Genomic DNA, 72,089 nt, shown 5'->3' with positions numbered 1-72,089 from the left:
AACAGTGAACTACTGTTAAGGCACATTAAAAGCAGGTTGTAACGATGAAGAACAAAAGACATATGTAGAAACTCGACTGGAGGACTTTGAAGTGATCTTCAGTTTGTTTGTATTAATACATAGTGACACCTGTAAGAAACAATTAACAGATGAATAAGACTATATTTTTTTCCCTTTTGACCGCTGTCCTACGTACATAACATAAAATCGATAAAGTAGTCAGACGATACTTCTTTCTACCTTTTAACACGTATACATTTGAATTTATTTCTTAAAACCGGTAAGATGATCACATAATATTATTTTAATTCCTTAAAATAAATAAACTCAATCATAGATACCAAATCGATTACTTTTTTTAGTGTGTGTTGGAAAAGGGGATAATCATTGGTAATTGTAAATTCTTAAAATATTTCAAAATTCTTGGGATATTCCTTCATCGGAAACGCTCGCGGCCGACTATCGGAAAATCACAATTGTTCTGTACTTTTGTCATCTTGTTCTCCAAATATCCATGCTACCAAAAAAAATAATCATAACAAAATAATCTAAAAAGCGAGACCCGCCTAAAGGACATAACCAAAAATAGGTTAAATGTACGAAAAGGTCTATAATTATATCAAAATTAGTCCAAAAAAAATAAGCATAAGATTAATGGGCACACAACAATAAATGCAGTTTGCTCGCTCATTTTGGGAAATTGTTTCATCAATTAATAAACGTTGTTGTGTTAATGTCTTTAGTATGTTTAACTAACATTACTTTCTAAAAATTTAATTGTTTACCTCTAATCTTATTTACTTTTCAGTTTGAACCTAGTTTTAAAATGATTACTCAAAACTCGCATACTTGGATATTGGAAAATAATTCAGGACTGGAATAAGATAAGTTAATAACTAAGTTAATAAATGCAAATAAGGGTTTTAAAACCAACGATTATCACAGCTGGAATAGTAATCAGTTCCTATGTGACGTTATTCCGAAACACCTATTATTCTAATGGAAAAGATACTTTTCAAAAGGCCACAATGACGACCGTTGGATTATTGAAACCAAACTCTTTTGAAACATGGTTTTCGTTATGGGGACCACAGATGTTAGTCCTTTCTAATCGGCAAAGGGCACATGGATCAAAACTTGAAGGACACATTTGGAATCACAGAAATGGAAAGTTTCTACGTAAATCACAACTTCTTGCTTATTATAGACATATCATGAAATATAGACACACAATCGGGAGAATTTGTGAAATAGGATTCAATGGTGGCCATTCAGCTCTCATGTGGGCTATTCTGTTTAATGGAAATATTGATATAGTGGTATTTGATTTGTGCATAGATAAACGCTGCGATATTGGAGAAGAATTCATTCGCGAAATGTTTCCAAATATTAGGCTCAAAGTTGTACGTGGAGACTCAACAAAAACAGTTCCTATATATCGTCATAATAATCCTAGTGTAAAATGTGAGTTTATATCAATTGATGGCGGACATCTTGGCGAAGTTCCGAAGTCCGATTTGCTAAATATGCAGTATTTAGCGGCAGACAACAACACAATTGTAATGGATGATATAAACATAAAGTCGAATGCACCCTACCTAAAATTTAAAATAGTTGGAAAAGCCTGGAAATACGCAATTACAAACAAACTCATTAAACAAATTGGAGAATGTAATCCCTGCAAAACATATCTGCCAACAGCTTGTACATTTTGTTTCGGCAAGTATTTGAAGAATAAGATTTTACTAGAAGAATAATTTTGAATCACATCTTCAACCTTTGAGGACGATAGCTCTACCTTTTGATATTTGTTTATTCCAAGTTGCATTCTGATGCCCATCATTGCAGTGTTTGCATTATTCTTACTATCAAATAGTGAGAACGAATAATAACATGTATAATGTTAAAATGTGTTTCTTGTATTACAAAAATATTCAAAATTATTCACATCACTTAAAATCAGCATTTTTTTTCTCGTTCAAATACCAGAATAAAATAAATATATCATGATCATTCATATTGTTATTTTTGTATTAAATAGAAAAATTTAAATAAACTTATTTATTACTATTATGGTCTAATCTGCATGATCATAAAATCATGTGGCGTACATATATATTATATATATTTTTCTTGCGTAGTGTGGTTGTTTTATAAATGTCTTAGCTATTTGGAGTATGACACCAGTTGCGAGTATGGTCTTGAGAAACGATGTTACTCCGTCGGAAAGGTACGATAGATGGCTGGCCCGTGTTAAGAAAGAGCCATATATCATAAATCTAGCACGTAAAAGACAATCTTGTAGATTTGAAAAAGAGGAGGCACATGCCGTTACAAAGCAGCACATCCAAAGTAGAAAGTTATAAATATAAGTTGCAAGAACTTGTTTCCCAATCCACTATAGATAAATATGTTTAAACTAAACAAGATGTTTGGAATATAGTATTGTACAGTGTATAAGCTTTAGCAACTAACTGTCTAACCAAATACTCTGCGTTGGAAGAGTTATCTCCCAAAATACTGTTTTGTCTTGTCTACACTGCTCCTTTCGCAACCATAAAAGATTACGACACATTTAATTCACCAATTATTCGTTTTATCTTCATGATTAGGATGACTTTTTGGACCGAAGCTCTCCAGAGACTCCATATGAGAGTTAGTTCCCCTTATGCATTTTATATAAGTGATATGCATTTTTAACTGGTGAACCAAATATAGGACTACGGTATTTTTAATTTGAGATCATTGGTTCAAAAAGATAAAATTTGTCAAGGTCATTTTCTTAAGTTTGATTTCGGCTAATTATCACTTCTTTTCATAATTAGTGCAAGATTACACTGCATATTTTTGTAATTTTCGACATGTCGTAGCACAAAAATTTGAGTTGTAAGGGTGCGAAGACAATACATTTGATTTTTAGCCCCTCTTATATTTTGAATTATGCGTAAAATGTTATAAATCATTAACCATACATGTATAGGAACAAGGGCCTTTTAATTTTAAGTACTTGGTTTATGACCTTGAAATTTGGGTCAAGGTCATAGGTTAAATTGATTTTCTGGGTTTAGACTTTTATCTTGAATTCATATTTATACATTATAAAGCCATGACTTTTAAAGAATAGCAAACCGGAAGTGACCTTGAAAAGTGTGTAAAAACCATATATTTTTGGAATCAGTAAAGAATTACCTATCATTTGACACTGAGAATGACATTTCAATGTTCATATCAAATAAATCGTAATAAGCGGTAAGACCTTCTCTGAACAATTGTTTTTTTGAGTATTATTTTTTTTTTCTTTAGATTCAAACGTACTTTAAACAGGTTTCGGAGATAGATCAAGTATTTATGACAGATTTTTCATTAAACATAAATATTTAAAACTTTATCAAGTTGATGCTTACAGATACATTTTATCTTTTTTATTTCAATGAAAAGTTGCCATACGGAACAAAGCAAAAAATCAGACATTGATATTCATGTGAATATGAAAGAAAAAAAATGGAGAAATCATTTTGATTGGACATATAGCTACAGGTCAGATTCAGATATATATCTTCCATACGGAGAATTCGCACAAAGGAGCGTACCAGCAGCAAAAACTATATGTAGGGAAAAGACAAAAAAATGTTGACTAGGTAGTTAGCAACTGTAATTCTGATTTTTTCAAGAAACAAATATGTAGCAGAGCTGAAGAAATACATCGATGTTGACGTAAATAGAAAGTGTGACAAACCGTGATCTACCTGGATGGACGACTCATGTTTTAAAATTTTAAGCGGTAATTATAAATTTTATTTAGCTTTTGAAAATTTCTTTACAAGTATCCTTAGAATTTTCGGTCACTTCTAATATAATTATTCTAAAAATGCAACGCACGAACTTGTCTCAGAAAAAAAATATCTCTGTACATAAACCTCAGTTTCAGGTATAGAAGTGTGATTTATTTTCTGAGACTAGTGCTTGTGACCATCCACAAGAACTTGTGGTCAACAGATGTTCTGGACTTCAGTACTTTGATTATACTTCAAACGACACCAAAAAGATTGAAACCGAAAACATAAAAATAATCAGTTTGGAAACGGTTTTAAAAAAGTTGTCAAAGAAGACTTAGTTTAAACCGATACTCATTTATATGTTAAAATGGAAGCGCTTAACCAAAAATAATGTATAGTTCAAAACGTGCATGAAATGCATTCCTCGTCCATAGTTGTTCGTTTGAGAAAACACTGATCCATGTGAACATGCACACATACATTGTATCAGTTACTTCAAAATACACATCTAGTCAAATAAAAATAATTGTTTTATTCAAAATCGCATTTCGACCTGCTGGTAATCTGTGAGGAAGGTATTGGTCTGTGTAAGAGTTTTCCATACTTTCCCAAATTTTATAATTTCAAACATTATAAAAAAAGTATTGATCGCTGACCCTTTTTTGAAGTTTGAGTTTGCAAAAAAATATCAGATGAAAGGATAACTTGTAAAATATGTTTCGGAAAGCAAAAACAAAACCAATACATAATCACCGTTCTCATTTTCATAATAAAGTATAAGATGCGGCCGTTTAAGACTAATAATTTCTATTACAATTAACAATTAGCAAAACCTTTACTTTTTAGTCCGCTATAAAAGACCCCAAAATGACAAATGTAAAACAATTCAAACGAGAAAACTTACGGTGTGATTTATGTACAAAATGTGAAAATTCCTTCATAACATGAATTTTCTTAATTATTTGCCTTGTATAAAACAATCCCGATTTAAAAATTGTAATTAATGAAAAGCATTTTCTTTTAAAAAATAATTTGGACCCCAATCAACTTTAATCATTGAAAATTGGCAACGGCAGCATAAGAGCACGTATTTCTTTTTCAAACTTGATGCACTTCTTATAAAGTTTTTTGTTAGAGATTTTTGAAAATATGCTATTTGTAACTTTTCCATAAAATTGGATTGATGTTAAGATTGTGGACTAACTCAAATACGTTAAAAAAATGATATGAATTATAATGTAAGTATAAGTCACTGTTTAAGAAAAATTAAATAAAACCAAATTCTGGGACTAATATATTGAGTTAGAATAATAGTCCCAGTATTAAAGTGTTGATAAAAAAAGATTATGAAAAAAAAAATAGCTGGCGATATACTACCTACATCTTTCACATAATCAAAGACAAATCAAGAAGCATTTGAGCATTAACGTAAATTGAGGGAGCGAAATTACCAAATTACAACAAACATATATAAACGTGTAATTGGGGAAAAGAGACAGAAACAAGACACGAAATATTTACAATTTTACTAGCAAAGATAGGAGACGTCCTCTGGCAGAGAGAACATTACGGTGACCTATAGTTGTTAATGTCTGTGTCATTTTGGTGTCTTGTGGATAGTTGTCTCATTGGCAATCATACCACATCTTCTTTTTTTATATTGCTTAATTTTAAGGTTATAAGCAAAGACAGCCAATGTGATATGTTAACTTGTAAGCACGCTCGTCCTAAGAGTAAAGAGGTAAGCCTCATATTTGTCCTACATTTGTTTCACTCATAGTATCAAACTAAATTTTAAAGTTTAAAAACATTTCGAAGAAAAAAAACGCCAAAATATATACAAAACAGACTTTTTATTTTATTTTGTAACATAAATTAGGCAGTTAGTTTTCTCGTCTGAATTGTTTTACATGGTCATTTCGGGGCCTTTTATAGCAGAATATGCGGTATTGGCTTTGCTCATTGTCGAAGGCCATACAGTGACCTATAGTTGTTTATTTCTGTATTAATTTTGTCTCTTGTGCTCTGTACTTTAAACGGCAATTTCACATGAGTGGAATATAAGGTCAACGTTTGAAACTTTTCGCGGAACAACGTCAAAAATCGACGTTTTATTAGAACGTCGTGTAACGCTAAATGAAACGAATACCGTGCGTAACGTCTTAGCTATTGACTTGTAAATTTTATAATAAAAAAATAAACAAAAGTTTATTGCACATTTACAACGCTCCAGTCTTATTTTTATCAGTTAACTGCATAACTTCAAATTAACATGTCGTTTAGATTAACCCCATGCAGCTAGGTACACAGCTTCATTCAATGAACATGATGAGAGATAAAAATAGATGTTAATTCTGAATCAGATCTTTTCTCTACAATACAACCTTTTTTAAAGTAAATGGTCGTTCCCTAACTGCTAGAAAAGTTGTTCGAAAATTTGAATTCGGTTCTATGTAATGAACATCTAAATGACATATAGTTTACAAGTGTGAACAAATATTATGTACAGGTAGCTAAACAAGGTGTATAGATGTGAACAAATTTAATGTGAAACTAGTGTACATTACATTAAACCAAATGTAAACATGTTTACTGTACATAGCGTTTGGTGTGAACACGGTCTTAGTTTACAAGTCATCATCATTACAAATGTGTCTCTAACCAACACAAACAGTTTTAATATTTACTGTACATGCAGTTTTACAATTTGCTATTTGTTGACTGCGACTAAAGTCGCCATAATCTAGACATAACAATCCTTCTTTGAGGAACGGATTTATATAAATTCTTATTGTTTCCAAATCCCTCTGTATTTCTCGTGTTTCTTTTGTATGATTGAAACTTGTGCACTTTTGAACCGTAAAATAAAATTATGTAACAAAACTAATCCTTATCTACTGAGCCCCGCTAGGGACATGCAAAGAAAAAAAAATATTGTGCGCACAACTTAAATATATTGTGCGCACAAAATAATATATTGAGCGCACAACTTAAATATATTGTGCGCACAACTTAAATATGTTGTACGCACAACTTAAATATATTGTGCGCACAACTTAAACATATTGTGCGCACTAAAACAATATGGTGTGTTCCCAAAACTAGGAAAACAGTTTTCACTTGACCAGGACCTCATTTTACGTGTTCGTGTTATGTGTTCGTGGTTTGAACAAAATCTCAGAAACCAAACGCAATAGATATAAGTTCTTCTATATTTGGTTGTATGGAACGTTTTTAATGTCTAAATGTCCACTTCACAGGTGTCATCGGACCTTGACATCATTTTCAGGGTTAAGTGGTCCGGCAAAGTAAAATGTTTGTGTTTTGGAGTATTTCTCGGATACTATAAGCATTTAGTTAGATATATATTTGGGGTATGGAATGTTTGTATGGTGAAATTGTCTATCTTGCAATTATATTAATCTGACCTTGATTTTATATTTATTGTTCATTGGTCCATGTTATTTGATTCTTGTTTGGTATGTTTTTCAGATACTATAAGGAATAACTTAGCTATATTTGTTTTATGGAATGATTGAAATGTATATATATTTGGCTGGTCGGTATCATCTGACCTTGACTTTGTTTTCATGGTTTATTGGTTAATGTTAAATATATCAGAATTGGTCTATTTTTCAGGTACGATGATAAAGGTATAGTTAAACTGTATTTAATGTACAAAATAATTATAAGGCGCGCAAATCATATAAGGTTTGTTTCTCAGATACATTTGGTTCTTCAATACAGCAAGAAAAATCCCGCACCCAAATGCGTACTTCAGCTGGCCTATAAACAAAAATATGGACTAGTTCAGTGATAATGGACGTCATACTAAACTTTACAGTTGTTTCTCATTTCTCGTTTTTTTATATAGATTAAACCGTTGGTTTGCCCGTTTGAAAGGTTTTAAACTAGTAATTTGGGGGACCCTTAGCTTGCTGTTCGTTGTGAGCCTAAGCTATGTGTTAAAGACCGTACCTTGACCTATAATGGTTTACTTTTATAAATTGTGACTTAGATGGAGAGTTGACTCATTTGCACTCATACCACCTCTTCCTTTATCTATCCAAAGTATATACAAGAAACTAAAATTAAAAATCATACAAGACCAACAAAGGCCAGAGGCTCCTGGCCTTGGACAGGCACAAACATGTGGCGGTGTTAAACATGTTTTGTGAGATCTCAACCCTCCTTTTATACCTCTAGCCAATGCAGATATAAAAACACACACACACACACACAGCAATACCGACAGTAAAGAAGCCCGTGTCCGTTGTCAGAAAAGGTAACAAATGAAACTTAACAAAATGACAATGATACATAAAATAACAAGGACTACTAGCAGTTACTGACATGCCAACTTCACACCTCAATTAAACTGATTGAAAGATTATGTTTTAATCATATGAATATCAAGCACAATCCTTCCCGTTAGGGGTTGAGTATCATACCATCATAAAAATATATGAGAAGAATATAATCCGTATTTGTATGAGCTATGATGTATATGTATATAGTTGTCTCTTTGGCAATCGCATCGATCGCGATCAATCGGGCCACAAGGTTTTGAATAAATGATACCCCAAAACGGACCATATTTGGAAAAAAATGAATCATAATTGTTTCGTTTGTTTTCAAAATATTCCACTGAGGAATTTCATTGGCTATTCCGAAATTATTTCGTAACATTTCAATGGGAACAAACTGTGCCCCTCTACTCGCCGACTTGTTTCTTTATTATTATGAGGCTGACTTCATGCAGAAACTTCTTAGGAAGAACGACAAGAAGTTAGCAATATCCTTTAACTCTACTCTCTGCTATATAGATGATGTTCTTTCACTAAACAATTCAAAATTTGGTGACTATGTGGAACGCATCTATCCAATCGAACTAGAGATAAAGGATACTAAAGATACAATTAAGTCGGCTTCATATCTTGACTTACATCTAGAAATTGACAATGAGGGTCGGTTGAAAACAAAACTTTACGACGAAAGAGATGATTTCAGCTTTCCAATTGTGAACTTTCCATTTCTAAGTAGCAACATTCCAGCAGCACCTGCATACGGGGTATATATCTCCCAATTGATACGATATTCCCGTGCTTGCATTTCCTATCATGATTTTTTTTTATAGAGGTTTGCTGCTCACAAGGAAGCTATTAAACCAAGAGTTCCAAATAGTGAAGTTGAAATCATCCCTTCGTAAATTTTACGGACGCCATCACGAGTTGGTTGACCGTTATGGAATAACCGTTTCACAAATGATATCGGATATGTTCCTTACGTCGTAACTACAATCCCCTTCCCTTTCATGAATATGACCTACCGAATTAGACTATTTACCGGATTTGTAATCACATAAGCAACACGACGGGTGCCACATGTGGAGCAGGATCTGCTTACCCTTCCGGAGCACCTGAGATCACCCCTAGTTTTTGGTGGGGTTCGTGTTGTTTATTCTTTAGTTTTCTATGTTGTGTCGTGTGTACTATTGTTTTTCTGTTTGTCTTTTTCATTTTTAGCCATGGAGTTGTCAGTTTGTTTTAGATTTATGAGTTTGACTGTCCCTTTGGTATCTTTCGTCCCTCTTCAGTTGCATAATGAATACGAACAACATACTGTCAAATTTTATAATGGAATCGATCAAAAATAGATACTATAAGTCTCTCTTGTATTAATCAGAATGAAACTATAACTTGACCTGAAACATTTGTATACAACGCTTAAAAATTTAAATCATAATAAGCATACTGTTCTATGTCGGGAGCTTGTTATTCAGTGATTGTCGTTTATTGGTGTGGTTCATATCTGTTTATCGTTTTGTTATAGTCAATTTGGGCCTTTTATAGATTGCTGTTTGGTGTGAGCCAACGCTCCGTGATGAAGACCGTATTATAACCAATAATTGTTAACTTTTAATAAATTACTAGAACACACCCGCGAAATCGCGGGCAATCAGAGCGTGGTTGAAAGTATGTAAAGTGTTGTAGGAAAAATTTTGCAAAACATTTAATGACTGGAGAATTTCAGGAAAAGTATCAAAAGTCATAGGTACTTCATTTATTTCCCAAATTCCCATTTTTTTGTTTTCTATTAATTTCAATATGCAAATACATTTAGTATATTAAGAACATTCAAGTCAGGAGCCTGTGATTCAGTGGTTGTCGTTTGTTTATGTCTAAGCCTTACATATTTTTTTTCGTTCATTTTTTTGTACATAAATAAGGCCGTTAGTTTTCTCGTTTGAATTGTTTTACATTGCATTTCGGGGCCTTTTATAGCTGACTTTGCGGTATGGGCTTTGCTCATTGTTGAAGGCCGTACGGTGACCTATAATTGTTAATTTCTGTGTCATTTTGGTCTCTTGTGGAGAGTTGTCTCATTGGCAATTGATGGAGAATTTCAGAAAAGGTATCAAAAGTCAGGTGCTTTGGGACAGAACAATTGTTTTCCTAGCCCTGCTAATTTTTTTTTTATTTGTATTAACATTAATAACACATGCATACTTTTAGCGCTTAACTGTATACAATGAACATTCATTACTATAAATAAAGTGTATTTGCTTTTTACTTTCAATTCTCAGGTTACTAATCGATCCACGGCGGTCATTTCTATATTATACAGACTATCTCTCTTTTTAGTTTACCCTGTGACCGCCGTGGATAGTAAACTTGAAAAAGATGGCAGATAGAAAATACACTTTATTCGTAGTATATGTATGTTCAAAGAATACAGAAAAACGCAAACCGGAAGTCTAATATGACTTAAAATTTCGTCCAATGACGGAATCAATATCCGGATGCGTGTTTTCTTGTTTTTCTCCCAAAATAACTCAATCTGAATAATCATAAAAATGGATGACAAATGCGACTATGCACTGTACCTATAGGACACAGAGGCATGATGATTACTTTATTGTGGAAAGAAGAGAAGCGACACCCAAAATGAGGTCTTCTCGTTTAATAGTATAGATGACTTGGATGGAGATCTGTCTCATTGGCACTCATATTGCATCTTCTGCTTTATATATGTACCCAGTTTTATCTTTATTTGATCACAACTTCATGGTGAATTTCTTAGACTGAACACATCGTCACATTTCAATAACGAACAGTACATTTTAGGTCAAAACCGTACTTAATCATGATCAAACATAGTCATCTTTAATAAAAACAACTTGCACGTGTATTCAGTTTTCATTGGATTTGACTTACTCTACACTTTTACAATGATACCTTTTAAGAAACCACATAATTCATTGAAGTTGGTGACACTAAAACTTCATCATAAACTATAACCAAAACATTTACAATAAACAAACAGAGACGGGCGGATGAACGGACGTAAAGACTTTTTAAATGTAATTACCATCTCAATCGTCGAACAGGGTAACAAAATCAAAGACGTGAATTGAGTAACATGTCAGCCTTGAGTCCATCAACATAAACAAAATCTTGAGATTATTAGACATAAAATATAATGCATAAGTGCAAAAAGTACTTTTTTTATATTTGTTACAAGAAAACAGCTAAAGCCATAGTATCAAAGTCTACATAAGCTCGATAGTTTCCTCGCTCTTTTGCCAAGTCTGTTTCAAACCGTTTCAATAAACTCTGATATAAAGTGGAGGCCTCCAACGCATTTGTTGGTAAACCAAGTGTCACACGAAATAAACGTAACTTCTTCAGTATTCCTGTCAGGAGTTGATACAAATGCAGAGATGAATATTTCCGTGTATTCTAGGCCCATTTCAAAAGAAAACCTTATCATTTCTCCATTCTGTCACTTTAAAAAGGAGACATTGAAGACCCGTACCATGTGTAAGGTCAAAGAATTTAACGCACACTATATCATTTAAAGCGCACACTATATTTAATTTGTGCCCACAATATATTTAATTTTTGCGCACAATATATTTAATTTGTGCGCACAATATATTTAAGTTGTGCGCACAATATATTTAAGTTATGCACATAATATATTATTTTGTGCGCACACTATATTATTGTGTGCGCACAATTTATTTAAGTTGTGCGCACAATATAATTTTTTTTCTTTGCATGTCCCTAGCAGGCACTGTACTTATCTAGCATGTCTAGTGATGTCATCAACGTTTAGATTCATTTTTGGGGTTATTTTCTCTTTTTCAACGTCAGCATTTCTGTTAAACCTTCACAAGACTTTATTTAACTGACAGACATACATGTATCTTCTATACAATGCGGCGCAGGACAATTGCGCCATTTCATAAGAAATTTGAGCTTTTTTAATTAGACATTTGCGAGTTTTATAAAGAACAAATGTGCTTTTATATTTCCTTCTTATGACTTCCCCGTTCTATTTTAATTGGGCTTAGGTCCGGTAACTTTGGCCTTAAAATAATTAAATTTAATTTATCAATTTTCATTATTGCTTATAATTAAGTAAAATTGAGAATGAAAATGGTTAATGTGTCAAAGAGACAACGACCCGACCATAGAGCAGACAACAACAGCAGAAGGTCACCAACAGGTCTTTAATGCAGCGAGAAATTCTCGCACCCGGAGGCGATAGTCGTTTCCTATAGCTAAGACATTCGTGTTTAAAAGTAATTTTGTAGCACATCGATATAGTTGTATATAGCTAAACAAAATGAAAAGTAAACATTATAAAGACATAAAGACAAGCATAGTTATCAGGGGTCAATTTTTGCTTGTGTCCTTTTATCTTTCTGTCCATCTGTCCCATTTTGGGTGAGCTGTTCGGGGTAAATTATCCTACAGTTTGAATGTTAGGAAGTTATCACTTTGCTGGCTGTGGATATACATATATTGAAGGTGTCTTTGCGGTCAGGACTTTAAATTGACCTTTGTCATTTTTTGTGTATAAACTTACATAAGATTATTATTGGTTGCTTAACATCCTGTTGCAAATGTTTCATGCATGTTCCGAACGAAAACAAGTTAACAATAAATTCTATAGGAAGGTCTTGTAATAGATAAAATTGAGAATAGAAATGGGAATGTGTCAAAGAGACAACAACCCGACCATGGAACAGACAACAGCAGAAGGTCACATATAGGTCTTCAATGCAGCGAGAAACTCCCGCACAGTGGCGGCTCCAGAACTTTTCATAAAAGAGGAGTGGGCGCTGACTGACCCAAAAAGGGGGGCTCCAGCCATGCGTCAGTGATTTCCTATATAATCAACCAAATTTTCCCCATGAAAGGGGGGCCCGGGCCCCCTGACCCCCCTCTGGATCCGTCTATGGCGCACCCGGAGGCGTCCTTCAACTGTTTATATATAGCTAATATAAGACACTTAAGTTGATTAACCATTCCAGACCCTTTTGTTTTCCACATAATTAATATTACCAATCATATTGTCATAATATTGTTGTAAAATGATGCCCTTTATAGGTTCTTGGTTAGATTAATAAAATTCTTATCTTATCTTATTACCATAATTGACAAACTGATTAACACCTAGATAGATTGAATGTTGATTGTTGCTATTTTTAGACACTATATACATGTATAACACTATATACATGTATATATATACACATTAAATAAGGTATCTTATGAACTAAAAAAGATAAAATTGAGAATTGAAATCGGGAATGTGTCAAAGAGACAACCCGACCAAAGAACAGGAAACAGCCGAAAGCAACCAATGGGTCTTCATCGCAGCGATAAAATCTTGCTTCCCGGAGGCGGGTTTCAGCTGGCCGCTTAACAAAAATGTGTACTAGTTTCATCAAAATGGAGGTCACATTAAACTCCAAAACATATAAATGAACTAAAATTTAAAAAAAAAACATAACAAAGGCTAGAGGCCTCTGACTTTGGACAGGCGCAAGCATACATTAAAGATTGCATATTTGGTATAAATATTGATTCACTCATAGGGTCATTGCATCGGAAATAAACAAATTTATTCTAAAACCAGTTGTTGGCATGATACGGGTTATGTTCTTCTCATATATTTTATGATGGTATGATACTAAACCCCTAACGGAAGAGATTGTTCTTGATTCCGCTATGATGAAGACATAATCTTTCAATCAGTTTAAAGAGGTCTGAAGCTGGCATATTATTAATTGCTAGTATTCCTTTGTTAATTTATGTGTCAATGTCATTTTGCTTAGTTTCTTTTGTTACCTATTCTGATATCGGACTCTTAGTTTATTGTGCTTATTGTTGTGTGTGTGTTTATTCTATATTGGCTAGAGGTATAGGGGAGGGTTGAGATCTCACAAAACATGTACGGTATCTGATAAACCAATGGTATTTCTTATAGATGAAAGATAGGCAAAAAATACCAAAGGGACATTCAAACTCATAAGTCGAAAATAAACTGACAACGCCATGATTAAAAAAAAAAAGACAAACAAACAACAGTACACAAAACACAACAAAAAAAAACCCTAAAGACTGAACAACACGAAACCCACCATAAACGGGGGTGATCTCAGGTGCTCCGAAAGGGCTAGCAGATCCTGCTCCACATGTGGCACCCGTCTTGTTGCTCATGTTAGTATAAACCTGGTAATAAGTCTTATGCGGTATGTCACATTTGGGAAAAGGGGACGGGATTGTAGTTGCGACATTTCGAACATATCCCTTGTCAGCTGTGAAACGGATATTCCATAACGGTCAACCAACTCGTGATAAAAGACGACATCTAATAAACTAATATTGTATCTTATGGATATACTAAGATAACTTATAGATAAAACAGGATATCTATGGTGGAGATTTGTTTCCCTCAGTGTGTAAACATAACCTAAATAATCATTGTTATATAGATATAGGAAGATGTGGTGTGAGTGCCAATGGGACAACTCTCCATACAAATAACAATTTAAACAAGAGGCTCTCAAGAGCCTGAATCGCTCACCTGAATTATTTTGGTTTAATCTCTCATCAATGATTATTTTGGCTTTTCAATTTATTTAAATGTTCTTTGAATCGTCCTATTTTCTTCAAAAGGAAAAAAAAATCATTTTCTCCTATGTTCTATTTTAGCCATAGGAGCTATGTTTCTTGACATACAAGGAAATGAAATATAAAATTTATACTAGATACTCTGAAACTCTGAAACTCATTTAGCCTAAGTTTGGCTGAAATTGATACAGCAGTTTCATAAGAGAAGATTTTTTAAAGTAAGTCAACATGATGAACAAATTGTGAAAAAAAGTCTTTAAAGGGCAATAACTCCTAAAGAGGTCAATTGACAATTTTGGTCAAATTGACTTATTTGTAGATCTTACTTTGCTGATCATATTTGCTGTTTACAGTTTATCTTTATCTATAATAATATTCAAGATAATGACCAAAAACTGCAAAATTTCCTTAAAATTACCAATTAAGTGGCAGCAACCCAACAATTGGATGTTTGATTCATCTGAAAATTTCAGGGCTGATAGATATTGACCTAATGAACATTTTTACTCCATGTCAGATTTGCTCTTAATGCTTTCGTTTTTGAGATATAAGCCAAAAACTGCATTTGACCCCTATGTTCTATTTTAAGTAACGGCGGCCATGTTTTTTGACGGATCAAAAATCAAAGCACACACTTTGTGCAGGATAATCTAAGGAACAACCATGCTAAGTTTTAACCAAATCCATTCAGTAGTTTCAGAGGAGAAGATTTTTTAAAGTTAGCAAATATGATGAACAAATTGTGAAAAATTGTCATTAAAGGACAATAACCCCTTAAGGGGTCAATTGACAATTTTGGTCATATTAACTTATTTGTAGATCTTACTTTGCTGATCTTTTTTGCTGTTTACAGTTTATCTTTATCTATAATAATATTCAAGATAATGACCAAAAACTGCAAAATTTCCTTAAAATTACCAATTAAGTGGCAGCAACCCAACAATGGTTTGTTTGATTCATCTGAAAATTTCAGGGCTGATAGATCTTGACCTAATGAACATTTTTACTCCATGTCAGATTTGTTCTAAATGCTTTCGTTTTTGAGATATACGCCAAAAACTGCATTTGACCCCAATGTTCTATTTTAAGTAACGGCGGCCATGTTTTTTGACGGATCAAAAATCGAAGCGCACATTTTGTGCAGGATATACTAAGGAACAATCATGTTAAGTTTCATTCAAATCCATTCAGTAGTTTCAGAGGAGAAGATGTTTGAAAAATTGTTAACGACGACAGACGACGACGACGACGGACGCCAAGTGATGAGAAAAGCTCACATGGCCTTTTAGGCCAGGTGAGCTAAAAAGTAAACCATTAAAGGTCAATGTACGGCCTTCAACACGGAGCCTTGGCTCACACCTGAAAGATCGGAAGCAAGACTTGATGGTTCTGATAGTAATTTAATAATGGCTACAAAATATACAATTGGTATCGCCGTAGCGACGTTACGTAACAAGTAAATGTCCGAAGGTTTGTGCGTGACGTTCCCGGAATAATCGCAGATATTACATTCCTCCTTAACTTTGAATTAGAAAATGACTTTATAAATGTAAATTAAAATGTGTAAAATAAAGTTTGATTACATTAAGTAAATTATCACAGTCTCTGTATTGTTCACTATTAATGTTTTTGTAATAAAGATAAAATATAGATGTTCACTTTCTTTCAATTTGTATAAATTATAATAGTCTCTATAATGTTCACTATGTATCGGTCTCCTGGTTCTTCTGCTTTATGTTTTAGTCCTGGTTTCCTGACTTTTCCAAAGTTCTCTTTATCCGCCCCCTCCCGCGCCTGTCTTGCGGGGGGCCCATAATTCTGTATGTCCACTGCCCCCTCCCGCGCATGTCTTGCGGGGGGCCCATTTTCTTAATTTTCCTGTTTCTGTTTTCACCATACCCTTTGAGTTTCTCTTTGCATTGTCTGTCTCTTTCATTTATCCCCTCATTTAAGTTTGAGTGATATCTTCTATGAATCTCCTGCTCCTTATCTGTATATGTATTTTTCTTTTTTACCTTTGATATTTGCTGTGTTTTCTTGATGGGTTTTCTTAATAAGTTAACTTCTTTATTGGCTATTTGGCGTCCTGGTGTGACTTGGTTATGTTTCTCGGAGTTGAAAGTTGGTCCACTGTCTGGTATTCTCAATTTGTTTTTCTTTACAAAAGAACCATCAGTTCTTATCTGTATCATCCCTAGCTCAATCAAAGTTGATTTACTAATTAATGGTGGAGAATTGATTTTTCCTTTTACAACAACGAATTTTGTCTCTGTGCCACATGTTTTGTTTCTTATGATAGTTTTAAATTCTCCCTTGATTGGTAATGAATTTTGCAGAGTGCTCAACTTGATTTTACTCTTTTCTAATACTGGATTACCATATGTTTTACTCTGAAATTTTAGAAATTGGTTTTCATCCATTACGTTTACATCAGCTCCACTATCAGGTTCCACCTTCACATCTACGTCGTCTATTCTTACCGTCACTGTTTTGTCCATGTCTCTTATGCCTTGTACGGTCTTTACCTTTCTTATTTTCATTATATGTTTGGTCGTTTCTCCAAAATAATCTTCATCTTCATCATAATCTGATATATCTGTATTCGAATCTGTCTCAATTTTTTCTTCTGTTGTTTTCTTCACACTTCTTCCTTCTCGTCTAAAATTGCCAGCTCTGTACTGTTGTTTTTTTCTTTTCAGCTCTGCATACTGATGCAAAATGATTATATTTTTCACAATTTCTACATTGTTTACCATATGCCGGACATTTGTTCCCCTCACCATGATCAAATCCACAATAACCACAATTTTCTTCAACATCATGTGCCCTATAGTTTGACCTGTTGCTTTGAATTTTATTTGCTGAAAACGTACCGATGTCTCTGGGATCTCCTTTCATATCCTTCATCTGTAAACATGTGTCTTCCATCTGTCCTGCTTCTTCCACAAATTTATCTAAATTCCATCCTTTGCTTATAGCCCTCTTTATCAAATCCTGATTGGTTATGGTTTGAATGCAATGTTCCAATATTCTTTCATCGCATGTAGCTTCAAACTCACACGCATGTGCCTTTTCTCTCAGTCTCGTTACATATGTTACTGTGTATTCATCTCTAAATGGCTTCATTTTTAAAAATAAATACCTGGCATGATGTTTGTTCTTCTTTGGCAAGTAATATTTATTCAATTTGTTCTTTAAGACTTTATACTCATCTTCTCCTTCTTCATCTCTTAGGCTTCTTTCCAATCTTGCTATATCTTTTCCTCCATAAATGATTAATGCATCCTTTTTATCTGCAGGTTCTGTTATCCTGAAATATCTAAATTCCATCTCTATACTTTCCATCCATTCTTCCCAATGTTTTCCTGTAGATATCTGATCATCCGACTGTATAAATGGTTGTGATCGTAAATTTCTAGTTTCCGTAATTACCGTTATCTGCTGGGGCTCTCCTCGGTCCATAATCTCTATTTTATCAGTATCTTCTTTTAATTCCTTGTTTTAGCACTATCTTCTTTCAATTCTGTGTTCCGGTAAATTTTCTCTTTATTTACGCTGCTAAACACTGCTTTTTTCTTTGTTTTTAATCCTCGTCGCCATTGAAAGATCGGAAGCAAGACTTGATGGTTCTGATAGTAATTTAATAATGGCTACAAAATATACAATTGGTATCGCCGTAGCGACGTTACGTAACAAGTAAATGTCCGAAGGTTTGTGCGTGACGTTCCCGGAATAATCGCAGATATTACAACACCGAACAACAAGCTAAAAAGGGCCCAAAAAACTCTGTGATTTTATTTGGACCTATAATGATTGGTACAGGCATTTTTAAATGTAGAAAATACAAGCACAGCCAAACGGACGCCCCACTTTGACAAGCGTTTTACTACCGACCAAAATAAGACCAAGTGGCCATTTTCCTATTCCCCAGTCATCTTTAGGGGTTACAGGGTAAGAAAGCAGACCCGACAAATTAAAATAATTATTAAAACATTACTTAATTATAACAGGAAAGAGATAGTTATAACAGGAAAGAGACAGTCGATGGAACCGAGTTGAATTGTGTAAAGAATAGACGGGAAAACTTTGGGCGGACACAATATTTCCCTCTCAGTGTTGATGCAATAATTTTGCGAAATAACACTCTTACAGATATTGCTCAGATAGATGATAAATATCAGATTTTAGAAATGAATGAATATCCCTAGCTAATAGAGACAGAGATACCTTGTTCAATGCAAAGAGTGGAGGAGAACAAAGTAGACCATAATGGTGAAATTGATTTTTAAACTATAAACCCCCAAAATTGTGTGGTATAATTCCAGACAGATTCATACACTGTAACACAAGCTATTATCTTCAAAAATGCGTATGTTAGCCCTAATTCCTAAAATTGCAGATACACATTCCATTCAAGCAAATGAAAATCGGTTCACTCAGATGATGGACAAAGTCAAAAACAAAAACACAATTTCAGAAAGGCAAAATGGAGACCTGAAATGCAAAATTAAGCAAATTTATTATAAAACTACGCTTGAAAAAGAATTAATGAAAACTAAATTGGAAACAAAATGGGAGTTGCTTACCCAGAAAAAATAAAACATAAATTGACAAAATCTAGATCAAGATCTAGGTGAAATAAACAATGAGTTAAATGAAGGAAATCAAAATAGATTCCTTGGAATCACCATTTAATGTTTAGGACAAGTTAACAAAAATTACAATCGGTAGGTCTAGTCATAATAGAGGCCATCCGTGATAATGGTCGGGGAGGTTTGGATTGCCACTAGAAAATTAGGGTATATTGGATAGGGAGAGCAATTTTGCCTTACAACAGGCAACATACGGACCCACAAATGGACAGTCAAAATATTACATCAAAGCTACTAAAAATTAAATTATCTTTCATAACAATGAAGTTTTGGTTTAAAAATTGTATATTGCATTACGAAAATCAGAATTGGTTACTGTGTCCTAGATCACGAGATTACACATATGAAACCATACATGTAATGACGATATAATTACAGTTGCACATGTTTATGCATTCAACATATATATATCTAAGCACATAAAACAGGGATTACACTTAAGAACATTTGCATGTTTGAAGTGTTGCATGTATATATATTTCTCTACTTTTTGTGCTATTTTCACATTTCCTGGCGGGTGTGAGAAAAAACATTTCTCATCACTAGTGAAAAATCTGTTCTCGGATCATCGGTAAATGATCCGTTAAAATTTAATTGTGACGTAATGACTTCTGAATTTTCTTATTGTGAAGTCATGAAAAAATGCGATGTCAACAACACTCTACTTTGTTTAGAGCCTTTAAGTAGTAAGTGGTATTGCAAACTTAACTGCCACGATCAAGGTGCTAAACTGAATTTTGCAGTTCGAGTGAAAAGTGTTGTCCGGGAATAAAAAGATTTTCATTTTTTATGATAACAAGGTTGCGGTAAAGAAAGTACCCTCAGAAAAACATCAGAAGCAGTTGTATATAGTGTTTAAAGACTAGAAATTAATAGAGTGGACCGTTCATTCATAATTAAACAAACCACACCATGTATTATAACCATGGTAAATCATTCATTGTTGCTGTATAGGATTCTTACATGTATATGTGTTTATACAATGTTTTCCATATTGTCACCAATTGATAATTTTAAATTTCAAGACAATGTTTAGACTTTCACAGGGGAAAAACATAACGGTCGCCCAGTCGCCAATGGCGACCAGAAACTGACCTGGGCGACCTTTTTATTCAGTTGTGGTAGCCTAGGTGGCGAATGGCAAAAAAGTGCTCTATGACGAGTAACATCTAGCCGTTGACAAATCAAAGTCGGCACTCTCACTGGTACCCCTTGATCACAAACAACCGTAGACTCGTCATCAAAATTTTATCGGGAACAAGTTGTTAAAATTCGGAAATCGTGCCGATATCGGTTTGCGTTTACAATTCATAAACATCCGGTTTTGAAGTAAACACAAATGTGGAAACATATTCCTGGGGTTAAACAAACCGAAGTCGCCATAAGAAAATTGGACAAGGAATATCAAAAGGAATATGATTCTAAGAAAAGGGCATGAAAGTACCTTAAAGTTATTGATTGGGAGAAGGAATTCCCTTGGATTTACAGTACAGACGAGGGAATGAAGTGTAAACTTTGTGTTAAATAAATTAATGATAAAATAATTGATTTAGTAGTTGGGTCTGTGAGCTACAAAAAAGACACATTAAACATACATAAGAAGAGCAAAAGTCATGAAAGGCAGTCCTGATATCTGTAGCCAAATCTTAACCAAAAGGGGATTCTTCTGCTGCAAAAATTGTTAAAACATTAAATCAAAATGTACTTGAAAAACTTGACAAAATGTTCAGAAATTGCCATGACATTGTAATGAAAAATAGGCCACTGTCAGATTACCTATGGTTATATGAACTTGATGAAATGAAAGGTTTAAATTTAGGTCAAATATATAGGAACCAGGAAACTGCCAAAGTCTTTGTAAATTCAATTGCTGAGGTAGAATTTCAAAAGGTTGCAGCACTTTTTACTGCCAATAAGTTTCTGTGTGTGATCGGTGATGGATCCACTGATTCTTCAGTTACTGAGTAAAATATGTGGTATGTTCGCACTTGTAATTTGGGTAAAATTAAAACACAATTTATTGCTGTTGCCAGTATGGTGAGGGTTAATGCAGAAGGAATTACAAATGGACTAAAGTATCTAGTTTCCCAAACCTTTAACTTCAATGGTATGATTTTTCTAAGAAATTGGTTGCACTTTAATGTGATGGTGCCAGCGTCATGGTAGGTTCAAAATCTGGGGTTACCACACTTCTTCGTCAGGACCAACCAGCCCTTATTACCTTACATTGCATGGCTCACAGACTAGAATTAGCACTGAAAGATGCAGCCAAAAAACAACATTGGTTCAACAAAGCAATATCTGTGCTTGAAATGGGGTTATATACTTTTACAGAAACAGTTACATATCTTATGATTTTTTAATCAATGTTGAAAAATGTACACATGAAAATGACCTTTTATTTGTTTGAGTTTTCAGTTAGGTTAGATGCCATATTAAAATCTGCGTGCTCAAGAATAGTCCCATACAGGTTGGAGATTTAAAGTTTATAAAAATGAGTTACATGATGTACAAAAATTAGAGTTTCAAGTTTCGTCTTTTAATGACAAACAGGTTATTTTAGAAAAGAAATGTAAAGAATCATTTAAACATTTGATCGTGAAATGTGAAAATAATATTCTGAAAGATGAGGTTACAACTATAATAAGATGAAAACACATACTTAAAAATTAGGAATAAATCATGTTTGGAACATATTGACAATGCAATAATTTAAAAGTTTCAAAATGAAGGAAAAAAGATTGATAAGTTAAAAACATTACCTAACCACTTTTTCAGAGCAAAATTTGGCATTTGCTGAAACTTTTGGACTTAAACCTCTTAAAAAGACTGAAAAAAGGTCAATTTTTCTGTTGTATTTTGTGAAGATAAAGCAGAAAAAGAAAACGAAACTTGTAATGACAATCTAAACTCTGAAGATAAACACATTAATACAGGTTGTGTTTTTACTTGATAAATTTTGTATAAGTAATGATCATTCCAGAAGATATTTGGTAGTTCAGTGTAGGGAAGACATCAATAAAATTTACCACATAGAAAGAATTCCAGGAAACAAACCAAGCGTTATGATAAACTTAAATAATGACATTGAAAGACTTACAAAAGCAATACGGGCCAAAATTTAGAATTCTAATTAAGTAATTGGTTCATTAGCCATTTTACACACAAATACATGTATATTATATGATATGTTCTATCACATGTTAAAATTGACACCTTGTACACTAGAAGATGCTTCCCTCTATAATCGAGTCTGTACTCTCTTAAAGTAAGATTAAATAATTGTTTCAACTATTTTTATATTTATTTTTCGTTATCCTATAGGTCAGTGCAGGCCAGGGTGGTGTAATTGTTGTTAAAATATTACCAATTTAAAAGACGCGTCCGGCTCTGCATATTTAATTAAGCTATTGTTCAGGTTGGTCTCATGTCAGAAAACATGGGGTGATCCCATGTTTACAGGATAAACCCGTTTTTCTGGGGTCGAAAAACCCGCGAAAACTGGGGTATAAAACTTTGTACATTGTTTTCCCTGTATTTGTTGAAAAGCGCATCATGTCAGCTGTTGTGGTAAGTTTTTACTAACATGAACGTGTGTTTGCTATAAGTTGTTTGACATTCCTTTACTTATTCTTTTGTGTAAGTCTCAGAATAAATTGGGTTCATCACCGGAAGTGTAAAAATCAAATGATTTATCAATAATATCATATAATTCCTTTACTTTCTCGAAAAATTCTCTTTCTCACTAACTTTGTCGACTTACATTACATCATCTTGTATTTCTTTTAAAAATGTCAACATTTCTGGTTTTGTCTTTCTCTTACTCTTTATCCATTTCTCATCGAGTTTCTTGTCAGCAAGTCCTACAAGTTCTTTCTCGACCAGTTTGCTAATTTCAGCTTTTGTCTTATTCGCTATGTTATCATATTCTTCTCTATCAGTTGGTTAAACAAATAAAGGTTCATACTTGTGTTTACTGCCGAGCGGTTTGTCTTTTAGCCAAATTAGATGTTTTCGTCGGTGTTCTTTTGATTTTTGAGAAAAATTAATAAAGTCTTTGTCCAAATCTTTTCCACTAATTGGACTTTAGGGTTTTTTGTTCAAGGAATTTTAAATTTTGAATTATGGTTCTAAAGTTTGAAATTTCTTTACCAATGTCGTACGCATACATATAAACCTCATCCACGGAGGACAGTCCCAGCAAAGTAGACAGAGAGCAATACACCTAAAAAAAAGAAATTGGAATTTATAGGAATTGAAACAAAACATATTTTTATGAAAATTACTTATGAATGCCTATGGATATTTAAAAAAAAGTTTCATGCAAGGTATCAATACAATTCATGTTTTATATAAGTTTCATTACAGAATTATATAATAATTATTAAGTGTGTTTAACGGCTGAATTATCAATTTGCATAGCTGAATTAAACCAATATGATTTAGGTTAAAGAATTGGAATTTATGACTAGGGCTAGTATCAACATTACAATCAAGGCCGAGTGTGGATCAGTATACACTTATACATCCAAGGGGTTTTCAACAAGCCCATCAACTTCAACTTCATCACAGATGGTAATTATTAATAATGACCTAATAACTGTTGCAAATAAATATTCAGGATCAATGCATAAGTAAAAAAAAAACCAACATGCATATATAGACAAACATATCAATATGCTTCATATTTTTGCCAATTTTTAATTGAATTTATTTTTTTTTGTAATTTTATTATTTTGTAATGACAGAAAGAAAGTAATGAGGTATCTATTGTTATTTGGTTTTATTGTTTTGGCATTTCTTCTTCTTTTCTGATTGTTTTATTTTGTTATATTTATTATTTTGTCGATAAAAGGAAACTTCTGACGTTCCAACTATTCCCGCCTTCCCAGCTCTTCAATCAGATCTAAAAGACTTTGACATGGGAGATGAAACTGACGGTGGTACCAGCAACACTGCGTTTCCGACCACAAAAGGCATTATTGATGACCTTACAAGATTAATAAAACCACTTACAAATGAGGCAGAAAGTCAAACAACTGACAGCTTTGTGAAACAAATCACAACAATCGGCGATGATTGAAAAGTATGTAATGAGGGACAACTAAACCAGCGGGTTATTTGGGTTGGATGTAGCTGTAAGACAACATGTAGCTACTGTGTCCATGCTCGTTGTATGGGTATAGCTGCCAAAACCAATGCACCACTTTCAAAAATAAAATTTTTCTGTCCGAAGCATATTGCTTCGGCTGAATAAACTTTATATGTCAAGTTTTGTTCTCTTTAATTACCTTATCTAATCTGTCGACATTCCTGCAAACTTGTAACCATTTGTTGTTGTCGGGTAATCCAGCGGGAATAAGTAGTTTGGTTTTTCGGTTATAATTCTCAAGAATGAAATCACCCCCTTCTCCCTTAGACTCATTCCCACTTACACTGTAAGATTCGTTATCCTCAATGAACGCAAGTACTTCAGGCGGACATTGTACTCTGACAAATAAATCTCTTACGAATGTCTCCATGTAAAAAGACATGTTGAGGCCGAAAATTTTACTTTTGCAATTTGAATAGCAGCCGTATTATTTTGTTAATACATGGAGTGCCAAACAGTAGGTAAATACTATTTCGGACATTAAAGCATAGTTATGATTTTGGACACCCAACAACCACTGGTAGTATCCTACAGCAGACACTGGTTCATTCTTATTTGTCTGCTCGCTACAATAATTCTTCAGCAGCTCCTGAGCCATGGCAAACATAAAAGCTGTAGTATCTGCCAACTTTTGTGGTGATCTGTAAAAAAATGATATCAGCTAGGTTTCTTCTAACATCGCAATTTGAAATGGGCAAACAAAAAACCTTGAAATGACGAACCAAAACAAATGAAATAATAATATTAAAAATCAGCTTTAAAGCGGTTTTTTTTTATTCGGTTAATCAAGAAAACGAATAATCCCGCTACAAATTTTAAAAAAGTGTTTTTTACATTATCAAACAGTTTAATTTAATCCATTTCAAATTTTAACCGAATATTGAAAATACATACTGGTAGCACCTTGACAGGCCTGGAGAGCTTTTATGGATGAGAATCCTAACATTTTAGCTAAATCAATAAGTCCAATGTCCCATAAAAGCTTGAACAAGGCTTTAACCATGTTTATTTCATAGTGCCCTTGTCCTGTAAGAAACAAAATATACTATATAGTCAACATGCAAACATATATATTTATTTAATGGACTTGTGGTGAATTTTATAATATCTTTATATGTTAATCTGCTTTATCAATATTATTCTAAATAATGTTACATAAAACATTATTGTTGCTTCAATAAATGTCATAACTTAGGTTGGGTGATATATAAACTTAGGTTGGGTGATATATATGCATTTGTGCCATTTAAAATAAAACAAAATATGAAAAGGCAATTTGCGCAAAAGCAAAGCGCTACTTCAATTTCATATCTAAAAAAATGATGATACACTTGCGTAAACGTGCCTGGCAGTAATAAGATATTGTTGTATTTTCGGCATTTTTCAAGAGGTATATCCTCGCAATGCCCTCTGTAATTTCTATGTTCTTCAAAATCCGTTATATCCTCAAATTCCATATAACATTCAGGGCAAACCATATGGTTGTCGATGACCTTGTTGCCAATTGTATATGGAAGTGCATCGCATCCAAGCACTGTCCATTTTCTTTTTGACTTTGTTAAAACTTCCATGTGATCAAATACCTAAAGTACAAAGTAAACACAATAAAAAGACCTTAACATGCATGGAATATTTGCCACTGGATGTTAAGCAACCAACAATCAATCAATCAATAAAAGACAATGGTACACGAATCAATCTGTATATATATTCATGGTTGTATTCAACATTTTGTTAATAATTAATAAATTACAAGGCAGAAATCGTATATATGTTACTTAAAAAAAAGATGTGGTATGATTCCCAATGAAAGACAAGTCCACAAGACACTCAGTGGTCACCATACGACCTTCAACAATGAGTCAAAAACATCGGTAACACAATATTATTGTTAAATTATATCAATTGATTTAATTATGCTGCTATACAGTACTAGCAATGGCAATAATGAATAGTAGTGTAAGGATTGAAAGAAGTAGTTAATCTAACAAAATATTATATAAATACCTTTTCTACAGACTCGAACAGGGTTCTCAAAACAAGGGTCTCCCATCACAACTTTAATTTTGTCAGCAGGATGTCCACTTTTTACAAAGTTGTATCTTAAAAATACAATGTTATATATTACAGTTTGTATAAAGATACATTTTTATTGTTAAATTATTATAGATTGGTTGTTTAACGTCCAGTGGCAAATATTTCATGCATATTCAGGACGAGAACACGTTCACAGTAAATACAATAGGTAGATTGTTGTAATAGAGGCCATCTAGGATGATGGTCGGGGAAATTTGGACTGCCAATGGAAAATGAGGGTATATTGGATAGGGACAGAAATTTTGCCTTGCAACAGGCATGATGAAGACATAATCTTTCAATCAGTTTAAAGAGGTCTGAAGCTGGCATATTATTAATTGCTAGTAGTCCTTTGTTAATGTATGTGTCAATGTCATTTTGCTTAGTTTCTTTTGTTACCTATTCTGATATCGGACTCTTAGTTTTACTGTGCTTATTGTTGTGTGTGTGTTTATTCTACATTGGCTAGAGGTATAGGGGAGGGTTGAGATCTCACCAAACATGTAAGGTATCTGATAAATTAATGATTTTTCTTATAGATGAAAGATAGGCAAAAAATACCAAAGGGACATTCAAACTCATAAGTCGAAAATAAACTGACAACGCCATGATTAAAAAAGAAAAAGACAAACAAACAACAGTACACAAAACACAACAAAAAAAACCCCTAAAGACTGAACAACACGAAATCCACCATAAACGGGGGTGATCTCAGGTGCTCCGAAAGGGCTAGCAGATCCTGCTCCACATGTGGCACCCGTCTTGTTGCTCATGTTAGTACAAACCTGGTAATAAGTCTTATGCGGTATGTCACATTTGGGAAAAGGGGACGGATTGTAGTTGACATTTCGAACATATCCCTTATCAGCTGTGAAACGGATATTCCATAACGGTCAATCAACTCGTGATAAAAGACGACATCTAATAAACTAATATTGTATCTTATGGATATACTAAGATAACTTATAGATAAAACAGGATATCTATGGTGGATATTTGTTTCCCTCAGTGTGTAAACATAACCTAAATAATCATTGTTATATAGATATAGGAAGATGTGGTGTTAGTGCAAATGAGACAACTCTCCATACAAATAACAATTTAAAAAAGTAAACCATTATAGGTCAATGTACGGCCTTCAACACGGAGCCTTGGATCACATCGAACAACAAGCTAAAAAGGGACCGAAAACTCTGATTTTATTTGGACCTATAATGATTGGTACAGGCATTTTCAAATGTAGAAAATACAAGCACAGCCAAACGGACGCCCCACTTTGACAAGCGTTTTACTACAGACCAAAAGAAGACCAAGTGGCCATTTTCCTGTTCCCCAGTCATCTTTAGGGGTTACAGGGTAAGAAAGCAGACCCGACAACTTAAAATAATTATTAAAACATTATTTAATTATAACAGGAAAGAGATAGTTATAACAGGAAAGAGATAGTCGATGAAGCCGAGTTGAATTGTGTAAAGAATAAACGGGAAAACTTTGGGCGGACACAATATTTCCCTCTCAGTGTTGATGTAATAATTTTGCGAAATAAAACTCTTACAGGAATTGCTCAGATAGATGATAAATATCAGATTTTAGAAATGAATGAATATCCCTAGCTAATAGAGACAGAGATACATTGTTCAATGCAAAGAGTGGAGGAGAACAAATAGTCCAGCAGATAGGTGCAATATATGAAGGAATTGTGCACTTCGTGCTAAAAGCACCAAATTTTGCTCAAACATACTTTTATCTATACTCTTTAATTTAAGATATGGAGGAAAGCTGGAAATATAGTTAACTTCCGGTAAAATCCAAAATGGCGGATGCATGTTAAAATTTCAACTTTTCTCAATTCTCTCTCAATTTTTTTAGTTTTAACTACAAGACCTGATGTTTTAATTGATCTGAATCACATTCATTGGTTTTCAGTATTGTTCAAGCAGCAATTAGGTGACGTTTAGTCAACTTCCTGTCAAAAATTCCTGTTAAAATTCAAGAAAAATGTCGACTTTTAATTTACAAAAAGTGAGAAGAAGGATGTAATAGAATCATGTATTTATTTATTTATTTGGAGACCATTAGAATTCAATTCATATGGTGAACAATATTGTTTCATTATTATATTTGAATGCAGATAGACATACACTTTATAAATCAAGAGTCTAAATAACAATTCAAAGATGAGCTCTGAACGATTTAAACTTTTTGAGACATAAGATGATCAAAGCCCAGGTAGTTCTTCCTCAAATGTTGTAGAGGTTGGCTGGACTTTATTTTAAGTTCATTTATATGTTTTGGAGTTTAGTGTGACATCCATTTTCACTGAACTAGTACACAATTTCTTATAGGGACCAGCTGAGGACCACCTCCAGGTGCGGGAATTTCTCGCTTCATTGAACAACCATTGGTGCAATCAGCTGCTGTCTGCTCTTTGGTCAGTTTGTTGTCTCTTTGACATCTTCTCCATTTCCATTCTCAATGTTAAATATATGATTTGTCAAAATATGACAGACGAATAGCTGCAATGCCTTACACCTCTAAAGTGTATCAATATTGGTGCAGGATATGTTACTTTGGCGTGAAATCTTGTTAAATACAAAGAACTTCGATGTTAACCGTCTATGACCAATCTGTATACACAATATGATGGCAGTGGTCTTCTTTGTACCATGCAAAAAAAAAAACAACAATGCCACATATATGGCCTGCCATCTTCACACAGAACTAAAATTAGACATCAAAAGGATACAGATGATATGCAAAAACAACAGGCAATCGCAGCTGCAAACCAGCTTATCATGAAAATTAGCAATGACAGACTGTGTATGTTACTTTTGTTGTTCGTATAAACCAGATGAAAACCTCCACGAAGAAACAACAACTAATGTTGATATCCCTTTTCGTCGATGTGTACTAAAGCTTCAGTACACAACTTTATTAGAGAATATCAGTGCTTGGGATCTTATTGTACAAGAAACAAAATATCATGTCCAATGACTTGCTAATCTTTATCGGCAGGCATCAAAAGTCTCTAGTGAAGATGAGACTGAATAAGGAAGAGACACACGAATAATCCATGGAATCGCATTAGCTGAATTCATCAGCTACATTGAAGATTCCATAACCGAAGAAGATTTAGCACCATTATTCAAGATGCCTTGGCGAATAAGGAATCTAGGTGTTGACATTGAAGACAGAGTTCATAGTACAAGATTTTACATTTATGGGTTGTTTGTCTGTGAGAGAGCTTTCACATGCTTTCAGAGATGATATAGGACCCTCGTTTCAGAAAGGAGGTGACGATGAATTTGACTCAAACTAAATGCAGATTTATAAAGCAGTAACAATTATTCGCAGCGACATGTTTATTGTTACATTTAGGTTTGACGGTAGTTTTCCAGTGCACTGTGAGGAGAATTCTGTTCGAAGATCTCTCGTAACTCTTGTTACTAAATAATTAAAAATTTGGTGACTATGTGGAACGCATCTATCCAATCGAGCTAGAGATAAAGGATACTACAGATACAGTTAAGTCGGCCTCATATCTTGACTTACATCTAGAAATTAACAATGAGGGTCGGTTGAAAACAAAACTTTACGACAAAAGAGATGATTTCAGATTTCCAATTGTGAACTTTCCATTTCTAAGTAGCAACATTCCAGCAGCACCTGCATACGGGGTATATATCTCCCAATTGATACGATATTCCCGTGCTTGCATTTCCTATCATGATTTTCTTGATAGAGGGTTGCTGCTCACAAGGAAGCTATTAAACCAAGAGTTCCAAATGGTGAAGTTGAAATCATTCCTTCGTAAATTTTACGGACGCCATCACGAGTTGGTTGACCGTTATGGAATAACCGTTCCACAAATGATATCCGATATGTTCCTTACGTCGTAACTACAATCCCCTTCCCTTTCATGAATGTGACCTACCGAATCAGACCATTTACCGGATTTGTTATCACATAAGCAACACGACGGGTGCCGCATGTGGAGCAGGATCTGCTTACCCTTCCGGAGCACCTGAGATCACCCCCAGTTTTTTGGTGGGGTTCGTGTTGTTTATTCTTTAGTTTTCTATGTTGTGTAATGTGTGCTGTTGTTTGTTTGTCTTTTTCATTTTTAGCCATGGCGTTGTCAGTTTGTTTTAGATTTATGAGTTTGACTGTCTCTTTGGTATCTTTTGTCCCTCTTTTGTTAGTTTGTTGTTGTATGGACAAGCTATAACAACCGGTTACTTATCAGCAGGAAACACTAAAGATAGCTTAGATGTTAATATTCAACAGCTACAAACGAATTCTTAACGTTTACTCTCCAAAGACCCGTCATCATGCATCTAAAGAAACCTCTTTTATATGCACCTAGGAATAATGATTGACTATCAGACAAACAACATGAAATAAACCGGTTGTTTAGTCAGATTGAGGCACTTTTAACAGAAAACCCATAAGCCCTGCGAAGATGGATGATAGCTTGACAAGAAATTGCAAGACTTGCTAAAGAGTTTGAGCAGAGGGGTGAAAGATACCAGAGGGACAGTCATATATCGATTTCTTGATGAAGAGGACACAACTGACCATGAACAGAAACTAAGTGCTCACAACTGTTTATCCATAATGTAGCTTTTGTGATAGAAGAGTTAGGAAATCAATTTCTTGAAGACAGCAACGAACTGCTTGTTCTGTATACCAATTTAATATATAGCTCCCTCAGCAGTTGTTGATACTATTCGTCGTTCGTTGAATAGAAATAGATGGACAGTACCAGTATGAAAAGTTTATTTAAGAGGAAACTTAGATGAGTCCTTTAAACAAGAAAATCACACCCATCCACCAGCATTTAGTCTCATTTAGTTTAATACAAAGTCTTTCGAAACATTGACAAGATGTAACTATTGTAGACAATATAACGATTGACTATACAAAGAGACGTTATCAAAGGCAAACATGCTAACCACGAAACTGATAGAGTTTCTCAGGTGTAGAAAAAACAAAACAGAGTTTATTCTATTTCTGTCTAATTATAAACTGATCGATGAACACATTTTCGGGAAGAGAATTATTGCTACAGTTGATACCAGTCCGATGTAGTAGTACTTGTTGTGTCCTGCTTTCATGTAAAAAATGCAGCTGATATTTATTGGTTTAAGGACTGGAAAACACTTCGGATGCATTTAATTTCATGAGCTTGCTAATGTTTTAGGACAAGAAAACGCATATATGCATTGCCTCTTTTCCATGCCTTCACTGAATTCGACACTGTGGCATCGATCGCTGGTTAAGGAAAAAAACAGCATGGGATACATGGATATCATTTAATGGTGTCACATGAGCATTCATCGTTATGAGAGACCAGGATTGCGTTCAATATCGTAGCAGCTAGCCTACGTAGTGCTACGCACATGTTTGTCTACAGAACTAGTAGTGTGCTAGCTGCTATCAATATCTATGTAGCAGCTAGGATAGCTTCACGTTCAATAGTCCTAATCTACGTAACCCTATGTAGCCGCTACGATATTAATCGCAGCCCTGGCGAGAACTCTGAATGTCGAAACCACTATTATACAATTAATCGAACGATTCGTTATTCTGATGTATGATCGAACAAATATATCAGAGAAGGTCAATGATATTAAACTTTTTTTTGTTAATAAATAAAATAAAATTGAGAATGGAAATGGGGAATGTGTCAAAGAGACAAAAACCCGACCATAGAACAGACAACAGCAGAAGTTCACCAACAGGTCTTATTAAACATATGTACTTCGTCTCTAAATTACGTTTTCGTGTGATATTTTTTACCGGAAGTGTCAAAATTCTGAATAAAACACCCTGAGGGTTTCAAAGAAATGATACATTATTTCAAACCATGAATACACAATAATATTATAGTCTACACAGCAAACTTTGACTACCAGTTGTGAGAATTAAATAACCATTAATCAGTTATCAAATGCATGTCCGCCATATTGATGATAAAACAGGAAGTGGATAAAATCAAGCTTGCCTCCATATCTTATTTTGTTTAGAACGGTTCAAACTATATTTCTACCAAATTTTATGCTTTAAACACAAAGTGCACAATTATTCACCTATCTGCTGGACTAAAAGTAGACCATAATGGTGAAATTGATTTTTAAACTATAAACCCCAAAAGTCATCCCTTTGTAGTATAGAATTGTGTGGTATAATTCCAGACAGATTCATACACTGTAACACAAGCTATTATCTTCAAAAATGCGTATGTTAGCCCTAATTCCTAAAATTGCAGATAAACATTCCTTTCAAGCAAATGAAAAAAGGTTCACTCAGATGATGGACAAAGTCAAAAACAAAAACACAATTTTAGAAAGGCAAAATGGAGACCTGAAATGCAAAATTAAGCAAATTAATTATAAAACTACGCTTGAAAAAGAATTAATGAAAACTAAATTGGAAACAAAATGGGAGTTGCTTACCCAGAAAAAAATAAAACACAAATTGACAAAATAAATAAGCTAGACTTGCATCTAGGTGGAATAAACAATGAGTTAAATGAAGGAAAACAAAATAGATTCCTTGGAATCACCATTTAATGTTTAGGACGACAAGTTAACAAAAATTACAATCTGTAGGTCTAGTCATAATAGAGGCCATCCGTGATAATGGTCGGGGAGGTTTGGATTGCCACTAGAAAATTAGGGTATATTGGATAGGGAGAGCAATTTTGCCTTACAACAGGCAACATACGGACCCTCAAATGGACAGTCAAAATATTACATCAAAGCTACTAAAAATAAAATTATCTTTCATAACAATGAAGTTTTGGTTTTAAAAATTGTATATTGCATTACGAAAATCAGAATTGGTTACTGTGTCCTAGATCACGAGATTACACATATGAAACCATACATGTAATGACGATATAATTACAGTTGCACACCATGTATTATAACCATGGTAAAGCATTCAATGTTGCTGTATAGGTTTCTAACATGTATATGTGTTTATACAATGTTTTCCATATTGTCACCAATTGATAATTTTAAATTTCAAGACAATGTTTAGACTTTCACAGGGGAACAAAATAACGGTCGCCCAGAAGCCAATGGCGACCAGAAACTGACCTGGGCGACCTTTTTATTCAGTTGTGGTAGCCTAGGTGGCGAATGGAAAAAAAGTGCTCATATTACCTATGGTTATGTGAACTTGATGAAATGAAAGGTTTAAATTTAGGTAAAATATATAGGAACCAGGAAACTATTTTTATATTTATTTTTCGTTATCCTATAGGTCAGTGCAGGCCAGGGTGGTGTAATTGTTAAAATATTACCAATTTAAAAGACGCGTCCGGCTCTGCATACTTAATTTAGTTATTGATCAGGTTGGGCTCATGTCAGAAAACATGGGGTGATCCCATGTTTACAGGATAAACACGTTTTTCTGGGGTCGAAAAACCCCTTGAAAACTGGGGTATAAAACTTTGTACATTGTTTTCCCTGTATTTGTTGTCAGCTGTTGTGGTAAGTTTTTACTAACATGAACTTGTGTTTGCTATAAGTTGTTTGACATTCCTTTACTTATTCTTTTGTGTAAGTCTCAGAATAAATTGGGTTCATCACCGGAAGTGTAAAAATCAAATGATTTATCAATAATATCATATAATTCCTTTACTTTCTCGAAAAATTCTCTTTCTGACTAACTTTGTCGACTTCCATTACTCCATCTTGAACATCAATCCAAGTGCAATATGAAACAAAGCTTTCTATTGGTTGATTAATCTTTTGAGCGTTGCAAAATTGTATGGAGGGCATAATTAACAAAACAAGACCAAAACCTGATGATCATTTAATATTTCAAATATGATGATTGGCAATTATTCAGTTTATAATTAAGGACCAAGAAAAGATAAGAAACAACACATATTAAGATTCTGAAATACAATAAATAACATATTAATATCGTCATATATGCCAATAGATATCAATCTATAACAAAAAATCATATAATATATATAAATATATCTAATCAAAAGAGAATTATAGAATATATGATTGTAAATAAGCAAATTTGAAGAACAACACAACAAAATGTTTTGCATTTATATGGATTTTGAATATTCTCTGCTTATTTTTTATTTTTTTCGCCAAAAAAGGGGGGGTGACAAATAAATATAAATTATGTAATCTATTGCAAAATATGGATCTTTTTTAGGACAAAACATCAAAATTTGGACGCAAGTCAACTGTCCAGGTTATAACTAAAAGAAAGAAGCCGGTAAAAGAACTAGATTCAAGGAAAGACCAACAGAAGTATTTTTCTCGAAGAAAAGATACTATATTTAATAAGGTATAGTTCCATTCCTAATAATACGACAAATATACCGTTGATAAAAAATGGGGCAAATGTAGTACTGTTAATAGACTATTGTATATATACATTGACAAGTTTGCTTTGTGAGAATAAAGTTGATTGATTGATTATTGGTTGCTTAACGTCCAGTGGCAAATATTTCATGCATATTCAGGACGAGAACAAGTTCACAATAAATACAATAGGTAGGTTGATACAATAGAGGCCATTCAGGAATTATGGTCGGAGAAATTTGGACTGCCACCGGAAAAGGAGGGTATATGGATAGGGACAGCAATTTTGCCTTGCAACAGGCCACCTACGGACCCCTCAAAGAGTTGTTGCAAGGGTTCTTAACGTGCAAAGAGCGTGGCACTCTCTTTACACGAGGCATCGGATTTAACGTCCCCCTTCTGACCGGACGTGACTGCGAACTTGATACATCCCGCACAGCCAAACGGACGCCCCACTTCGGCAAGCGTTTTACTGCCGGTCGGGAGAAGACCAAGTGACCATATTTCTATACCCCAGTCACCCTTGGGGTATGTGAGAATAAAGATATATATATATAATCACCATATTATTCTGTATGTTTAAATAAATTTGTAGGCATTTAAAATTATGTTACTTACTTAGCCCTTAAAAAATTTATTTAATTTATTTGGCTATGATAGAAAAAAAACAACAACATGAGAATAGATCTACAATTACAATTACAAGAACCTAACAAATCATCAGTTAATATACATCATCTTGTATTTCTTTTAAAAATGTCAACATTTCTGGTTTTGTCTTTATCTTTATCCATTTCCCATCGAGTTTCTGGTCACCAAGTCCTACAAGTTCTTTCTCGACCAGTTTGCTAATTTTAGCTTTTGTCTTATTCGCTATGTTATCGTAGTCTTCTCTATCAGTTGGTAAAACAAATAAAGGTTCATACTTGTGTTTACTGCCGAGCGGTTTGTCTTTTAGCCAAATTAGATGTTTTCGTCGGTGTTCTTTTGATTTTTGAGAAAAATTAATAAAGTCTTTGTCCAATTCTTTTCCACTAATTGGACTTTAGGGTTTTTTGTTCAAGGAATTTTAAATTTTGAATTATGGTTCTAAAGTTTGAAATTTCTTTACCAATGTCGTACGCATACATATAATCCTCATCCACGGAGGACAGTCCCAGCAAAGTAGACAGAGAGCAATACACCTAAAAAAAAGAAATTGGAATTTATAGGAATTGAAACAAAACATATTTTTATGAAAATTACTTATGAATGCCTATGGATATTTAAAAAAAAAGTTTCATGCAAGGTATCAATACAATTCATGTTTTATATAAGTTTCATTATAGAATTATATAATAATTATTAAGTGTGTTTAACGGCTGAATTATCAATTTGCATAGCTGAATTAAACCAATATGATTTAGGTTAAAGAATTGGAATTTATGACTAGGGCTAGTATCAACATTACAATCAAGGCCGAGTGTGGATCAGTATACACTTAAACATCCAAGGGGTTTTCAACAAGCCCATCAACTTCAACTTCATCACAGATGGTAATTATTAATAATGACCTAATAACTGTTGCAAATAAATATTCAGGATCAATGCATAAGTAAAAAAAAACCAACATGCATATATAGACAAACATATCAATATGCTTCATATTTTTGCCAATTTTTAATTGAATTTCTTTTATTTTGTAATTTTATTATTTTGTAATGACAGAAAGAAAGTTATGAGGTATCTATTGTTATTTGGTTTTATTGTTTTGGCATTTCTTCTTCTTTTCTGATTGTTTTATTTTGTTATATTTATTATTTTGTCGATAAAAGGAAACTTCTGACGTTCCAACTATTCCCGCCTTCCCAGCTCTTCAATCAGATCTAACAGACTTTGACATGGGAGATGAAACTGACGGTGGTACCAGCAACACTGCGTTTCCGACCACAAAAGGCATTATTGATGACCTTACAAGATTAATAAAACCACTTACAAATGAGGCAGAAAGTCAAACAACTGACAGCTTTGTGAAACAAATCACAACAATCGATGATTGAAAAGTATGTAATGAGGGACAACTAAACCAGCGGGTTATTTGGGTTGGATGTAGCTGTAAGACAACATGTAGCTACTGGGTCCATGCTCGTTGTATGGGTATAGCTGCCAAAACCAATGCACCACTTTCAAAAATAAAATTTTTCTGTCCGAAGATGAATAAACTTTATACGTCAAGTTTTGTTCTCTTTAATTACCTTATCTAATCTGTCGACATTCCTGCAAACTTGTAACCACTTGTTGTTGTCGGGTAATCCAGCGGGAATGAGTAGTTTGGTTTTTCGGTTATAATTCTCAAGAATGAAATCACCCCCTTCTCCCTTAGACTCATTCCCACTTACACTGTAAGATTCGTTATCCTCAATGAACGCAAGTACTTCAGGCGGACATTGTACTCTGACAAATAAATCTCTTACGAATGTCTCCATGTAAAAAGACATGTTGAGGCCAAAAAAAAGTGGCGAAAATTTTACTTTTGCAGTTTGAATAGCAGCCGTATTATTTCGTTAATACATGGAGTGCCAAACAGTAGGTAAATACTATTTCGGACATTAAAGCATAGTTATGATTTTGGACACCCGACAACCACTGGTAGTATCATACAGCAGACACTGGTTCATTCTTATTTGTCTGCTCGCTACAATAATTCTTCAGCAGCTCCTGAGCCATGGCAAACATAAAAGCTGTAGTATCTGCCAACTTTTGTGGTGATCTGTAAAAAAAATGATATCAGTTAGGTTTCTTCTAACATCGCGATTTGAAATGGGCAAACAAAAAACCTTGAAATGACGGACCAAAACAAATGAAATAATAATATTAAAAATCAGCTTTAAAGCGTTTTTTTTTTATTCGGTTAATCAAGAAAACGAATAATCACGTTACAAATTTAAAAAAAGTGTTATTTACATTATCAAACAGTTTAATTTAATCCATTTCAAATTTTAACCGAATATAGAAAATACATACTGGTAGCACCTTGACAGGCCTGGAGAGCTTTTATGGATGAGAATCCTAACATTTTAGCTAAATCAATAAGTCCAATGTCCCATAAAAGCTTGAACAAGGCTTTAACCATGTTTATTTCATAGTGCCCTTGTCCTGTAAGAAACAAAATATACTATATAGTCAACATGCAAACATATATATTTATTTAATGGACTTGTGGTGAATTTTATAATATCTTTATATGTTAATCTGCTTTTTCAATATTATTCTAAATAATATTACATAAAACATTATTGTTGCTTCAATAAATGTCATAACTTAGGTTGGGTGATATATAAACTTAGTTTGGGTGATATATATGTATTTGCGGCATTTAAAATAAAACAAAATATGAAAAGGCAATTTGCGCAAAAGCAAAGCGCTACTTCAATTTCATATCTAAAAAAATGATGATACACTTGCGTAAACGTACCTGGCAGTAATAGGATATTGTTGTATTTTCGGCATTTTTCAAGAGGTATATCCTCGCAATACCCTCTGTAATTTCTATGTTCTTCAAAATCCGTTATATCCTCAAATTCCATATAACATTCAGGGCAAACAATATGGTTGTCGATGACCTTGTTGCCAATTGTATATGGAAGTGCATCGCATCCAAGCACTGTCCATTTTCTTTTTGACTTTGTTAAAACTTCTATGTGATCAAATACCTAAAGTACAAAGTAAACCCAATAAAAAGACATTAACATGCATGGAATATTTGCCACTGGATGTTAAGCAACCAACAATCAATCAATCAATAAAAAGACAATGGTACACGAATCAATCTGTATATATATTCATGGTTGTATTCAACATTTTGGCCTATCTTGTTAATAATTAATAAATTACAAGGTAGAAATTGTATATATGTTACTTCAAAAAAAGATGTGGTATGATTCCCAATGAAAGAAATGTCCACAAGACACTCAGTGGTCACCATACGACCTTCAACAATGAGTCAAAAACATCGGTAACACAATATTATTGTTAAATTATATTAATTGATTTAATTATGCTGCTATACAGTTCTAGCAATGGCAATAATGAATAGTAGTGTAAGGATTGAAAGAAGTAGTTAATCTAACAAAATATTATATAAATACCTTTTCTACAGACTCGAACAAACAGGGTTCTCAAAACAAGGGTCTCCCATCACCACTTTAATTTTGTTAGCAGGATGTCCACTTCTTACAAAGTTGTATCTTAAAAATACAATGTTATATATTACAGTTTGTATAAAGATACATTTTAATTGTTAAATTATTGTAGATTGGTTGCATAACGTCCAGTGGCAAATATTTCATGCATATTCAGGACGAGAACAAGTTCACAATATATACAATAGGTAGGTCTTGTCAAAATAGAGGCCATCTGGGATGATGGTCGGGGAAATTTGGACTGCCACTGGAAAATGAGGGTTTATTGCATAGGGACGGAAATTTTGCCTTTCAACAGGCCACCTACGGACCCCTAATTGAGTTGTTGCAAGGGTTCTTAACGTGCAAAGAGCATGGCACTCTCTCTACACGAGACATCGGATTTAACGTCCCCATTCTGACCGGACGTGACTGCGAACTTGATACATCCCGCACAGCCAAACGGACGCCCCATTTCAGCAAGTGTTTTACTGCCGGTCGGGAGAAGACCAAGTGACCATATTTCTATTCCCCAGTCACCCTTGGGGAGTTCACACTTTAATTCTTGATTACAAAAAATATGACCAGAAAAACCTTAAATGATCGTCGAATCACCCATAAGTTTGGATGTTGCACATAGAAAGTAAAGCACATTAGGAATCCCTATTTAGTTTATTATCACCTGAGCTTTTGGCTAAGATGTCAAAGACCAAATGTATGAACTATTTAATCATCGAAAATATCTAAAGACAAGTAATTGGATTTCCCAAATGGCAGCAGTCGTAGGAATATTGTTTGTCGTCAATACGTAGTCAACTACGTCAGTAGTCTTTTAAAATAAGTTCAACTGTTCATGCTGTTGGTGGCAATTTTAAATTAGAAGACGAAATTTTCGTTTCTTTTTCTATTTGGAGGCAGGGGTTCAAATAAGCGGTGATCCGAGGTCCGCGACTTTCCACTTTTACAGTCGGACTTTCGACTTGCTTACTAGCTACGCCCGACGGACCTCATACTTGAAAGGAAAAAAATAGCTTTGCATTATATATTCATCATTATTAAACATGACAGCGATGTTCATTTTGTTCAACCGCTAGCTTTATACAGAAAATCGCCGACAAATACTGTAAATTCTAGTAAAATTGTATTTGACTGACAAAAATTGATGCCGTGAGAGAGGTATATTAAGGGACAAAAATCGTGTCAAGACGGAATACATAGAATAGTGACGTAGTTTTCATAATGGTATACGCATGCGTCAAAATAGAAAAATGGCTGCTTCCATAAAGATGATATGATTGATTGATTGTTGGTTGCTTAATGTCCAGTGGCAAATATTTCATGCATATTCAGGACGAGAACAAGTTCACAATAAATACAATAGGTAGGTTGTTGTAATAGAGGCCATCTACGATGATGGTCGGGGAAATTTGGACTGCCACTGGAAAATGAGGGTATATTGGATAGGGACAGAAATTTTGCCTTGCAACAGGCCACCTACGGACCCCTCAAAAAGTTGTTGCAAGGGTTCTTAACGTGCAAAGAGCGTGGCACTCTCTTAAGACGAGGCATCGGATTTAACGTCCCCTTCTGACGGACGTGACTGCGAACTTGATACATCCCGCACAGCCAAACGGATTAAGCCAACATTTGTGAATAAAGTGTTGCGCCATCTATCGGAAGATGGTAGCACTTGAACTCTTCAATTTAGAGGTAAAAACACGGTGGCGTCTAGATTCTACACACTTGCTAAAGCCGGAAACGAAAATATACATGCACTTGTGCAAGAAATATACAAAGGAACTTCTATTAGTCGATTAAAAATATTAAAATTGTTACTGAATGTGGTCGTATGTTTCGGGATGTAAAGACTTGTACAATAAACACGTGGCGATTGATTACAAACACTTTCTACATTTACACGTGATCATGTTATTGGCGCTTTTTGACTGGATGCAGCGAGTTTCGACTGCAATCAATAAAAATCCTTACCTTGTGTCTCCGAAATTTTATCTTAATCCGCCAAGGGTGAAGAGAACGGGAGTGAATATTTTGTCACAAAGTACAGATACATGTATACCACACCCCCACCTGTTACATGGACATGTAATATCACATAGAAGAAATACATGTATACCACACCCCACCTGTAACATGAATATTTTATGTCACAGAACAGATACATGTATACCAACATACTCGCCTGTTACATAGACATTTTATGTCACAAAGAACAGAAACATTTTTACCAACAGCCCACATGTTGCATGTGCATTTTATTTCACATAGAACATATAGATGTAATAATCATATTATATACCCCACCCCCACATATGTTACATGGACATATTTTGTCACATAGAACAGATACACGTAAACCCGCACACCCACATATTACATGGACATTTAATGTAGCATAGAACATATACATGTATACTAACACCCCCACCTGTAACATGGATATTTTTTATGACACATAGAACAGAAACATTTAAACTAATACCACTATGGATATTTTATGTCACAGAACAGATACATGTATACCATTGACTGTTGGTTGCTTTACGTCCACTGGCAAATATTTCATGCATATTCAGGACGAGAACAAGTTAACAATAAATACAATAGGTAGGACTTGTAATAGAGGCCATTTGGGATGATAGTCGGGGAATTTCGGACTGCCACTGGAAAATGAGGGTATATTGGTTAGGTACAGAAATTGTGCCTTGCAACAGGCCACCTACGGACCCCTCAAAGAGTTGTTGCAAGAGTTCTTCACGTGCAAGAGCGTGGCACTCTCTTTATCACGAGGCATCGGATTTAACGTCCCCAATCTTACCGGACGTGACTGCGAACTTGATACATCCCGCACAGCCAAACGGACGCCCCACTTCGGCAAGCGTTGTACTGCCGGTCGTAAGAAGACCAAGTGACCATATTTCTATTCCCCAGTCACCCTTGCGGGGTTCATGTATACCAACATACTCTCCTGTTACAAGCTATACAAAATACTAAAATTAAAAACCCAACAATTCTCAAAATTTTATATGTAATGAGGAATTTAAAATTTCTTCTGAAAGAAATAATATTTCTATGGGTTCCGAGTCATGATGGAATCCTTGGAAACACAGCAATAGACCTTGAGGCAAATGATGCCCTGGATGAACCTTCATCTAACTGTGATATACCATATACTGATTTTAAATCTAATATTAGAGAATATATTTCTAATATATTGAAAAATGAATGGAGTAAAAAAGATAATAAATTACATGAAATTAAACCTAATTTGGGCAAACCTTTTAATAATTTTATGTCCAGAAAAGATCAGTGTTATTTCTAGATGTCTTATTGGTCATACTAGAATAACACACGAGTATCTTTTAAAAAATGAAGATGAACCACAATGTGTACGTTGCAACTGAAAGTAGACTATTAAACATGTTTTAATTAATTGCATTGACTTTGCTGATATTCACAAGAAGCATTTCAATGTCAATAATATGTATGATTTATTTAATAATGTTACATTTACAACTATTGTTGCATTTTTAAAAGAAATTAGAATTTATTTTGGAATATAAAAATGTTATTATATTTAAGTCGTTATCTTACTGATGATTTTTATTTGTAAATAATCAATTTGCTTTAGTCTAGAATTTTAGAATATTGAAGGACTTTTTGTCTTATTTTAAAAATATGCTCTCGCCGCGATATAGCCTTGTGCTGGTGCGGCGTAAAGCAACCAACAATCAATCAATCAACACTGAAAGAATCTTTCATACCCTACAAGGTAAAGACAGTTTACTTAAGGTGGTACCTAACACCTTTACTAAAATTAATTTAGCTCGTTTAATTTTCTTAAAATTTTGATAAAGTATTTACTTTTAACCTTTAACAAAAATATAAAAATTTCAAAAATTTTGAACCAACCGTTTTGTCAGAAAATTTAAACTGGTTATATAGCAGTTTGACAAACACCAATTTTGATCATTGAGAGGCTTAATATTTCCTCTACAACACAACGTAATTAAAACGTTAAGCTGACTTTACAGAGTTATCTCCCTGTAGTGTTAGGATTTACTTAAGTGGATTTATTGATGAAGATACACTTTTGTCAAGACCACTAAAGTTGTCCATTATCAAAAAATAAAGGTATATAATTATTCTTGATAACTCTTTCCACTTTCTTTCCACAGTTTTAATGCTAGGAAGTTTTCACTTTGCAAATGAAAATAATTTTATAATATTTAAGACATGTATATTATTATGATTTTTAGTTTCATCAATTCCTTTATTGACCATTTCTGGAAGGTAGTTGAGCTTGATAATTTTTTAAATAACAATGTTTTCCATTTGCAGGGGCATCATTTTTGTACTTGAGAAACAATAACATTAAAATACAATGCTTTATTAAGTATGGAACAATGTCTATATAGTTAAAAGCAAAATTTTCTTTAAAAGCCTCTAATTAATCTGATTAACCTTAAATGGATATTTGATAAACATTTATAGATATGTACATGCCACACCCCAGACAGCAAAATAACTTAACTTATATATATATTTTGTTCCAGTTTCAGTGAAAGAGTGTGTGGCCTGTGAAAAGCAGTTTCATTTTGATGGTTTAGGACTTGCTGTTTTGAATATGGGAAGAAATGGAGTTTCACATGAAATTTTAAGAAGATTCATGTACTATTTACTAACTTGAAAGTAAGTTGAATTGAACTAATGATGAGATAATAACATGTCGACAGTAAACTCAATTTGGAACATTAATTCAATAATACACCTATATCCATTTGTCCGAGATTTCTGAATATCATAATTTTATTTGATTGTATTCCAATGTTTTGAAAATCAATACATATATATAAAATGAGAGAGCACAGTGAAGTTGGTGTACGTGGGTTCGATCCCCACCCTATGCAGATATTTTATCATAGGCTGGTTGCAAAAGTAGAGAGTTTCGCCTAGTGGTCCCGCTTCAACTTCACTGTGCCATCTATGAAAAATAATATTCCCTTCCTTTTAGATTTTTCTTTTTTACTATTATTCAACTCCAACTATTTACTGTTTTTCTCTTATGTACTTCCTATGTGATATGATGAATTCCGGCATTGTTATTTATAAACTGTTCTGCAAAATCAGCAATGTTTTTATTTTACTAGATCAATACTTTGTTGATTCCAAATATGGCAAATTTTGTTACCTTTTATAAATTTTTTGGCTGAAAAATAACTACATGCATGACATATGTCAGAGGTTGCTGAATTTAATCATATTTCTATTTAGTTCCATTCCAATTTTCAGGACAACTATTTTTTCAGAATAGTGTACTCAAAAAAGTCATTTATAGATTCAGGATATCAGAGCTTCTGTGAAAAAAAGGAGTTACCAGGATTTTAAAGAAGCTTGGTACTACATAAATTCTTTCCATTGTCCTGACTGTTGGCCAGATCCAGACACTAGTCATGGATGCTACATCTGTAGCTTTCCGTAAGGAATTGATTTCATGGGAGAGTTTATTTAGCGACAGCAATGACAAATCCAAACCTTCTAACAAAGCTGATTCTTCGAGGTATGATAATTATCAATACAATACCTCATATCAGAAGCTATAGTTGTATTCAATATTATTGCTTTTTTCATGAATTTTGCTTTATAATCTTTTTTTCTTAGGATTTTTCATAATTAGGAATTGAATGAGAGGGTTGGTTATTGCTAAAAACTGGGGTACACGTAAGGTTGGCAGTGTAAACATTCATGACATCCGGTAAAAAAGCAATACAAGACTAGCAAGAAAATCAATCTGGTTGAGATGACCTCCTTTCTTCCAGAGGAGTAAGGAGTTACCTTATGGAGTATGTAAAACCTAAGGACATTACCAAGAAATGATCGAAAAAACACTTTATCTGATCAAGAAAATGATTGTGATGCTGTAATAACATTAACGGTACCAATTTTTCTGCACCAGATGCGCATTTCGACAAATAATGTCTCTTCAGTGATACAGTGCTTCATCTAATCCATTCTGCTGTTTCCTGCCTCCATCTGAGGATTTCCATAAGTTTCTTGACAAGATATTTTCTGAACCATACAAATTTCTTCAAAATGATAACTATATTAAAATAATGCAAACAACTGTTCCGGTTATTTTTAGACTGTTGTCTCAATTGAAAGAGAACTTCCCATATCAGGATTTTAAGGATTGCCTCCCAGTGTTAGATCCCTAAGAAAAGGATATTTGTCCTTCTGAAGAGCCAATGAGGAGGATGGATTATCCTATTTTCCGTCACTGTCTAAAGTCACAAGAAGAGGACAATTTATTGCAGATAAGAAAAGGCCACAAATGAAAGATGATGTGGTTTCGAAACTTTCTAAAGGACACCCATCACTGTTACCAGGAGTTTTCACCTTGATTTGTCCACATGGTAAGCAAAATATTTTCTCAAACTGTTCTGTTTTCATCTTGAAGTTTATGTTCATTACTTCCTGTTTTAGTTCAGTTAAATCATCGAACCTTTGTCCACGAAGCAAAGATTTGATATGCGAGAATAACGCAAAATCCATGTAAAAAATGTTGCTTTGGAAGAAGACTACGTTGAGAAAAGTTAACGTCGTCGAACGTCGGAAATATTTGTTTTGGTGCTTCGGCTGAGAGTTGCTTGCGATATTTAAATTGATGACAATACGATTATTTTTAAGCCGGTACTGAACTCAAATTGTGTACACTTTATCAGTAAATCATGAATTTAGTTATATACTTCTTTTATTTATTTCGGAGTGGTAAATAATATTTAATTGAGATTGTCCTCAAATTTTACGGACAACCCTCGTATAATAACTTTCCTTCTTCCCCATGGACATCAATTTTGTACAAGTTGACATGAATACAAGACGTATTTAGATAATCTAAACAATACTATACGTAAACACTTTTATTGCAATCATTGTCTCGTCGAAAATGTGCTAGTGTTTCCTTATCCAGCAACAAAACATTAACTAAAGATATAAAGAGTTATTTCATTAAGATACTAGTGAGTCACAAGCGCAAAAAACTTTTTGCGCAACAAGGATTCTATGACAAATTACAGAATCGATTTACTAGATCGAGGACAACTGATTGTGCCACTTTCAAAGACATATCAGATACACATTTAAATCAAGTATGCAGTGAAAATGATGGACCTTTAAGACAGCCAGAAAATATTTCCTTTACCTTTAACACTGATGGTGCTCCAGTTTTTAAAAGTAGTTAAGTTTCTGTTTGGCAATTATTTATGGTAATCAATAAACTTCCATACAAACTGCGGATGATGAAAGAAAACATGATTTGAGCTGGTCTTTGGTTTGGTGACCAAAAACCATCCATGAGCACTTTCCTTTCACTTTTCTGAAGATTCATTCAAGAAGTTAAACAATGGTATTAATTGAGCAGAGCGAGGAAACTTTATAAGCAAAGCTTATTTACTATGTTGTACTGTTGACCTACCTGCAAGTGCATGTTATGTAATGGTAGCGTCACTGGTGAGTCTTTTGTAGACGAAACGGCTGTCTGGCGTATATACAAATTTTAGTCATGGTATCTATGATGGAACTTATTCATGGTGGAAATGTATGCAGAAAGGTGAGACAGCAAAAAGTGGGAAAGTACAGTCAAATGCACATGTTTTTCCATTTATACTAGACAATCCCAAATGTCCACAAAGATGCAGAGAAAATGTCATTGAAGGTTCAAGAAATGCCTTTTAGAATATATGGAAAACAAATCAAAGGTCATTGGCAGTGAATGGAATTAAATGTAAGTAGCATTGGTATATGGCCTAGAAGGGGTAAAATAATGGAGCATATGCCACAGGATTTCAAACTTCTTTACCCTAATATTCGTGTAATGATAGACTAAAGAATATTTACAGAAAGACCATCTTTCTTAGCTTTGACGTCAACCCATTTTTATCGTACCACAGTCACAACAAATAGAAAGGATTGAAATTACCAAGCATAGTTGATTTATTGAGTGATCAGAACCAGGAGATCAAATAATGGCGGACAAAGGGTTTACTTTGAATACATTACTGAAACATGTGTAACAATAGCAACATCGCACTTCCTCTGCAGTGATGGACAGTTTACACCATCAAAAGTTCAGGACAATCACAAAATCAATGAACTGTGGCAAAGATATTGACTCTGTTCAGAAATTCATTAATTAAACAAGCAAAAACTAAATCATCACATTTTAAAAGTTTGCATATTATTACATAGTTCCATATTTTAGGTACAGAAATAAGTGTAGAGTTCAACTTTAAAATCTTAAGTACATGGTAACTGAAATTTTCCTGATTTGCAACGAGGTTATAAATTTTCAGCAATCTCTCCATTGTGACCGCTACATGTATCCATACTACTTTTGGAAACACATTCGCTTTTCATATCTTTATAAAATTAAAAAGTCAAATGAGGGATGAGTCAAAGAGACAACAGCTGGAGGTCACCGGTGGGTCTTTAATGCAGCCAGAAACCTTCATAAATGAGGGATACATTTATGCATAACTGTAATCGACAATTAGGAGATGCTTGCTGCTTACTTAATTATTGTTTTTCCCTCTAAGATCAAGGTCTTAAACTTGTAGGTTTTCATTGAATCCCATTTGATGTTATTTATTACAGCAGGATCTTTAGAGATGGAAGCTATCTCCATGTATCTTTTTATAATAATGCCTGCTACCATTTTATTTGAAATTTATGATTTTTCCAAGCATGGATCATTTATTGGATTTTCCTATTTCAACTCCTATTTTGGAAGATAGTAGTGCATAGATATTACCAGACAGACATAGGTGTTGTTCTTATGGGTGAAAATAGTCAAAAAACAGATGGAATACATATTCATTAATTATAGATTTATTGTTGATTGCTTAACGTCCAGTGACAAATATTTCATGAATGTTCAGGGCGAGAACAAGTGAACAATATATACAATAGGTAGGTTTTGAAATACAAGAGGCAATTCGAAAACCTCAAAGAGTTGTTACAAGGGTTCTTAACGTGGCACTCTCTTTAGGTATTGGAATTAACAACCCCATTCTAACCGGACGTTATTTCGAATTTGATACATCCCGCCGAGCCAAACGAACGCTCCACTTCGGCAAGCGTTTTACTGACGGTCGGGAGAAGGTCAAGTTACCATATTTCGTATCCCCGGTCACTCGTGGGGATTCTGTAGTAAAGAAAATGTTTATCTGTTTTGTTGAAACAAGAACCACAGTGACCATGTAAAAAGAATAAGATATTTGGCTGCTCAGAAACTAGAGAATGACGTTTATCCACATGTTCTGCAGAAATTGATCAATGTTTATAATGCTGAAAATTTGACTCCATTAAATTCATCAAAGCAAAACATAAAGTTTCATTCCAGGAAGACAATATCATTCAACCCAATAGAAAAACTTGCTGTTTTTTTAGTTCTGGCATTGTCAACAACATACAGAACGCTAAAAAAAACAGGTGGTTATTCCAAAAGAGGCAAACTGTTGGCATTGTGATGGAGAATTAGACAGTAGGGTCCCCATAACACATATAGATAGCACATAGCAATGCAACTATTGTAACATATTCATACAAATTCTGAAGCAGCTTGGGGCTGAACAGTCCAATTCATCAAATGATGATGCTGGCGACATTGACTCTTAGTAGAAATAATGAAAACGAAAGGAATGGCAAACATACCACATCTTTTTTTTATATTAAGAGGATGCATGTAGATCTTACTTTTCAGAATACTATTGCTGTTTACAGTTTTATCTCCATCTATTATAAGATGATAACAAAACGTGCAAAATTTCCACGGCTTGACGGATTCGTCTGATTTTTTTAAAAATATTAAGTTAAAAACTACAGGTCACTATGCAATCTTCTACAATGAGCAAACCCTCATACTGCAGTCAATTTAAAGGTCCAAACTTATAATAAATGTAAAACAAATTAAATGATTAAACGAGCAGTCTGGTTTGTGTACCAAAATTGAGGATATTCAGCATATATATGAACGTTTATAATTGGTAATCAAAATAATGTTATTGAAATTATCTTTCTGAAACCAGATAAATATAATCCGCAACATTATGATATGCTCGTCTTCTTCTCTTTGTCATCTCTATTACTATACGGTAAACAGACATAAAGTCACACATTTGATAGGACAAACAAGTCTCAAATAATTTGAAGACATTTGTTTGAATATACAAGAGAACGCTTTTGATAAATGAAAATTTATGAAATTAAAATCATGCAAAGGATATCTTTCTTGGCAACATGAAGCCACTTTGACATTTTGTTTTCACTAAAATAATTTGGTCGTTATTGACAAACATTGAATTAGTTTTGTATTACAAAGTTGTTTAATATATACCGTTGTTCAAGAAAAACTCTAAAAAATATCTTTAATTTTTGTTTTCTTGTCCCGAGAAATATTCTTAAACCTGAATTGCGACTTTTAATCTGTTGTTGTTCTGTCCTACTTTATGACTGTACTGAATCGGGCTCGTCTTGGTCACTAAATTGGACTTATTACGATGAAAATCGGTTTTGAAAATAAGTTATAAATAAATTCATCATTAGATAGCAAGACCAAATTTTAGTATGAAAACTATTATTAAAGTTAGATAGAGAGTTCAGTACTGCTAACCATTTAATTTTCGAAATGATAATGAAACCATTATAACTGTTAATTAATTACATCATCGATTCGGAAATTGACTGTTGGTCGGCTGCGATTATTCGTAAAAATTATCCCGAACACGAGCCCATATCAACTTAGAAACCTCAACTTATATGCTGTTAAAGCATAGCTTAAAAAGTCCGTTGCGTGCAACAAAATTGAAGTTTAAACGACCTGGCTATACAGTCATTGCACGTTTGATCCGTTGTGTGGAAATTTCTTACTGAGCATAAAAAGTAAAATCACAAAAATACTGAACTTAAAGGAAAATCAATTCAGAAAGTCCATAATCAAATAACAAAACGTATCAAAAACGAATGGACAAGAACTGTCATATTCCTGACTTGGTACAGGCATTTTCAAATGTAGAAAATGGTGGATTAAACTGGTTCTATAGCGCTAACCCTCTCACATTAATGACAGTTTCATCAAATTCCGTTATATTTACATAGATGCGTTAAATAAACAGACACAATCAATAAAATAGTCAAAATATGGGTACATCAGTCATCATCGTATAACAATTTTAAAAGGAACAAATTAACGGAACACAAAAAACATCTTCTATCTACGAACACATTCATTGATTTGAGTGTCTGATGTCAGAAAATGTTATACGTCACATAAATTTGTCGTTCAATGTGCATACAAACGATTTTAAAATTTTACATAGGCAATGTTTAATAGCATACAGGGTTAAAAAATCAAAAGTATGTAAGAATAAATTTCAGAAATAGACCGAGATTTAAACTGGTCCAAAAGTCATATAAAGAAGTTAAAAGAATCCACAAATAGTTAATTCCACTACGCGATTGAATGATTTTGACGTGTGTGGTACTTGCATGTAAGTAATAAATCTTAGCTGACTAAGCCTCGTTGTGGAAATATCGTTCGGAGGTAATTTTGTCGTTGGTAGTAAGCGAAGATTTATAACTGTCCAATATGAACCTGTTTGTTACCTGTTATGAGGCAGAGTTGACCCGACATTGGTGTCTGAATTCTCAGAAAAAATGCAAAAGCTGTATTGTGCAGTAACTATCTATAAATGTTCAACCAATTAAAGCAGGAGTAATATTTTAATATGAAATGATCCTCATCAATTGTCCTTTGAACTTGTTTAGTATCATGTCTAGATCATGTGAAACACAAGTTCTATCTTTCATACAAGAACTAGCTTCAAATTCAGACAATAACACCCAAACAGACCTTGTAATTATGGACTTTGCCAAAGCATTGGACAAAGTCCCACATCAAAGACTCTTATATAAACTACATTTCTACGGTATTCAAAATGAAACAATTAACTGGATCTCTGCCTTCTTATCAAACCGCACACAAACAGTTGTCCTGGATGGTGAGTCATCAGACATTGCTCCAGTTACTTCTGGTGTCCCACAGGGAACAGTTCTGGGTCCAGTTCTATTCCTGGTATACATTAACGACCTACCAGAATATTTGAAATCCAGTAAACTCAGACTGTTCGCAGACGACAGCATCATATTCAAAAGCATCAAATCTCAAAACGATTGTGATAGCCTTCAGGAAGATCTTGATGCTGCTGCAAAGTGGGAAGAAGACTGGCTGATGGCTTTCAATCCAGACAAATGTACAGTTCTCACTGCCTCAAACAAGAAAAATACCATCAAACACGACTACATCCTTCACGGCCACACTCTAGAATCTGTCTCCTCCGCAAAATATTTTGGAGTAACACTGCAATCAGACTTAAAATGGACACAGCATACAAATAACATCATTGGTAATGCTAATAAAAGCCTAGGCTTTATAAAAAGAAATCTGAAAACATCCATTACAAACATTAAGTATCGGGCATATCTAGCACTTGTCCGACCTAAACTAGAATATGCTTGTTCGGTTCCAACCCTCATACTGCTGAACAATGCAATAAACTTGAGATAGATCCAAGGTCGGGCTGCTAGATATACCTGTAATCGTTATCACAACACCAGTAGCGTTACAGACATGCTCAATACTTTAAATTGGCCTACCTTACAACAACGCAGACTTAAAACAAGACTTATAATGTTTTATAAAATTCACCATATTGTCGCTGTACCATCAACATTACTCATACCAACAGACAATAGAACCCGACAATTTCATCCACAAACTTACAGACATATACTTACATTTAAAGATTGTTACAAATATTCATTTTTCCAGTATACTATTACACAATGGAATGTACTACCTTCTAAATATTTTTAGAGAACAGTTGACACCTACTGTTCTCTACAATATAGAAAAGTAAACCTAGTAGTTATGTAAATAGTTTTAACCACATGTCATGTTAGTATTTGTTTGAAGCAATAGTCCAACTTGTCAGGAAACACTTGAAACGTTCAAGAAAATTTGTTCAGATTGGGGGGTTCCATTATCTGAAGACAAAACCGTTCAACCCACAGAAATTTTGACCTTTTTAGGTATTGAATTTGATACCTTAAAATGGAAATGAGGCTCCCTGGGGAAAAACTGACTAACTTAAAACAAACTTTGCAGCTGTTTCTACATTCAAAAAAGGTAACCTTGCGCCAGTTACAGTCCCTGATAGGTTTGTTAAACTTTGCATGCCAAGTTATCGCCCCTGGAAGGGCTTTTTGCCGAAGATTGATTGATGCTACTTGTAACATAAGAAAACCACACCACAGGATACGGGTATCATGTAATATGCGCGAGGACATTAAAGTTTGGACCTCTTTTTTAGAGCAATATAATGGAGTCGCGGTCATGATTGGATTTTTTTATTTCTTTGGAAACGACCATTAATTAGCCATCATTTTAAAATCTCTATCTAGTGCTTTCTTTCTTGTAGTTCATAGTGGAAAGAACAGACAACATTGGTGCGGCCAGACTACTTCTTGAAATTGCAAGACAGGAAATTGTCAATTCCAAACAGTTCTGCAAGCGGAAGCACCGTTGACGTTTCAACCATCTTCCGACATAAACCATGTATGAAGCGAAGGCACATACTACTGACGGTTTCCACATACAGTATTTCAAATATAACCTTAGCAACATGCTATACATACCACTATGTTTAGAAATATCCATTGCAAACATCATCATGACCAAGACATCAGTGCAATGATTTCCTTAAACAAAAGAATTTGGATGATTCGTGTGCATTATTGTGTTGAAATGAATGCTTTAATTTCACATCTCTATTTCATTAGTAGATACAAAAGATGGACGAAAGATACTAGAGGGACAGTCAAACTCATAAATCGAAATAAAACTGACAACGCCATGGCTAAAAATGAAAAGGACACACAATAGTACACATGACACAACATAGAAAACTAAAGAATACACAACACGAAACCAGGGGTGCTCAGGTGCTCCACATGTGGCAAAGTTTCTTCAGATGTTGATTATGTTCAAAATATTAGTAAACGTTGAGGAAACCTTAAAATAAAATATGCATTTCTGTTACTGGTAATTTCCTCCTCTCCCAGGAGCACTCCCAAAGGGATAGTCCAAGAAAAGATATTTGCAACTTGCGTTAAACTGTACAGTCATCCCACCACCCTTGGTTATTGTGTATACTAAAAGCATTGTTCATTTGGCATACTTTGTCTATTTACACACTGTCTATAATACATTTTGTATTACTTCTTATGTTTCATCTTTTAGAAGATAAGTTCTCCTCACATGTAGTCCATAACAGAATGTCCTTGTTATTTGTTCAATATCAGTATATTTGTCCTTTTTAAGTGAATAGATATTCTCACACATTCGCAGGTAGAGTCAAGAATACGTTTCATTAGAAGTCCTTCTTTTTCAAGATCTGTGTACGTTCTTTTATTGATGTTTTCTACATAACACTTTAGAGTTGTCAATACAATATACACGAAAATGACGAAAGTTTATATACAATTTTGTTTGAGTAAATTCACATTGCGATAAGACGTGTCACGGTACTTGTCTATCCCAAATTCATGTATTTGGTTTTGATGTTATATATTTATGTTATATTTGTTATTATCGTGGGTTTTTGTCTATGTGTGTTACATTTTAGTGTTATGTCGTTGTTCTCCTCTTATATTTAATGCGTTTCCCTCGGTTTTAGTTTGTTACCCCGATTTTGTTATTTGTCCATGGATTTATGAGTTTTGAACAACGGTTTACTACTGTTGCCTTTATTTGTCATACCACACACAACAGGTTATTTCTTGAATTTAATTTGCATCATTCAAAAGTAATCAACATGTAATTAATCATCTTTACTTTAAATATAAAAGCAGCTACAACCATCAATTTCATAAAAATGGTAACAACAGAATATTATTGCAAACACTCTGTCACAGTAAAATTATTTCTAGTCCTATTTTTCTGCATTTATTTTGATTGTTCAACAGAGGAATAATGCTTGTTAGATTTCCATGTTTCCCTTGTTTTCAAAGACGAGTGTTGCAGTGCAAAGCAGCAGAATTTAAAAATAATATCTCAAATATTAACACTTACGCAAAGACAGAATGAGGTTTTTTCCTATGTCAACTCTTTGAGTTTGACATTCACTAGACTGTTGGTGTCTTCCTGCAGCAAGTGTCTTTCAAAAAACTAAAAACGAGCACAAAGAAGTTTATAAAACAAATATTCATTAGGCATCAGTAAAAATGCTTTAAACTGAAGGATGCATATTAATTACAGAAACCAATGAATGTATCATTATCGTTTTGTCATAGATTTAATAATACAAGAAATCAAGAAATAAAAATCAATAAATTTATGTTTGCATATGATGTGAAGTTTAAATACCTTCAACCTATATATATATATATATCATATCTTATTGGATGGACTATAAGGAACTTGTCATTTGTGTGTAGATAAAATTTATTATTTTTACCATAGTTATATTTGGAAATTCCGATAAACAAGTAAAAAGACATTATTAACTGAAAGTTCCGACCCAACTGTGAAAACAAATGCTAAAATTTGCAACAACTTGAACAAAGGCCATGTAATATTCCACAACAGTTTTAGGATTTCCGTTATATTTGTAATAGCTGCATTTAGAAATGGGGACAATGACAACAGCAGTTTTTTAAATTTTACTTCACCATCTTACATTCAATAATGCAGGAGCTACATCTATTTCTTTGTTATGTAAAATATTCTATAAACAGGTTTATTATAATGAATCGATGTAAGTTAAATCTCACTTGAAGCATTTCTCAATGCTTTTTGTTTTCTTGGTAGCGTCTTTCCTTCTTCCAGGGGATCCATAATGACTATGATTTTACTTCTGATATCAAAGATCTGTAATATTCATACAAAGAATGTTATATATGATAAACATATTTTATGCTGATAATATATAGTGCAAATTACATGCATATATATGTATATGTAACTAAGGCCGTGTTCACACCAAACGCCGTGTACAGTAAACAAGTTTACATTTGATTTAATGTAGTGTACACTAGTTTCACATTAAATTTATTTATGTTACTAGATTAAGACCAAGTAAGGTGTTCCACAGATTCTGTTCAGCCTATGTCAATTTGTAGTTTTTATTACTTTAACTTCACTAAAATCAAAGTTTAGAACTATTAATCGCAAATGAAAAGTAGGATAAGCATCAAAATTATGATTGTTGAATTTGAAGATTATAATTAAAAAAAAACATGACAACATAAAATACTGACAACTGATAACTGACAAAATACTTCAACCCTACAGTACATGTACTATAACAAATAATTTGTAAATCAATCAGTCAGTGGGTAGATTTTATATGTATTAATTCCCCAAATGTATGACCATTTTACATATAAAATATTGAGGACTCAAATTTATATGTGTGACCTGCAACCCGCAACCTGCAAAAAAGCACTTCCCGGAAATTTCTCTTTGATTTTTTTTCCTTTTTCTCATTGCTATTTTGTAAAAATGTCTTTCCCCACCAATCTGTTGACCTTTTTTTAATACGGTCGCTTTCTACGGTTTCAGAGCTAGCATAGTAAAGTTATTTTCTCACTTAAAGAGCATACAAGGACCGCCCCATGTTCAAGATTTACGTTAAAGATAAATATTATCTTTTTATTGTCAAATTAAATATTAAATGTACATAACGGTGGCATTATAGAAGTCGCTTTTTATCGATATATTATTGTGTATTCATAATTGGATTAGACATTCATTGTGTATTATAACATTGTGTCGTGGAGGTGTGCCTACATCGGCAGAATTTATATCGATACAGATACAGTTGGTGTATAGTTTTAATTATATAAATCTCCCCCCCCCCCACCACCACCTTGTACTAAAAACATAGTATGAAACAAAAAAGGAATATGAAACACTAAACAATGCATATATGCTGTTATATTAGATCTGGAAAACCTTTTATAAACTCTCCTAACTATAAAATTATATATCAACACTTTGGCCCTCAAAAGTATCTGGTCAACTGTGCTATAAGAACAAGAGCATTCATAATAAATGAAGACAAGGTATACTAGTTTTGTCTATCATTTTCATTACAATTAAGGGAGTCAAAATACTTTTGCACGGTCTATCTTCTTATTGGTATGTTTTCCCTGTTTACACTTATAGTCTCTCTTATTCAGTGGAGAGCCTGGGCACCACCGGCATGGATTCGTATGTTATCATATATCTATCTTCATACATTGTTAGATTATTTTTAGCTCTTAATTTATGTCTTAAATGTCCAAAGTTTCGTTCCAGAGGATCCTTGTTAAAATTACGAGTAAATATAAAGTCCGCACAAGCCACAAACGTTAATTTACCACATTCACACTGATGTTCATTCAATCTCGGGTATGCTCACTCGGTACCATAGCTATCTTTCGCGTAATGTTTGCTGCACTGTCTTTTTTCAGCTCTAAAAATTTATCATTATCACTGAACTAGTACATATATTTGTTTAGGGGCCAGCTGAAGGACGTCTCCTTGCTGACAATGCTCCTTTTATGTATTACCTTTTGCTTTGTAAAGACATACAGATGTGGCTTGTCTTTTTCGTAATGCTGAAGTTGGTCAAAGTGCAAAACCTCTCACTTGAAGTTTCCTAGGTATATGTCCATGTTATTCAATTTCCTTTTGTAGTTCTTCCCTTTCGGGAAGAATGTTTCATTTCTGCCAATACTTGCACTGGATTGTATTTCAACTATTCATGTGTACAGGCCTGGAACAAGTACTTTCGTGTTTTGTTGTGCTTTTTTGCAGCACATACTTCTTTATGGAGAACATATAGTGCTGCACGCCAACACTTATTGTTTTGAATATTGTTTTTGATCCTGAAGCTTTCTTCTGACTCTAAGAAATCAATAACTAGAGGCTCTAAAGAGCCTGTGTCGCTTATCTTGGTCTGTGTGCATATTAAACAAACCAAACCATAATTATGGATTCATGACAAAATTGTGTTTTGGTGATGGTGATGTGTTTGTAGATCTTACTTTACTGAACATTCTTGATACTTACTAGTATACTGCATATCATACAGTGACTAGAAAGGTTGTGAAGTTCCAACATTCTTGTAACATGAACTGTTTTATTTCGCCACATCAAACTGTGGCATAATGTGTGAAGAATTAGATCCATTTTGTTTAATGATTTAGGCAATCATATCACATCTTCTTATTCTTTTAATTACAAGCAACCATAAATATAAAAATTTGCTATTCTTTACATTTGGTGGTTCATAATACTCACCCAAGGTCTTGCCTTGTCTTTTGAAAAGAAACTGACACACTCATAACGCTGTACCATCCTTCTACCAAGATTGTCATAATACTCTTTCGTATATGAGAATCCAAATCTAAGAGGATATCCACCATGCAATTTTTTCATACTTTCATACACGAGGCATCGGCTTTAACGTTCCCATTCTGACCGGACGTGACTGCGAACTTGGTACATACCGCACAGCCAAACGAACGCCCCACTTCGGCAAGTGTTTTTCTGCCGGTCGGAAGAAGACCAAATGACTATTTCTATTCCCCAGTCACCCTTGGGGGCACAACTAAATGCCACAATAAAAAATATACATATTTTCATTGTCTTTTGTCTCATGTTTCTTGTCTCGTTCAAGAAAGGGAGACATGTACACCTTACCATTCTTCCAAACAACAAATATAGTTGACCTATGGGTTATAGTTTTAAAAAAAATAATACATTATTGTTTTACGTAGGTGTGTGCTGAAAAGTTCATTTCATCCTCCGGCTAAGATTTTTCGGTTCAAACTATCCAAAACAAGGTTGGCAGACTTTTCGTCAATTAACTGAAAGTCCATGAACTTCTTTGAATCCTGGGTCCTAATTCGGAGTTTAGTATGACGTCCATTATCACTGTACTATTATGCATATTTTTAGGGGCCAGCTGAAGGACACCTACGGGTGCGGGAATTCTCGTTACATTGAAGACCCATTGGTTGCCTTCGGCTGTTGTCTGCTCTATAGTCGGGTGGTTCTCGCTTTGACATATTCACCTTTTCCTTTCTCAATTTTACTTTCATTTTACATGAAAACTGTCTAAAATTTAACTAAAATGCTAGAATTTTGAAGAATTCAGCAATTTAGCATGACTTTAAGGTGCCAGTACCCGATGACATCATGTATGTTCATTGTATAGTCAAAAATAGCCCATACAAGTATTTATGTAGCAGAAGCACTCTACTGTCCAATAAATAACTAAAAGTTTACATTTTAAACACAAGGTTTATGACCACAAAAAGAAGGTTGGGATTGATTCTGGGAGTTTTGGTCCCAACAGTTTCAGAATTTGTAAAAGGGACCAAAATTAAAATATTGAAAACAACACGTTATTAATTTCTTGCGTCCGAAGCGCTTTTCTGGATTTACCTTCATCAGGAACGCTCAAAGCCAAACATTTGAAATCCGAAGATGTATAAGTACCGAAACCGTTGAAGAGCTGTATGTCAAAAATACCTAAAATAAATAGCCAACTTTGCCTGAGGGAGTTGAAACCTTAGTTTCTTAATAATTCATAAATTTATAAACGGATAATTTTTTGTAAAGTTTGTTAAATCATGTCAATACCGAAATACTGACTACTGAGCTGATGATACCCTCGGGGACTGATAGTCCACCAGCAGAGGTATCGACCCAGTGATGTAAAATATTGAAAACAACACGTTATTAATTTCTTGCGTCCGAAGCGCTTTTCTGGATTTACCTTCATCAGGAACGCTCAAAGCCAAACATTTGAAATCCGAAGATGTATAAGTACCGAAACCGTTGAAGAGCTGTATGTCAAAAATACCTAAAATAAATAGCCAAATTCATCTAAAGCCAACTTTGCCTGAGGGAGTTGAAACCTTAGTTTCTTAATAATTCATAAATTTATAAACGGACAATTTTTTGTAAAGTTTGTTAAATCATGTCAATACCGACATGATTTAAACTTTGTTTGATTTCATCAATAAATTAATTATTAGGGTCCTTTGATATATGTCAAATTTAACGGGTTTAAACAGTGCATTTAATTTAGATTCTTAATTTTTTGGTCCTGTTGTCAAATTGGTCTTCATCAAGGTCCAACATGTCCAAAATTTTAATTGGTTTGATTTTAACAAAAAAAGAATTCTTGTGATTCTTTGATATGCTGGACATTTACTTGGATTTTTTATTATGAGTAAAGTTTTCAAATTGGTCTAAATCAGGGTGATTGGTCCACATTAAAGTTTGTTTGATTTCAACAAAAACTGAATACATGAGGTTCTTTGATATGCTGAATCTAAACATGAATTGGCCCACATTGAGGTCTACAGGGTCGAAAATTGAACTTTATTTGATTTCACCAAACATTGAATTCTTAGGGTTCTTTGATATGCTGAATCTAACCAAGTATTTAAATTTTGGATAATAGACCATAGAAGGTACATGTTTATATCAAATTAAAAATTTTGAAATCCTTAGACCACATTCATTCTGTATCAGAAACAGGGCTTGACCTCTGCAATCGTATTCAGCTGTGGTCTGCAGAGCATTTTATTATAGAGATTAGACCATTGGTTTTACACAAGTAATTTTTTAAGCCCTTTATAACTTGCTGTTAGGTGCGAGTGTAGGCTCCGTGTTGAAGACTACCTTGATTTATCATGGCCTTGGTTTACTTATATAAATTGTGACTTGGATTGAGAGTTGTCTCATACCACATCTTCCTACCCGTATATCTATGACTTATTTATAAATATCCATCCTTTTTTTTTTGCAGTATGGGGAAGAAGTATTGCTGTGTCCCACTGTGTCACAATACATCAGACACTGTCACAGAAAATGGCTCAAAGGTGATTCTCCGCAGATTTCCAATGTCAGAAAAGAAATCTCACATAAAGAGGCAATGGATAACCAGAGTTAATAATGTTAGGAAAAGTTTCGTGGTGAATGATAGTTCTCGAATTTGCAGTGAACATTTTGAGGGTCCATTCACAGACCAATCACTACCAACAAGGTTTCCATCAAAGCCTCAAAAGAAAGTTAAGACAAGAAGACCTCTTTTAAAATATGAATTAAATGTTGACAACAATAATAACATTCCTCCATGTGATACACAAATGAGCCATATTAATGATACCAGCATTTTAGAAGGTTTGAATGAGAATGTACATGCTATGCATAACTTTGAAAAACTGGCGATTGCTACACAAACTATGGACACAGGTATGAATGCAACACCTGAGTATGTTGATGTGGAAACACAAGTGGGCCACACAAAAGAGGTGAAGGATATAGGAATACAGTGTGACTTACCTAGGATGATATTCGAGGATATTAAAGATGATGACAGCAAAGTCAAGTTTTATACTGGCTTCCCAACTTTTAAAGTGTTTTGGCTGTTCTTCTTGACACTAACTAAACATGGTGCAGAGAAACTAAACTATTGGGAAGGAGAAAAAAGATCAATGGGGGATAAACTGTACCACCAGGAAAGTTATGACAAGCCAGGAAAAAAAAAGGTTTTTACGACCAATAGATGAATTTCTCTTAACATGTATGAAATTGAGACTTGGATTGAATCAAGAACATTTAGCGGACATATTCAGAATTTCAAAAACAACAGTTTCAAGAACATTCAATACTTGGGTTAACTTTATATATGACCATAGCAAAGGTTTAATTGCTTGGCCTACAAGAGAACAAATACTTGCGAATCTACCTCAGCATTTTAATGATCATGTTAATACAAGAATTGTACTTGATTGCACAGAATTTTTTACTGAAAGACCTTCTTCTCTTGTGTCACAGTGGCTGACATGGTCTGAATATAAGCATCACAATACATTTAAAATCTTCATAGGAGTAACACCTAATGGAATGGTAACATTTGTGTCAAGATTATGGGGAGGAAATGTTTCTGACAGACATATAGTTGAACATGATGGGTTGATACCTAAATTGTCTCCTGGAGATGTCATAATGGCAGATAAGGGGTTTACTATTGAAGACTTACTCTCCCCAGACATTGGTTTAAATGTTCCACCTCGTGTATCAACAAAACATCAGATGTCATCCTCAGAATTTTTCAAAACAGCTAACATTGCCTCAGCTAGAATTGTTGTCGAGATGAAAATGGAGCAAGTGAAAAATTTTCAGATTTTGAATTCTATTTTACCACTTTCAGTAGCACATCTGGCTGAACAAATAGCTATAATTTGTATATCTTGGACAAACTTATTGCCTCCTCTTTTGCAATAACTTAAACATTAAGGGCATATCCAACAGTATATTTCTGACAGTGATAATTTCTTTATTTTTACATAAGTTATGTTAATATTGTTTACAGCACATACTGTTATCATAGAACAAATTTTTGCTTAAAAAATAGTGTACAAAATAATGTAGGTCAAAACTAAACCAAAGAAATGTGTGTCAAACATGCAATGTCATATATATTGTCAAAAATAAACAAGTGACATGTCCCACAAAACCTCATTGTGACATTTGAATATGTAACAAAATTTTCAGGAAAATATATATATTTATTTTCAATGTGACTCTTATTACCTGTCTTCACTTGCATGACTTGAAACTATTGGATATGCTCTTAAATTATACAAACAGTTGTTGTCATGACATGCAATTTTGTTTTCATTTTTCATGCCATACAATTCAAGTATATACATGTACATGATGTACATGAAATATTAAAGATAACAAAATTTTATTGTATTAATTTCTTATCTCAATTATCATATGATTACATGTATATGGTTCACTTAACTTTAAAATATGACTGTGTAAAACAGTACATTCACTGGATAAAAATTTTGGCCAAGGTTTTCTATAATCATGATAATGAAGATGAAGTCACATCAAACTTGAGACTCGGTGAAATTTTATTTAAGACTTGGTCTTTCTAAATTGTATGTTGAATTAAAGTTTCGACCCAGATTTCATGGTTCACTGAACATAGTAAATAATACATACTTTATGTATGTGTCTGTCCCAAGTCGAGAGCCTGTAAATCTAACAGTGGTTATCATTTGTTTATTTGTTACATATTTGTTTTTCATTCATTTTTTTTTAATATAAATAAGGCATTTTGTTTTCTCCATTGAATTGTTTTACATTGTCATTTCGGGTCTTTAGCTGACTGTGCGGTATGGGCTTTGCTCATTGTTGAAGGCTGTACGATTACCTATAATTGTTAATTTCCGAGTTTTTTTGGTCTCTTGTGGAAAGTTGTCATTGGCAATCATACTACATCTTCTATTTATATTTAGTTCAAATAGGGCATCTGTGTATTGGTGGACACATTTTCTTGTTGAATAAGACATATAAACCTCCATTCAAGACCAATGATGTTGATAGGGTACTGATAAATCAGTAAGGCATGCAAAATATTTTAAAGTGTGTGCACTTTCCTCTTTTATATGTATGAATTGTCTAGTTTTCAAGCATCTGATTCACTGAGCTTCTAAAAGAGAATTCATTCATTTAAAATCTTTAACAATGAGCAAAATCCATACAATAATTAAAGAACTTTCATAACATATCTTTCATACATGTAGGTACCATAGATGATTCCTTGAAAACAAAATTAGAACAGTCACAACATCCTGAATTGACCATGAAGAAAATGTCTTAATATGAATTTGAGCCTCTAGTGTTTACCAGTCATCCAGTCTGGTCTGTAATTTTAAAGTCTGATATTCATTTGATATTTTTTTGGTTTTTTGGTACTTTCATACTTTCAAAGGAGCAGATTTAGAAAAAAAGAAGTTTAACACAAACAGACTACAGATGGATGCCAAGTGATTGCAAAAACTATAATAATAACACATCCTTTTTGGACATATGAGCCTAAAAGGAATATTTGGTACTAACACACAGAATTGATAGTAAATAAATGGTCAATTAAAATGTTGAAATGGGGAATGTGTCAGAGACAACAACCCGACCATAGAAAAAAACAACAGCAGAAGGTCACCAACGTAGCGAGAAATTCCCGTTACCATTTTTTAATCGTCAATACAGAACACTTTAAATCAGTTTATGATTCTTTAATAATTTTTCATTTAGGAAAAAGTGTTTTTCCTCGTTTCACTCTGCATGAAAAGAATTCAGGTATAATTGAATTCAAATAAAAAGAATTAAGTTTGAAAAGCATATCATTCCATAAAGCTTCATCAAATGATATTCTTTCAACGGAAATTCCCTTTGTTGTCCATACAACAAAGTCTACCCATGGTACTTCATACAATGCCATTTGTCCTTGAACTTGGAACATATATTTATGATTTCCTTTTAATTTCAACTTCCCATTCTCTAATTCACAGCAGAATTTTACATCAACTGCACATTGCTGAGGCTGTCTCTTTCTCCAAGGTGTTTCATCCTTGTCTGAACCATAAGGACACTTAATTTCAACTATGCCACAACCACAAACTTGACAAGATACAAAAGAATCAATACTGGCTCCAAGATATGGATAATTAGGATTCACAAGTAGACCTTTATTTTCCACTGTAACATTTTGACAAGTTTTCAGGTGATTAATTTGATATTCGTTAACTGCTACCCTCTCTTTTAAACGACCCCATTCCAAACTCTTAACTTTCAAATTTTGCTGTGACACATCATAATTTAGAATACGGCGAATTAAACAGTCTGGTTTGTCAGTTATTCTTTTGCAAACATCTCCAAATACAGAGGCAGTTAATAATTTTGATCTGGCTTTCATCCAGTTAATATTGATGTGTTGACCTCTTGTTGACAATTCTAACTGTTTTGATGTATCCATGGTGATAACCATATCATTTAAAAATGTTGAGAAAACATTTTTACAAGTTTCAGACTTTAAGTCAACTGTATCACGGTACACAAATTGAGGATTGCATGTATCTAAAAATTTATCAATTGAGCATTCTGTCCTTAAGGTTTTATATAAAACACATGTGGGATAAATATCCTTAAGTCCATCTAATATTTCACTTAAGAACTCGGTTTCATCATTGTCACAAGAACTTGGTTTGTATGCTCCTGGATATGGTTTTTACTTTATCAGTTTTATCTTTATCGGTTTTTGCAAATGTTATATCTTTGACTCTTTTTGGACTTGGTTTTCTTGCTATAGGTCTGGGACGATCCCACTGACAAGCATCACTGGTACATGATTTTTTTGTTTTCTCTAATGTATATAAAAGAGCACCAACATGTGCACAAAAACCAGCATCACCTGCCTTGCAATTGCAATGTCCAGATAAAATATACCCTGTCTTTTTTGAAAGACACACTAGACACACATGTAATGAGTAAAAGGTAGACATTTGGCCGGAATTTCCAACCTGAACCTTTAGTCTCATTGATGGCAGGCAATTGGCCTTAAAATAACAATGATCACTGTCGACATCTATTTTATTATAAAATATATCATAAATGAAATTTTCATTGCAAAATCTTTTTGCTTTAATCATGTGTTTATCAAAACTTATTCTAGTCCCAGTTGTAGGATTCTTTTGATAGTGAAAGTAGTTATCTACATCCTTTACTTGTAGAGGTGGAATATCACATGTGTCTATTTTTTTCCAATCATCTTTGAGTAATTCAAAATCCTGAATATTACATGTGACTGCATCTATCCCATCATCTTCACCAGATTCTTGACCAGATGTCAATGCTCTATATACCCTGTTTACAAGAGTCTCCTTGGTTCCACTAATTTTCAAATTTTTTGCTCGAAGCCATTCTCTCAGATCAGTTACCTTCCAATTTTTAAGTTCTTGCACAGACAGGAAGCACTCTGCATCTTCTGAATCTGTATCACTTGCATTTGACATCTGAAAGGGATGAAGCAAATAGTAACCAGGAACATATCATGTAGAGTGGGTCTCATTGAGATTTCAATATAACCCGGTATCAAATAAATGTTATTAAGCAAGAAAATGGGATATGAAGTTCAGATAGTAAACAAAGCATTATCAGTGGAATAAAACATTTATTTCCCTTGGCCTCGGGAGATATGAAGATGTGTTCAACCTTAAAAAATAATATTTCCCTCCGGCAGAGCCCTCATGAAATATTAAATTATATTCTTGGGTCAACATATCTTCACATCTGCCTCAGGCACAGGTAATAAATGTACAGTATCACCCTTATTGAAAGTCAAAAAAGTGTAATGTTATAGGTTCAAGATTTCTGTTTTAAAAATAACTGTAGTCTCTATATACATGTAAATACAATATGAGTTATTAGGTATGGGAACTTTTATGTAAAGGGGGCCTGCTCAATTCATGCTTCAGTGATTCCCTTTATAGTCAACCATTTTTTTTCACACAAAAAGGGTGGGGGGGGGCTTGGATCTGCCTATGTTTAATATTTGACATCTTTGGTTGAAGCAAACAAATCTTGTTTGTTTTTATAGAAGTGTAGCTAGTGGGATGATCATTTCCTAATCACAATGCATGGCTAACAATAGTTGAAAACTGAGCATATGCCAGTGGCAGATCAAGAAATTTTCATAGGGGTGGGGGTGTTTCAACAGCCAAGAGGAAAATGAATTAAAATTTTATACAGATTAGACCTTTGCTTTTCCCTCTTGAACAGTTTCACACTTATAAATTTTGGGGCCCTTTAATCCTTTAATTTATAGCTTGCTGTTAGGTCTGAGTGATAGCTCCATGTTGAAGGCCATATATATCTTGACTGACTTATAACAGTATACTGGTTTGCTTTTATAAAGTGTTACTTGGATCCGAGACATAAATTATAATACAATACTATAATATGTCTCTGCTTGGATGGATAGTTGTCTCATTGGCACTTATACCACATTTTCCTACATTTATACAAATTATGTATCCTCGAATTCTACAGTACATGTACGTCTACATCACATATTTGTACTATTGCCGAATCAAAATAATGTTTTCTTATCTTATCATGCTTATCACATATACTTTTCCACTCCAATATCTTGTTTGCTTTGATTTGTATGTCTTTAACAGTTGTGACTATAAATCACACTCGGTTAGATTCTATTTCATTGGCATTGTTACCAAGAACAACAACAAGAAACGAACGGCAAACCGCAAGATTTGTGCATATTTTTGACGTCTTTTTTACCAAAATCTGTTTAACTAGTCACCTTTTCATTTAACATTTTCTAGAGTAACAACGAGTAATGGTACACCAAGAAATATATTTTTCATACTTACTATCTTAAGAAATCTATCAGGACACTAGAAGTTCTCCATTTGACATTTATCGCTTTATTGTGCATTGTCATTGTTTACCTCAAACTCCCCGGAAGTTGAATTCGGATGAAAATTAATGGCCGTAACAAGGTCGGAAAAACACCCGGAAAAACTATTGCGGAACCGGACTATTGTCCATGTGCAAGCATCCACTTATGTGCCCAAGCAGACAAACATTCTGGGTACCTACAAGAAAAGGAATCAAAACAGAGAAAGATTGTGTAGCTAAAGCAAAAGAAAACTTGACGAAGAGTCATAAATGGGTGTAAAAATTACAGATTTCATGTCATCCATGAGAAACTAGAGTTAGACGAACAGACCCTAAACATATTAGCTTATGAAAAACCTTCACTGTCTTAAACTAGGATACATTGGAGTTGTATCAGAAGATCGTGATTATTTGAAATTTAAAGACAAACTGGAAGATGTGGCAAAACGATCCAAAGAAGTAAGTCCCTCATTCACAACAACAAGAAAAGTTGAAGAGGAATATGACAAAAAAGTTTCCCGTCATTCAACAAATGAAATTTCCATTCCAGCAGTTCTATCTTCATTTAGCCAAAGACCGTTAAATGTTATCTATTTTTTTGTCTCATTTGAAATACTGAGAGTTGGTAGACTGAAGCTTATTGATTTAATTTTCGAAAAAATCTCAGTTGCAATATTGAGTGTTAAACTTTTGAATAAAATTTCCTGCTTATTCCGCATGATAAAAAGAAGTTGATTATATAACTTTTTTCATTAATGTGCAAGTTATGACCGCTGTCATTGAATGAGGTATAAGTTCTTAGATTTAAAATCGAGAAAGAACAAATTGAAAATAAGACCTGTTGGACTTGAGTAAATGATCAACTTTGCCAGTGTTTATTTCTTTAAAAGTATAAAGATATTGCAGATTTATGAGATAAAAAAAAGTGTAGTTTAGTGAAGTGAAACGTAGTTAAGTATATTGGGATAAGAAAATCCTTAGTTTTTCGATAAATTCAAAGTTAAGTAAACAGGAAATTTATAAAAATGACCACATAATTAACCACAGCGTGAGTAACATTTGAAATAGCTTAATTGATGCCTTCAAATTGCCCGTGATACATTTAACTGTGCAACAAAAGTATAATTTATCTATTTTTACACTGAAAGCTACGCCGTGTCGGAGCTTTGCATTGCTTCATCCTGGACTACGCCACTACTCAATACTGGATGAATTATTAACTTTAATGATTGTTTAACACATTTTGTATTTTCAGTTATTTACCACTTTTAGATTGGTACTAGAATACAAGTCAGCACCTGATTCTTTATCTCTTCTTAAACCCAAATCACCTGGTTTAAACTGACTGGTCGAGCCAGCACAGATTCCATTATGAAAATTTCGGGTGAAGGAATTCATTCTTATTCTAAAACTCTAACCGATACTTGCAAACGCTAGCGTTTTAAAATCGGGTCAATATCGGGAATACAACAATCATTCATACAAAATCTGTGTCTATCCCTAAAATTAACTTAACTTTTCGTGAATTTTAAAGATGAATGGTCAATCTAAGGCCGTGTTCACACCAAACGCCATGTACAGTAATCTTGTTTACAATTAGTTTAACGTACTGGACATTGGTTTCACATTACATTTGTTCACATCTATACATCTTGTTTAATTACCTGTACATAAGATTTGTTCACACTTGTAAACTCTATGTCATTTAAATGTTCATTACGTAGAACCGAATGCAAAGTTTTCGGACAACTTTTCTAGCAGTAAGGGAACGACCATTTGACTTCAAATGGGGGTGGGGGTATCGATGGAAATATTCCGAACCCCAATTGGAAAAAAAAGGTCCTACAGATGATACAAAAATATTCTAAATCAAGAGTTTCCCCATACATTATAGTGTTAAATGTTGAAAAAAAAAATGATTACCAGCATCGAAAAAAAAATTCAGTTACCTGGTGGATCCTTCCCCAGCAACTGTGGCAAGATACTTTCCATCACCTTTTCATCTTTGGACATGGCTACCAACTCCCTTTGAAGGACCCTCCGTGTATGAGAGCCAATCTGAGTTATCCACATAAATTGGAAGATAGGATGACAATTCAGCTGTACATGTGGCGGTAATGGTTGAATAAATAGATGGAGATGGTGTGTTTAATGGTTGATCCAGAGTCTCGGCTGTATTTAAATGGGTGGTTGTATGCATGGTTGAAGGCATTTGTAAAGTTAAAGCTGATGATATGGTGGGTTGTTGCGGTTGACCGGTTGCCGTAGTTGTTGGATATAATGATGTTAAACTGGCAAATGAGATTGAGCTGTAGCAATTTGCAACTGAGACAAGGTTTGTGATAAAAAAAAATGATTAGCAGGTATGGCGGATGACATAACTGGCAGATGCTGATAGGCAGATTGCGGTAGATTTGTTGGTGACATAGTTTACATATGGTGGTAAGCAGGTGGAAGGTTGACAGGATTAGACATGTTGGAGGCCTGAGGCAATGGCAGAGAAACCAAAGATGGCACTGGCTCGCCACGGAACTTGGTTGCCAAAAACCGGCACTTTCACTATGTGACAAAGGCACATTGTCCCTTACTGTTGTGTTGAAACTGAGAGAGACTGGACTCTCCTTTAAATATGCTAGGTTCCCAAGGTATTTGTTACAAGCTATTGGAGTTTCCTTCTGTCGGAGGTGAGGCACAAAGGAAACTAGGTGGCTGTTCAGAATCTTGAGCTCCTTACATTTAAACATACACAAAGTACAGTAGTATCTTGCCTTATCCAATGCCAGGTGCTTTTTCAATATATGGGCCTCTACCCTATTTTTCTCGGCCAGAAAACATTCTGGGTATATGCATTTCTAGGCAAGTCCCCGTTTTCATTTTATTAATTGATATGCTATTTAAAAGTACAAAAAGGCAGGTTTTGAGTCACATGTACCACAATTTGCCAGGAACTCCAGCTTGTACGTTTCAACTTTTCTGTCAAGTCAGTAAAATTCAGTCATAATATCTAGTTTTTAGACAAATAACGACCAACTTAGAGAGCGTTTGCACACGAATTGAAATTGTATTGTGTTTTATTCCGGTTGACATATTTTGTAATAATTTTCTGATTGTGACTGTTTTGTTGATTGTGAATTCGCATTGTCATAAGACGTGTCACGGTACTTTTCCATCCCAAATTCATTTATTAAGTCTTCATGTTATATTTGTTATTGTCATCGGATTTTTTCTGTTGTATTCGTGTGTTATGTTTAAGATAATTAATCATCCACTTCATTTATTAGATTTTCGTTTGGATCAACGAAATTTACACGATATATTTGGTTTACAATTTGATCAGAAGAAACACCGACATAGCTAGATGATAGAATTATTTATCTAATGACTACTACAATTTGATAGTAATTTTCACTGTTATTAATAAATGTTATATAAGTCATACATATCTAATCTTGAAAATCATTCAAATTCTTAATTTTCGCGAATGTCATTCAAATTCTTTCTTAATTTTCGCAACTCGTTATAGAAATTCAAATGTGATATCACTTTGGACGTTGTACTGGCTTTGGCTAACACGGCTGTGTGTTTTTGTAATGCATTCGTTTTTATGCTGTAGCTAGTCACTATTTCAGTGTAATCATGTATACCTCTAATTTAGTCATTTTATAAAATTTACTATAATATTTACTGTTTGCCGTATAAATTATTCTTAATAAAAAGGATGTTCTTGTCCCGGTCGGATGACCCTGGCAGTATTGGTCACTTTTGGTCATCAGTGATGTTCAACTTTGTTTTGGCTTTCAAATTTTTTTCGTCTGAGCGTAACTGGTTAGCGTTGTGTGGAGGTAACGCACGTCTGGCGTATTAAATTTTTTAACATGGTACCTTTTGTTGGCTATTATTCGTTTGTTTCTCTGTCCTATATTTTATTCCATTTATTTATTGAAGTCCTGTCATGTAATGTTGTCATTTTAATGTTATAATGAACAAAGCCTTTAAAGCGGGAGGTTTGGCATGTCACAAAATCAGGTTTAACCCACCTTTTTTTTATTAAATGCCCTGTACCAAGTAAGGAAAATGGCCATTGTTATCTTAAAGTTCGTTACTGTGTGTGTTACATTTTAATTATGTGTTTTTTTATTGTGTCGTAGTTCTATTTTATTTGATACGTTTTCCTCAGTTTTGGTTTGTGACCCGATTAGAACAGCGGTATACTTCTGTTGCCTTTATTTATTCAAGTTAACAAAATTAAGATTTTTTATCGAAATACCGATGATTTTCTTATCCCAGCTGTTCAAAGAGAGTCCTCTGTAAGTGAAGTGTCAACAACTCCACGAATCTGGTTCGGTTTCTTAGGATGGTACATCCAAAAGATCAGTGCTTTCTCAGCAGCATCATTGTTTAAAACTTTCTCCACGAATGCCAAAAAGTGCTTCAATAGCTCTGGGTTCCTGTGTAAACTTGATTCCTATTGTCAAGCTCTCTGAAGAGCCTGTGATCTGTTGTCTGTTAACATAGATCTTGGAGTTTCAAATGGCAAAGGCGCTACCCATGTACCTTTATCATCCTTTGTATATTCTGATTCCATAATTGTGACCAATTTCCTTTCCTCGTATGAGGTCCCAATCACTTCATCTCATTTAGGTATATATTGAGGATATCTCTTTCGTTAGGCTGTATACGACCTTTTTAATACTTGAGTGATTTTATCACGTAAGCTAAATCAGTCTCCCGTGTACTATAAATACCCGCGTAACCTTCTCCGAAGCCTCGTTTTAAAGCAACAAGGCAAACCCATGGTAAAATCAAAAGTTCAGAAACTCAATTTATTGGTCCAATTACGGGAGGGTTATCCAAAATTCAATATCAAACTTCTTCCAAGTTAAATTTATATATACCAAAATTGTCATCTTCACAACATATCTTGGGAGGGAAATTAACCCTCGAAGCCTCCTTAACTATTATTCCCGCCACACGTGCCTTTTTTTATACAGTAGAGTGATTTTCTCCAGGTGTACCCTATATAAGGACGAGGAATCCAATACAGGGCCTCTTTTGTAGCATAGGAAGCAAAAACAAATAAACCAAATATATTTTTTCCTGGAACCTTGAATTTGAAAATAAATTGTCATTGGGTGGGATCACCAGAGGGAGGGTCATTAACCCTCGGAGCCTCTGGCTCCCTCATAGAATGGTCCTCATCCTTCTCATCCGAGATGCTTGGATGAGGATACATTCTATATCGGTAGCCGACGGCTACTCAGGTTAAGGTGAACTCTTTAAAGCCAAACCAAAAACCAGTTACTGAGAAAAATACATTTCCCCAAAAGAGTAAAGCTTGTTGACCAGTAGCAACCTGAAAAAGTCTCATTGTATAATTACCAACAAAAAGTATTATACTGATATATATGTGTATAAGTAACTCCTAGATAACTACCCAAGAAAACTATAGAAGTCTATTGGCATTTATACCACACTCATCTTGTAAATACAGAATGACTTAATTTATAGGTATTATAAGTAATGTACCAACAATACTGGCAAAAAGAAAGGATTAGAAACTACTATTTGTTTATTATAATAAC

General features: G+C 33.9%; 1 protein-coding gene, 2 long non-coding RNA genes and 1 pseudogene across 3 annotated transcripts; 2 read left to right on the top strand and 2 right to left on the bottom strand.

The window, feature by feature from the left end:
* Positions 1-23,118: 23,118 nt before the first annotated feature.
* On the bottom strand, positions 23,119-27,434 carry LOC143051977 (uncharacterized; annotated as a pseudogene).
* Positions 23,807-24,630, top strand: LOC143051059 (uncharacterized). Its single transcript, XR_012970566.1, has 2 exons — positions 23,807-23,934; positions 24,215-24,630. It is a non-coding gene; the product is annotated as an uncharacterized LOC143051059 (long non-coding RNA).
* Positions 27,435-60,040: 32,606 nt separating the features above from the next.
* LOC143051892 (uncharacterized) lies at positions 60,041-62,082 on the top strand. The gene has a single exon (XM_076224887.1). It carries the CDS (start codon positions 60,757-60,759, stop codon positions 61,516-61,518), a length of 762 nt encoding a protein of 253 aa, XP_076081002.1. The 5' UTR covers positions 60,041-60,756; the 3' UTR covers positions 61,519-62,082.
* A 2,580-nt stretch (positions 62,083-64,662) lies between these two features.
* Positions 64,663-66,591, bottom strand: LOC143051890 (uncharacterized). The gene is made up of 2 exons (XR_012970935.1): positions 66,480-66,591; positions 64,663-65,102 (listed from the first exon to the last, which is right to left on the bottom strand). It is a non-coding gene; the product is annotated as an uncharacterized LOC143051890 (long non-coding RNA).
* Between the last annotated feature and the right edge of the window lie 5,498 nt (positions 66,592-72,089).

The sequence above is a fragment of the Mytilus galloprovincialis genome, chromosome 11, assembly GCF_965363235.1.
Source record: "Mytilus galloprovincialis chromosome 11, xbMytGall1.hap1.1, whole genome shotgun sequence".
Classification (NCBI taxonomy): Eukaryota; Metazoa; Mollusca; class Bivalvia; order Mytilida; family Mytilidae; genus Mytilus; species Mytilus galloprovincialis.
This window is presented reverse-complemented; position numbering and strand designations above follow the sequence as displayed.

Bases quoted from the DNA above. Each gene is read 5' to 3' on its own strand.
- LOC143051892 (XM_076224887.1), top strand. From the start codon at position 60,757: ATGACAAGCCAGGAAAAAAAAAGGTTTTTACGACCAATAGATGAATTT.